Here is a 72,089-nt window from a genome sequence, read left to right as displayed (position 1 = left end):
ACAGACTGCACACAGCACAGCCAGTGATTTTCATACAGAGCGGTAGGTGGCGGTGGCGTTACCAATATAAGAACCTAAACAGCCTACTTACACTAGTAGAATCGCACGGCGAGCAGTAGCTACTATCTGCTACCCTGAAAAGGAACAGGTTGGTATTTACACACGAAGCGCGTGGAGCATTAGCTGCTCAAGTGTGTCTTATTACAAGCTTCGGGGTCCATGGGAGGAAATATAGGGAGGGTTATCTCAAGTTAAGAAGTGGGAACTACAATTAAACATAACTGTTTCCTCTTACTAAAGGCACCCGTTGTGTTATTGAACTTACAAGCGTAACGATCTCACATATTAATTATAATTAAGAACCACACCGAGAAACACATCGAAAGAGAGCGTAAGAGGCTACAAAGAAAGAATGTGGGAAACAAGGACGTCTGAATATGTGTCGAATCACACATTGCCCTTATGGACTTAAAGTGTGGGAGCCGGAAACCCTAATGATCGACCACTGCCCGGCCAAATTGTGGCTTCAATCTTGACTGATAATTAACACCAGTATGGAGCTCCGCAACACAGCTCCACGTGCTTGTCGTGAGGCAGCTGACAACAAGTACATCGCGATACAAAGTTCGTATCACCAAAAAAAAAAAAAAAAAAAAAAAAAAAAACTCAGCATTGTGTGACAGCTTCTAAACTGTAGGTAAGCTGACGGCCTGTTCGTGAATGCATTACTTGTTTCCAACTCACGCCATATGAGGGAACGTCCAGCATTTTCCAACATAATCGTTACCAATAGGTCATTTTGGGTCGTTTCTGCATGCCATCCTACCCACTGTAAATCCCGCCCCTGCAATTTGTAGAGGTTAGTCACTACAACAGTATCTCTGAACAAATAATGAATCACGTACAGGGTTTCCACAAAAATATGGAAACAAAGCGAGAAATGCATGAAAATTTGATTGAAATTGCTCCACACGCTTCTGAATTAAAGCCTCTATGTTACCCTCTTTTTACTCCTGCCACCACGGACGTGAGCAAAACGACTCACCAAAATTTGATCGTAATGGTGTAGAACGGTATTGGACCGCGTAGAAGGCAAACAAACAAGTTCAAAAATTGGCTCTGAGCACTATGCGACTTAACTTCTGAGGTCATCAGTCGCCTAGAACTTAGAACTACTTAAACCTAACTAACCTAAGGACATCACACTCATCCATGCCCGACGCAGGATTCGAACCTGCGACAGCAGCGGTCGCGCGGTTCGAGACTGCAGCGCCTAGAACCGCAAGGGCACTCCGCCTGGCAAAACAAACAAGTATTCACTTTATGGATTCCGCATGTCAGTAAATAAAAACGGAACCCGTACAGGATTACTTTGTTGTTTGTTTGTCTGTCTATGTGTTATCTCCTCTTTCACAGAAAGGGCTGGAGCTATGTAGTAGACATTTATGTCAAATGCTTCAAAAGCTTCTAAGTGAGCGAGTAGCACTCGAATTTTTTTATATGGTAGATTACGTGACCAAAAAAAAAAAAAAAAGATGGTTCAAATGGCTCTGAGCACTATGGGACTTAACAGCTGTGGTCATCAGTCCCCTAGAACTTAGAACTACTTAAACCTAACTAACCTAAGGACATCACACACATCCATACCCGAGGTAGGATTCGAACCTGCGACCGTAGCAGTCGCACGGTTCCGGACTGCGCGCCTGGAACCGCAAGACCACCGCGGCCGGCTACGTGACAAAAGCCATACAAGCATGGAAAGGTGGCGGAGGGCTTGGGGGGACAATTAGCAAACCACAGAACTTGTAGAACAGGATTTTCTTCCTCTCAGCGGCGCAAGTCATTAGTCACAGTTAGCGGCGAAAACGCGTGGTTTCAGAGGTCGGCGGCAACACCCCTGCGTCATCAGTTAATTACGGCAGGCCACCGCATGTGGCCCCTCCATGGGGAACTCCACGTGTGTGTGTGTGTGTGTGTGTGTGTGTGTGCGTGCGTGTGTGTGTGTGTGTGTGTGTGTGTGTGTGTGTGAGGTTGGACGACGCGCGTGCTGCCATGTATCTACTCACACGAGCACACGCGCCGGGCCCCATGCAGTGGTTTCAGGCGCCGACGCTGCTGCAATTGCGGATTCACTCGCGCCGTCCAGATACAATTATAACCTCTCTCCTCGTCGACAATTGCAACGACCGCGAAAATTCTTTGTTGCGCGAGTGTTTTGTGATAACGCGCGACACCCCTTTATCAGTCGCCTTCCCCTCCTACCCTCCCACCGCTGCCTTAACCCCTCCCCCAACTTCAGCCTTCTCCCCCCTCACGGTCACCGCCATCCCCACCACCTCTACGCGACCGTGACGTAACAGGGTCCGTCGTGTGGTGGGGGAAGGCGCTCCGCACGAGAGAACGGCAGTGTTGCGGTGGTGGGGGGAGGGGAAGGCGGGGCGATCACTGGGAACCGCGTGTTCGGGAGCCGACGAAAATTAGCTCCCGGCCTGCCCCTAAGTAGATTACGTACTCGCGAGCGCAGACGAGAAATTACTCGAACGTACGCCCGCGGGGGTTGATCTGAATAAAATTTGCGGACGAAATACGCGACCCGCATCGATCTCCGGCGACTGTACGCGTTGCGCTGCCGTTCTCACGTACACGTTCTAGTCGGCGTGTGGCGGGTGGGGGAGGTGGTGGGAACCGGGATTTTTAATTACTTAGTCGGCGCAGGGTTTCGCGAGGAGGGGTTTTTGCGTCACGCAAAACAGGTGCCGTGGGGTCGGGTGTTTTTCTCTCGCAAATTGTTTTCCGCCGACTCCGGAATTGCGTGTGAGTGGATTAGTTTCGTCACGCAATGCAGGGGATTGAAGAGGGGCTCCCCGATATTGCGAAATCCGTAGTCAGCTGTATGCCGTAGACGAGGACAGAAACGCCGCTTAAACGTTGTGTGATTCTGTAAAAGTAGTCAGATTACGGAAAATTTCTGTAGTGAATATTCTAAGTTTGGATGGCTATTGATTCACACCTGTTGTACCTTGTACAGTCTTGATTTACCGAAAATACAGAATTTACTTATCTTACAAGATGGGCTAAAGAAAAGCTTATCTACATTTATAATACTTGTAGATGACTGGGCTTCACTTCTAGATTAATCGGCTACACTCTTCGAAGTTGTGAGAGTAGCAAGGATAAAATTGAGGAAGCGAAAACTTATAAACTTGCACAGAAACCACTGAGCAGTTACAAAAGTCTAAGGACAAGAAAGTAATTGAGAAGGGACTGAGAAAGAGTTGTAGACTATCCTCGACGTTATTCAATCTGTGCACTGAGCAAAGAGTGAAGGAAATGAACGAGAAATTTGGAAAAGTCATCGAAGTTCATGAGAAATAAAAATAAAAAGCTTCGAGGTACGCCGATGACGTTACGAATCTGTGAGAAATAGGTAAGGATTTGGAAGATCAGTTGAACAGAATGGTTAATCTCTTGGAAGGAAGTTATAAGATGAACGTTAACACATGTAAGACAAGGATAGTGGAATAAAGTCGAATTAAAGCAGGAGACGCATGAGTAACTAGACCAGGAAGTAAAAGACTAAAATTAGTGGGTCAGTTTTGGTATTTGGGAAGGAAAATAACTGATAGTGGTCAAGGTAGAGAGGATACGTAGCGAAGACGGCCAATAGCAAGAAGAAAGATTTCTGAAAATGGCAAATTTGTTGACATGCAATGTAAAATTAAGTACGAGGAAATCTTTCCTGAGGGTACTTGTCTAGAGAATAGCCATCTACATAACCGAAACAAGGACGGTAAACAGTTCGGATAAGAAGAGAATATAATAGAATAGTTTCAAGTGTTCTACCGCAAAAGGATGCTGATGACTTGATGGGTGGATCGAATAACTATTGAATCGTACTGGGAAGAAGAGGAATTTACGGCACAAACTAACGACAGGGAAGGACCGATTGAAACATCCTGAGGCATCAAGCAGTCATCACTTCGATCACCGAGACTGTGGCGGGGGGAGGGGGGGGGAGAGAAATTTGGAAATTTGTGTGGCAAAGTCTCATGGTCCAAGATGCTACTCCAGGCGGGTGTAAAATGAATGTACTCAATGGAAAATACTGAGCGCGAAAATGAAATGATCTTGGAATCTCTTAGTGGTAATATTATCTGCTCGTTCTTTTGCTCTTTAATATATAAATTAGTACATAAGCCGGCCGTTGTGGCCGTGCGGTTCTAGGCACTTCAGTCTGGAACCGCGTGACCGCTACGGTCGCAGGTTCGAATCCTGCCTCGGGCATGGATGTGTGTGATGTCCTTAGGTTAGTTAGGTTTAAGTAGTTCTAAGTTCTAGGGGACTGATGACCTTAGAAGTTATGTCCCATAGTGCTCAGAGCCATTTGAGCCATTTACAACATAAACGTAAATGAATGATTAAGGGAACTAGTAACTACAAAGCTGTTTCTGCTTATACATTTATTGTAGATTAAAACCCCTTTATATATTACAAATGTTTACATATCCATGTCCAAATGACATAAAGTGATACAAATGAATTTCCTAACTAATACGATTGATCAATTGCTCAAATATGCCCATTTTTATGGCTAGGTGATCTAATATAAATAACGCGAGATGACTGACATCACCTGCCTGCCAAAGACTAGAAGACACTAGTTTCAAAGATGATCTACAGTGGTGTGCAACGTCAGTGGAAATAAAATTTACGTGATCACAGCTGTTTAACTTTATAGCTCTAAAAAACCGAAGCAATTAGCAATATGTGCGTCCAATGCTTTGGAGTGATGGTTCTCGTACACGTCTGCGACGACGGAAGAACTCCAGCCACAAAATATATAAAAAAAAAAAAACTCATTTAAACACTAGGACGGCAGAAGACGGTTCTCTGACTAGTGTAATCTAATACTGTCTTCTCCTCTCTCTATTCCACAGACAAGAAGCGCGAGTTCCCAGCCACAAGGACGGAATTCAGATAACGTCCCTACGTGAATATGGACAGGAAAAGTGCTCTCAATCACTGACCGCTGCGTACTCAACGACGACTCTCTACCTGGAGGCGAAGTCCCGAATCGTATAAGTTCGCAACAGTACAGTGCCCAACCGTCCTAACTATAAAATCTCCTGATAGCAAAGACACCGTCTCTACCACCAAAAGCTAATACCGAGCGACCGTCAAACACGGGCGCTCACAACGGAAGACCTCTTCCTGTCCACCTCTGTCTTTCCAGCAAAGCTCGGCTCCCCTCCCTCGTAACTGCAGAGGGCGAATCATATTCTCGAAACCACGGAATATTCTCCCTCTCTACAGATTCTTCCGAACGCCGACCAACCATATTTTAGTCTTTTGTCGTCCAGCGCGGAATGTTTGCGAGGAAATGCCTATCCCCGTTAGGAATTTATACAATGGCACGCTTCTCAGAGTAAAAATTCTCGGAAATAACCCAGCCTGCGTGATTTGCGAAGTAACGCTTCCTTGTTCCTCTCTGCTGCGTCCAAGATTTTCACAGTTTCCGGTTATCCTTCCGGCCTAGCTATAACACCGACCTCCGGCCGGAGTGGCCGAGCGGTTTTAGGCGCTTCAGTCTGGAACCGCGCGACCGCTACAGTCGCAGGTTCGAATCCTGCCTCCTTACAAAAGAAGTACACTTAGACATACGCCACGCCGGCCGTGGTGGCCGAGCGGTTCTAGGCGCTTCAGTCTGGAACCGCGCGACTGCTCCGGTCGCAGGATCGAATCCTGCCTCGGGCATGGATGTGTGTGATGTCCTTAGGTTAGTTAGGTTTAAGTAGTTCTAAGTCTAGGGAACTGATGACCTCAGAAGTTAAGTCCCATAGTGCTCAGAGCCATTTGAAGCATATAATACCGACCAACTGCCGCTCTATTGTGCTTCAGCGCTCATGTGACCAGACCATACGGCGACGGCTACTACCTGTGTTAGGCAGGACCAACACACCTGCACGGGCTTTTCCACCCAGGGCCTGAGTTACGCCTGCCGTTTCATTTCCACTGGCGTTCCAACCTCTACTAGTATAGGCAATCATTCATTACGCCTTTATTATCAAAAAGACATTCCATCACCTTTCATGCAATAAGTATTAACAACTATTGACAAGGTGTATGTAACAATGTCGGGTCTTCTTTAAATATTCATATATACGATGTACAACCTATCAAATGATACCTAATTCCGTTTGTAAATCACGGCAAGGTATGTAGATGAGTGAAACTTCCTGGCAGATTAAAACTGTGTGCCGGATCGACACTCGAACTCGGGACCTTTGCGTTTCGCGCGCAAGTGCTCTACCATCTGAGCTACCCAAGCACGACTCACGCCCCGTCCTCACAGCTTTACTTCTGCCAGTACCTCGTCTCCTACCTTCCAAACTTTACAGAAGCTCTCCTGCGAACCTTGCAGAACTAGCACTCCTGAAAGAAAGGATACTGCGGAGACATGACTTAGCCACAACCTGGGGGATGTTTCCAGAATGAGATTTTCACTCTGTAGCCGAGTGTGCGCTGATATGAAACTTCCTGGCAGATTAGAACTGTGTGCCGGACCGAGACTCGAACTCGGCACACAGTTTTAATCTGCCAGGAAGTTTCATATCAGCGCACACTCCGCTGCAGAGTGAAAATCTCATTCTCTATGTAGATGTGTGCTTGTAAGGTGTGAAATTAAAGCCACCTTACAATGGGACCAAACAGCTGAGGTCATCGGTCCCTAAGCTTACAGACTACTTAATCTAACTTAAACTGACTTAGGCTAACGACAACACACACACCCATGCCTCAGGGAGGATTTGAACCTCCGACGGGGGGGAGCCGCGGGGACCGTGACAAGGCGCCCCTGACCGATAGGCTACCCCGGGCGACGCGGGGAGGGAGGACAAATTTACAGAGGGTCCTAGGCGTCCTGGAAAGAACTGCTTTCGAACTTTTTATGTGACAATGCTTGAAGATTTATAAACAAAACAAACGTTACTGACATTGGTAAATTTTTATTCTTCATGTCGACACATCTGCAGACCTCTCCCGATGGAGGGTTTCGAATTGTAGCCTATAACATGGCGGAGTATAGCGCATCTGTGTCGGTGCGTGAGAAGCAGCTTGCTGTAAATGAGTTTCGAACTCGTAGAGTTCGTCGACACGTCGCGTAAACTGTCCTTCAGCATGACAATGCCATGCCGCACACGAGCGCTGCGACCTCTGCATCAATCTGACGCCGTAGGTTCCCTGTCATCCATCATCCCTGTCATCCATCATCCCCGATAGAATCCCAACGTGGCCCAGTCCGATTTTCAGCTGCTTCCAGATCAGCTTCGAGGGCATCACTTTGATAGTGATGAAGCGGTGCAAACAGAGGTGAGGTTGTGGTTCCGTCGACAAAGTCAGACATTCTTCAGTGACGGTATCTCTGTTCGAGAGAAATGTGTTCATAGTCAGCGTAACTGTAAATAGAATAGCATATGAGTGGTTTAACTCATACCTACAGAACAGGAAGCAAAACGTTTCCTTATATGGGTCAAGTTTCATCTAACTGGGGTGAAATTACATTAGGTTTTCCACAGGGTTCAATCATGGGTTCCCTTCTGTTCTTGAGATACGTGAACGACCTCCCTTCCTATCTGAAACAGGAAGCTGAACTGGCACTGTTTACTGATGATACAAGCATCATTATTAGTACAGTAAAGGACAGTCAAATTGAAAATGATACAAATCAGGTCTTTGGAAAAATCACTAATTGGTTTTCTGCAAATGGGCTTGCTCTAAACTTTGAAAAAACACAGTACATCGAATTTTCTGCTGCAAAAAGTACAATAAATATAACACATTAACAAAAGTCAGTAGACAGGGTAGAGCATACTAATTTTTTGGGTGTACATATAGATGAGAATCTTAATTGGAAAATTCATGTTTTGGATCTCCTAAAGCGACTAGGTTCAGCAACTTTTGCGATCAGAATGATTGCCAATTTTGAGGATATAGAAATTAGTAAGCTAACATACCTTGCATACGTTTACTCTCTGGTGTCATACGGAATATTATTTTCGGGTAACTCAACATTTAGACAAAAAGTATAAAAAGTATTCACTGCTCAAAAGAAAGTGGTTAGAATAATGTGTGGGGTTCATAGTCGCACATCTTGTAGGCATCTTTTTAAAAGAAAGGGAATTCTTACAACAGCCTCACATCACATCTACTCACTAATGAAGTTTGTTCTGAACAACATGGATCCAGTTTAAAAACAACATTGACATTCATGATTATAATACCAGGAAAAAGAAAGACTTACACTATCCTTTGCTCAAACTATCTTTGGCACAGAAAGGGGTAAAATATTCTGCTATAAAAATTTTCGACAAATTACCAGATGAAATAAGGCGTCTGACAGACAGCAGTAATAGCTTCAAAAATAAATTGAAATCATATCTCCTTGACAACTCCTTCCATGCCACAGACGAATTCTTGAATAGGAAAAATAAGTCTATAAATATAGTATATGCATTTTCTCCCATTTAAGGGAATGGGATAAATAAAATAAATATTAATCTTTAGCTCATATATATATATCAATGGAACACTCAATATATTTCAATGCAACACACAACCTACTAACTGAAAATAAACATGTCGACGTGAAGAGTAAATACGGAGAATGTTGATAACGTCTGTTTTCATTAAAAAGCTTTAAGAATTTTCTCACAGAAGATTAGTTCTCAGCAAGCTCTCGTACTTGTGTTGAAACCTTAACATACGTATTTTTACATTTCTTAATGAATAGATTATGACAGCATTTTAAATTTTTAGATTCCATGAATAACTGCAGTCGGCGATGTACTGGAAGTCGAGGTTGTACCGAAAGGTGTCGTCCGTTAGCGGCTGTCGGAGGACACAAGATGACTTAGAGAAAATTTATAGCAGGTGTGGTGAATGTCAGTTAGCTGTAAATGTAGAAAAATGTAAGTTAATGCGGATGAGCAGGAAAACGAAACCCGTAATATTGGAATAAAGCATTAATAGTGTACTGCTTGACATAGTAAAACGTCGATTAAATACCGGGACGTAACGTTGCAAAGCGATATGAAATGGAACGAACATTTAAGATCGGCTGAATGGAAGGCTAACGGTCGACAGCAGTTTTCAAAATGTTCAAATGTGTGTGAATTGCTAAGGGAGCAATCTGCTGAGGTCATCGGTCGCTAGGCTTACGCACTACTTAAAGTAACTTATGCTAAGAACAACACACACACCCATGCCCGAGGGAGGACTCGAACCTCCGAGAGGAGCTGTGAAGTCCGTGACATGGCGCCTCAAACCGTGCGGCCAATCCTCGCGGCGACAGCGGTTGAACGGGAGATTTGTTTTTAGGGACATGTGGTATAGAATACTAGTGTGACACGTTCTTAAGTGTTTGGCATCCCCACCAGTTTGGATTAAGCGAAGACATCGTAACAATTCAGAGGCGGGCTGCTAGATTTGGCCCGGGTTCCCGGGTTCGATTCCCGGCGGGTTCAGGGATTTTCTCTGCCTCGTGATGACTGGGTGTTGTGTGCTGTCCTTAGGTTAGTTAGGTTTAAGTAGTTCTAAGTTCTAGGGGACTGATGACCATAGATGTTAAGTCCCATAGTGCTCAGAGCCATTTGAACCATTTTTTGCTAGATTTGTTAGCGGTAGATTCGATCAACACGCGAGTGTTACGGGGATGTTTAGTGAACTCAAACGGGAATCCTGGAGGGAAGACGAACTTCTTTTCGCGAAACACAATTGAGAAAATTTAGAGAACCGGCATTTGAACGTGACTACAGAACGATTCTACTGCTGCCGACGTACATTTCGCCCAAGGGCCACCAAGATAAGAGAATAAATTTCTTTTATTTCACGTCTGTGGCCACAAACTTGTAGGTCCTCAGACTACCGGTTTCGGTCAGCAGTGATCATCTTCAGATCTGTTTTATAAACAGCATGTGCTATTATACTGAAACCAAAGTGGCATCATCAGTTGCTGAAAACAAAATCAGTGCCAGCATCGTCACACTGGCCCTGATTATATGTTTTGCATCTGATGATGACAATTTGGTTCCAATATAATAGGAACACGTGAGGCAATACTTACCCTACGACTTATCATAGAAGAAAGATTAAGGAAAGGCAAACCTACGGTTCTAGCATTTGTAGACTTAGAGAAAGCTTTTGACAATGTTGACTGGAATTCTAAAGGTTGCATGGGTAAACTATAGGGAGCGAAAGGCTATTTATAGTTTGTACAGAAACCAGATGGCAGTTATAAGAGTCGAGGTTGGGAAGGGAGTGAGACAAGGATGTAGTCTCTCCCCGATGTTATTCAATCTGTATATTGAGCAAATAGTAAAGGAAACAAAAGAAAAGTTTGGAGTAGGTATTAAAATCCACGGAGAAGAAATAAAAACTTTGAGGTTCACCGATGACATTGTAATTCTGTCAGAGACAGCAAAGTACTTGGAAGAGCAGTTGAACGGAATGGACAGTGTCTTGAAAGGAGGGTATAAGATGAACACCAAAAAAGCAAAACGAGGGTAATGCAATGTAGTCGAATTAAGTCGGGTGACGCTGAGGGAATTAGATTAGGAAATAAGACACTTAAAGTAGTAAACGAGTTTCGCTATTTGGGGAGTAAAATAACTGATGATGGTCAAAGTAGAGAGGATATAAAATGTAGACTGGCAATGGCAAGGAAAGCGTTTCTGAAGAAGAAAGATTTATTAACGTCAAGTATAGATTTAAATGTGAGGAAATCTTTTCTGAAAGTATTTGTATGGAGTGTAGCCATGCATGGAAGTGAAACATGGACGATAAACAGTGTGGACAAGAAGAGAATATAAGCTTTCGAAATGTGGTGCTACAGAAGAATGTTGAAGATTAGATGGGTAGATCACATAACTAATGAGGAGGTATTGAATAGAATTTGGGAGAAGAGGAGTTTGTGGCACAACTTGACTAGAAGAAGGAATCGGTTGGTAGGGCATGTTCTGAGGCACCAAGGGACACCAATTTAGTACTGGAGGGCAGCATTGAGGGTAAAAATCGTAGAGGGAGACTAAGAGATGAATACACTAAGCAGATTCAGCAGTATGTAGGCTGAAATACGTACTGGGAGATGAAGAAGTCTGCACAGGATAGAGTAGCATGGAGAGCTGCATCAAACCAGTCTCAGGACTGAAGACGACAACAACGTAATAGGACATGTTTTTGTATAAAACACGTCTGAAGATGGTCATTGCTGACCGAAACCAGTAGTCTGAGCACCAACAAGTTCGTGAGCATAGACGTGTTAAAAAAGAAATTTATCCTACATTTTCGGATCACTATTCCATTGTAGACCAAGTCGCAGTTAGTGAAAGTTAGGAGAAATTAGGGCTCTTACAAAGGATGTATAGTTAAATGATGATGGCGTCCTCTTGGGTAAAGTATTCCGGAGGTAAAATAGTCCCCCATTCGGATCTCCGGGCGGTGACTACTCAAGAGGACGTATGTATCAGGAGAAAGAAAACTGGCGTTCTACGGATCGGAGCATGGAATGTCTGATCCCTTAATCGGACAGGTAGGTTAGAAAATTTAAAAAGGGAAACGGATAGGTTAACGTTATATATAGTGGGAAGTAGTGAAGTTCGATGGCAAGAGGAACAAGATTTTTGGTCATGCGAATACAGGTTCATAAACACAAAATCAAGTAGGGGCAATGCAGGAGTAGGTTTAATAATGAATAAAAAAATAGGAGTGCGGGTACGCTATTACAAACAGCATAGTGAACGCATTATTGTGGCCAAGATAGACACGAATCCCACACCTACTACAGTAGTACAAGTCTATATGCCAACTAGCTCTGCAGATGACGAAGGAATTGAAGAAATGTGTGATGAAATTAAAGAAATTTTTCAGATAGTGAAGGGAGACGAAAATTTAATAGTCATGGGTGACTGGAATTCGGCAGTAGGAAAAGGGAGAGAAGGAAACGTAGTAGGTGAATATGGATTGGGGCTAAGAAATGAAAGAGGACGCCGCCTGGTAGAATTGCACAGAGCATAACTTAATCATAGCTAACACTTGGTTCAAGAATGATAAAAGAAGGTTGTATACATGAATGAAGCCTGGAGATACTGACAGGTTTCAGATAGATTATATAATGTTAAGACAGAGATTTAGGAACCTGGTTTTAAATTGTAAAACATTTCCTGGGGTAGATGTGGACTCTGACCACAATCTATTGGCTATGAACTGTAGATTAAAACTGAAGAAACTGCAAAAAGGTGGGAATTTAAGGAGATGGGACCTGGATAAACTGACTAAACCAGAGGTTGTACAGAGTTTCAGGGAGAGCATAAGGGAACAATTGACAGGAATGAGGGAAAGAAATACAGTAGAAGAAGAATGGGTAGCTTTGAGGGATGAAATACTGAAGGCAGCAGAGGATCAAATAGGTAAAAAGACGAGGGCTAGTAGAAACCCTTGGGTTACAGAAGAAATATTGAATTGATGAAAGGAGAAAATATAAAAATGCAGTAAATGAAGCAGGCAAAAAGGAATACAAACATCTCAAAAATGATATCGAGAGGAAGTGCAAAATGGCTAAGATGACATGGGAGATATGATACTGCGTGAAGAATTTGACAGAGCACGGAAAGACCAGCTTGTGAAAGTTAGGAGAAATTAGGGCTCTTCCAAAGGCTTATAGACAGTCGTTGTGTCCTAGCTCTGTTTGGAGTGGAACAGGAAAGAAAATAACAAGTAGTGTTGCAAAGTATCCTCCCCCATGCACCATACAGTAGATTGATGCCAATGGACGAGGATGTGTATGTAGATACGAGGGACGGGTAGTGACACCGCAGAAAATCGGGAGATGTGCGACGCCCTGTTGCAGTCTACTGTGCGATGACAGCAGGGGTGACGCGAAGCTACCGCTCGCTCGCATTAAAGAGAAGCGGAGAGCTGCAGGCGCCACCTGGTGGAAGTTTTCGAGTTCCGCAAGACGGGTCGCGCGGAGCGAGTGGCGGGGGGAAATGGAAAAATAAACAGAAAAGGAGTAAAGCAAAAGGTCGCGGGCGGAGTCGAGTCTGCGCCGCCGTCGCTGTCGCCGGCGTCGGGACGCGAGCGACGCGTCGCGGCGGTGATGAAGCCGTGGTCGGGCCCTCAGCCCTTTATGCCCGCGAGAGCAGCCCGGCCGGGGATCTGTTCTAATTACGGCCGAGAGCATCTGGCAGCCGCCGTCCGCCACCCACCCCGCCCTGTCGCCGTCTCTGTGGAGCGGCGGCGAGTGGAGGCAGGAAAAGAAAAAAAAAGGGGGGGGGGAGGCAAAATAAAAAAGAGGAGAAGAGGCCAGGGGAAGTAGCGAGGACATATCTTACCCGCATTCCTGCCCGCCCCTCCACACATCTCTATCTGTGCTCCTCCTCCCTCTCTTTCTTTTATTCCTACGTGTGTGTCTGTGTGTATCTCTCCGGTTGTACGATAAATCCGGGGACCGTAGGCAGCCCGCCCCCACGACCGGCGCGTCATCAACAGAATGGAGGGCAGAGTGCGTACCATCCCAGGGGACACACGCTGCCATCTGCGCTTCGGGGCCTTCCGCCACGAGACCGCAAAGCGCCTTCCGCTGCTTGCACCGAACAGTCTGTTCCTAAACTTCTCGCTCCCTCTCTCTCTCTCTCTCTCTCTGTCTCTCTCTCTCTCTCTCCGTCTCCCTCTCCCTGTCTCTCTCTATACGAGGCCCTCTCAATAACTACTGCCCCACATTTTCAAAAAAGCCATTAATATAGACTACTGGCCATTAAAATTGCTACACCAAGAAGAAATGCAGGTGATAAACGGGTATTCATTGGACAAATATATTATACTAGAACTGACATGTGATTACATTTTCACGAAATTTAGGTGCATAGATACTGAGAAATCAGTACCCACAACAACCAGCTCTGGCCGTAATAACGGCCTTGATACGCCTGGGCATTGAGTCAAACAGAGCTTGGATGGCGTGTACAGGCACAGCTGCCCATGCAGCTTCAACACGATACCACAGTTCATCAAGAGTAGTGACTGGCGTATTGTGAAGAGCCAGTTGGTCGGCCAGCATTGACCAGACGTTTTCAATAGGTGAGAGATCTGGAGAATGTGCTGGCCAGGGCAGCAGTCGAACATTTTCTGTATTCACAAAGGCCCGTACAGGACCTGCAACATTCGGTCGTGCATTATCCTGCTGAAATGTAGGGTTTCGCAGGGATCGAATGAAGGGTAGAGCCACGGGTCGTAACACATACGAAATGTAACGTCCACTGCTCAGAGTGCCGTCAATACGAACAAGAGGTGACCGAGACGTGTAACCGATGGCACCCCATACCATCACGCCGGATGATATGCCAGTATGGCGATGAGGAATACACGCTCCCAATGTGCGTTCACCGCAATCTCGCCAAACACGGATGCGACCATCATGATGCTGTAAGCAGAACCTGGATTCATCCGAAAAAAAACATTTCGCCATTCATGCACCCAGGTTCGTCGTTGAGTACACCATCGCAGGCGCTCCTGTCTGTGATGCAACGTCAAGTGTAACCGCAGCCATGGTCTCCGAGCTGATAGTCCGTGCTGCTGCAAACGTCGTCGAACTGTTCGTGCAGATGGTTGTTGTCTTGAAACGTCCCCGTCTGTTGACTCGGGGATCGAGACGTGGCTGCATGATCCGTTACAGCCATACAGATTAGATGCCTGTCATCTCGACTTTTAGTGATACGAGGCCGTTAGCATCCAGCGCGGTGTTCCGTATTACCCTCCTGAACCCACCGACTCCATATTCTGCTTACAGTCATTGAAACTCGACCAACTCGATAAACCTCAATCGCGACAGTCTACAATCTGATCTGTATCAAAGTCGGAATCGTGATGGTACGTATTTCTCCTCCTTACACGAGGCATCACAACAACGTTTCACCAGGCAACGCTGGTCATCTGCTGTTTGTGTATGAGAAATCGGTTGGAAACTTTCCTCATGTCAGCACGTTGTAAGTGTCGCAACCGGCGCCAGCCTTGTGTGAATGCTCTGAAAAGCTTATCATTTGCATATCACAGCATCTTCTTGCTGTCGGTTAAAGTTCCCTTCTGTATCACGTCATCTTTACGGTGTATCAATTCTAATGGTCAGTAGCTTATAGCGGGTGATCAAAAAGTCAGTATAAATTTGAAAACTTAATAAACCACGGAATAATGTAGATAGAGAGATAAAAATTGACACACACGCTTAGAATGACATGGGGTTTTATTAGAACCACCCCATATTGCTAGACAAGTGAAAGATCTCTTGCGCGCGTCGTTCGGTGATAATCGTGTGCTCAGCCGCCGCTTTCGTCATGCTTGGCCTGCCAGGTCCCCAGACCTCAGTCCGTGCGATTATTGCCTTTGGGGTTACCTGAAGTCGCAAGTGTATCGTGATCGACCGACATCTCTAGGGATGCTGAAAGACAACATCCAACGCCAATGCCTCACCATAACTACGGACGTGCTTTACAGTGCTGTTCACAACATTATTCCTCGACTACAGCTATTGTTGAGGGATGATGGTGGACATATTGAGCATTTCCTGTAAAGAACATCATCTCTGCTTTGTCTTACTTTGCTACGCGAATTATTGCTATTCTGATCAGATGAAGCGCTATCTGTTGGACGTTTTTTAACTTTTGTATTTTTTTGGTTCTAATAAAACACCATATCATTCCAAGCATGTGTGTCAATTTGTACCTCTCTATCTGTACTATTCTGTGATTTATTCAGTTTTCAAATTTATACTGACTTTTTGATCACCCGGTAGATATATATATATATATATATATATATATATATATATATACACGAGGGCCTCTCAATAAATAATGCCCCACATTTCTTGAAAAGCCATTAATATACATACACAGACGTCTTCGTTGGTGCTTCACATTTGATGTTTGTTCTGTGCGCCGGTCAAGTTTAGAACCCCACTGGCACATGGCAGAGCCGTAGTACAGCGCCAAAATGGCGTCTACATACGACTCACGTTACAAGCAGCGTGCCGTTATTGAATTCTTGTGTGCAGAAAAGGAAACCGCGGTGAACATCCACAGATGTTTGTGTGCAGTGTATGGCGATGCTGCAGTTGGTGGGAGTACAACTGGGCAATGGGTAAAGAAAGTTACAGCCTCAGGAAATGCAGAAACAAAGCTCCACGATCGGCCACGCTCGGGACGTCCTGTCACAGCCACTGCTCTAGACGGCCCGGAACGTGCGGACGCCATTATTCGTGCTGACCGGCACATCGCAACTCGACAACTGGCTCTACAGTTGTCGGTTAGCATTGGAAGTGCGTCTGCAATGATCGAGACTCTCGCACATTCAGAGATGGGTTCCACGAATGGTCACAGCGGAGCACAAGATTCAAAGGAAGGCCACTTCGTCTGTATTGTTGGAGCGTTTTGAGACCGACGGAAAGGCCTTTCTGTCACGGATCGTTACGGGGCACCACTTTGCGCCGGAAACAAAAAGGCAGTCGATGGAGTGGCATCAGCATCATTCACCGTAAAAGAAAAAATTCAAGACAATTCCATTTGCCGGAAAAGTCATGGTGACAGTCTTCTCGGATTGTGACGACGTCATTCTCGTGGATGTGATGCCAAGAGGGTCAACCATCGGTTCAGAGGCATACTTGAAGACTCTCAATAAATTCAAGAACCGTGTCAGACTTGTTCTGTCGGATAAGAATCCAGCAGAAATCTTGCTCCTACACGATAATGCACACCCACATCCAAGTCTGAGAACCCGGGACCACATCGACAGATTGTGTTGAACATCATTGTCTCAACCACCCTACAGTCCACATCTGGCAACCTTTTGCTTCCATGTCTTTGGGCCGCTTGAAGATTCTCTACGGGGAACACACTCTGAAGATGACGAGAGTGTCAGTTATGCACTGAAAACATGGCTGCGCCTACAGGAGCTTTTACCAGCAGGGAATACATGCTCTTCATCAACGCTGGCGTACGGCCATAGAATGTGATGGAGACAACGTTGAAAACTGGACATGGACAACAGATGTTGACGTTTATTGTCGCAAAATTCTGACTTTTAACAAAATTTATGTTCTGAAAAAAAAATGTGGGGCATTACTTATTGAACGACCCTGGTGTATATCGGTGAAGAGAACGTGATGCCAACCCGGAGCGGTCCATTCGGCATGTTGTTGGGCCCATCTGTACCGCGTTGCATGGTGTCGTGGTTGAAAAGATGGACTTCGCCGTGGTCGTCGGGAGTGAAGTTGCGCACCATGCAGCCTATTGAGCACAGTTTGAGTCGTGACACTAGGTCCTGCGGCTGCACGAAAAGCATTGTTGAACATGGTGGCGTTGCTGTCAGCGTTCCTCCGAGCCAGAATCCGTAGGTAGCGGTCATCCACTGCAGTGGGTGGCCAGTGCGATGTATGTCATCGACAGTTCCTGTGTCTCTGTATCTCCTCCATGTCCGAACAACATCGCTTTGAGTCACTCCGAAACGCCTGGACACCTTCCTTGCTGAGAGCCATTCCTGGCACAAAGTAACAATGCGGACGCGATCTAACTGCAATATTGACCTTCTAGGGATGGTTTAACTACAGAAAACACGAGCCGTGTACCTCCTTCCTGGTGGAATGACTGGAACTGACAGGCTGTTGGACCCCCTCTGTCTAATAGGCGCTGCTCATGCATGGCTGTTTACATCTTTGGGCAGGTTTAGTGACATCTTCAAATGGTTCAAATGGCTCTGAGCACTATGCGGCTTCTGAGGTCATCAGTCGCCTAGAAATTAGAACTAATTAAACCTAACTAACCTAAGGACATCACACACATCCATGCCCGAGACAGGATTCGAACCTGCGACCGGAACGGTCGCTCGGCTCCAGACTGTAGCGCCTAGAACCGCACGGCCACTCCGGCCGGCAGTGACATCTCTGAACAGTCAAAGGGACTGTGATACAGTATCCACACACAAAGGCCATCATGTAACAAGATTAAGATTGTGGTCACATGACTGCAGCACCCTGTGGCGTTAAGTTAGTCTTTGCGAAACGACAGCAAGCTCTTTGGTTGATGCATGTTTCCCGCGATTTGTAACAGCTTGTGTATGTGTGAGCGCAGAAAAATACAAGGTATGCTGCTAAACGATTGTACAATGGCCTGAAAACCATAAGACGTGCTGTGAAAGTTGTTCTTGTAAGCTGATTGGTAGGTGCGAGACCTTCCAAATTTTACAGAAGCTCCCTCTTCGCAGGAGAGCTTCTGTAAAGTTTGGGAAGTAGGAGACGAGGTACTGGCATAAGTAAAGCTGTGGGGACGGGGCGTTCAAAAAAATGTTCAAATGTGTGTGAAATCTTATGGGACTTAACTGCTAAGGTCATCAGTCCCTAAGCTTACACACTACGTAACCTAAATTATCCTAGGGACAAACACACACACACCCATGCCCGAGGGAGGACTTGAACCTCCGCCGGGACGGGGCGTGAATCGTGCTTGGGTAGCTCAGCTGGTAGAGCACTTGTCCGCGAAAGGAGGTCCCGAGTTCGAGTCTGGGTCCGGCACACAGTTCTAATCTGCCAGGAAGTTTCATATCAGCGCACACTCCGCTGCAGAGTGAAAATCTCATCTTTGAGACAGTGAGAAGGGACAATATTGTACTCTCGACCAAAATCACACCGTGAAGTCGTAACTTCGACTCGGAGGAAAAATAGTCAAGGAGCGACAGAACTAGTTGCTTCAGGGAGACATCTACCTGCAACGACATGAAACCGCAACTTAGAACTGGCACCAAGATAAACATTATTTCGGTCCTGAGGTTAAAAGCCAACCCAAGTTTCATGTCGTCAGTAATGAAGTTTTCTGAAATAGGATAGAAATACACTGTATTACTCGAAACAATGTGTCCAAAATGTATTGTTACTGGGAATAAATGAAAGTAAACAAATATGTCTTATGCCTCATTATAATATTCTATGTTCAGTAAGGATACGTATTTATTTTGCTATTTTACAATGTACACTTCGTCATACACAGTTGAATGGCTGTTTAAACTTTTAGTAATAAACCAACTCCGACCTCTTCCTTCCTTTACATTTTAGTGTGTTTAGGCTACCAACAACGTCCTGATTTATAGGTATATACAGGGTGCTACAAAAAGGTACGGCCAAACTTTCAGGAAACATTCCTCACACACAAAGAAAGAAAATATGTTAAGTGGACATGTGTCCAGAAACGCTTACTTTCCATGTTACAGCTCATTTTATTACTTCTCTTCAAATCACATTAATCATGGAATGGAAACACACAGCAACAGAACGTACCAGCGTGACTTCAAACACTTTGTTACAGAAAATGTTCAAAATGTCCTCCGTTAGCGAGGATACATGCATCCACCCTCCGTCGCATGGAATCCCTGATGCGTTGATGCAGCCCTGGGGAATGGCGCATTGTATCACAGCCGTCCACAATACGAGCACGAAGAGTCTCTACATTTGGTACCGGGGTTGCGTAGGCAAGAGCTTTCAAGTGCCCCCATAAATGAAAGTCAAGAGGGTTGAGGTCAGGAGAGCGTGGAGGTCACGGAATTGGTCCGCCTCTACCAATCCATCGGTCACAGAATCTGTTGTTGAGAAGCGTACGAACACTTCGACTGAAATGTGCAGGAGCTCCATCGTGCATGAACCACATGTTGTGTCATACTCGTAAAGGCACATGTTCTAGCAGCACAGGTAGAGTATCCCGTATGAAATCATGATAACGTGCTCCATTGAGCGTAGGTGGAAGAACATGGGGCCCAATCAAGATATCAGCCTGCCCAAACGTTCACAGAAAATCTGTGTTGATGACGTGATTGCACAATTGCGTGCGGATTCTCGTCAGCCCACACGTTGATTGTGAAAATTTACAATTTGATCACGTTGGAATGAAGCCTCATCCGTAAAGAGAACATTTGCACTGAAATGAGGATTGACACATTGTTGGATCAACCATTCGCAGAAGTGTACCCGTGGAGGCCAATCAGCTGCTGAGTGCCTGCACACGCTGTACATGGTACGGAAACAACTGGTTCTCCCGTAGCACTCTCCAAACAGTGACGTGGTCAACGTTACCTTGTACAGCAACAACTTCTCTGACGCTGGCATTAGGGTTATCGTCATCTGCACGAAGAATTGCCTCTTCCATTGCAGGTGTCCTCGTCGTTCTAGGTCTTCCCCAGTCGCGAATCGTAGGCTGGAATGTTCCGTGCTCCATAAGACGGCGATCAATTGCTTCGACCGTCTTCCTGTCGGGACACCTTCGTTCTGGAAATCTGTCTCGATAGAAACGTACCGCGCCACGGCTATTGCCCCGTGCTAATCCATACATCAAATACGCATCTACCAACTCCTCATTTGTAAATATTGCTCTGATTGCAAAACCACGTTCATGATGAACACTAACCTGTTGATGCTACGAACTGATGTACTTGTGCTAGTACTGTAGAGCAATGAGTCGCATGTCAACACAAGCACCGAAGTCAACATTACCTTCCTTCAATTGGGCCAACTGGCGGTGAATCGAGGAAGAACAGTACATACTGACGAAACTAAAATGAGCTCGAACATGGAAATTAAGCGTTTCCGGACACATGTCCACATAACATCTTTTCTTTATTTGTGTGTGAGGAATGTTTCCTGAAAGTTCGGCCGTACCTTTTTGTAACACCCTGTATACACTGCTTAATGTGCCTCCGTTTATTCATTATTTTACCAGGTGTTTCATAATACCACCGCCATGCTAGTACAGAGGATGCTTTATCGGCATGATGCTTCACAAGCGATGATCTACCCCCCCCCCCCCCTCCCTCCACCATTTCTCTCGAATTTGCATTTGTCTTCTAATATTTACAGTTCTCAATCTCATTGTACCCTTTTCAGTATTCCTTCATGTCAGGGGTCAACTTATTACGTCAATTATTGGGCCTCTTATACATTCATAATACTTTCTTGAAGCGTTTTTGCTTTGACACAGTTGCTTATTCACGTACAAGTGTTTCTTGTGCGTTTTTGCTATGTTTGTCTGAGCCTTCTGCCTCTTTATAAACCGTATGACTTTAACGATACACACTGGACTCGCCTTCGGGAGGACGACGGTTCAGTCCCACGTCCGGCCATCCTGATTTAGGTTTTCCGTGATTTTCCTACATCACTTCAGGCAAGTGCCGGGGTGGTTCCTTTGAAAGGGCACGGCCGATTTCCTTCCCCATCCTACCCTAATCCGAGCTTGTGCTCCGTCTCTAATGACCTCGTTGTCGACGGGACGCTAAACACTAATTTCCTCCTCCTTTAACGGCACACTTTTTTACACCTCTTCCCCATTCAACTTTTTAGTTGATACGTTAATTCTAGTAAAGAATAACACACAGGCTGCTCATTGCGCCTACACGCATACGGGATGCGCAGGAGCGTCATCCACCAGAGGCACAAGTAACTAGGTGTGAACGTGGCATTCTTACGCTCTGTAGTATCCGATGCCACGTTTTAAATTTAAATGTCATATATTTGTGTACACAAATATTTTAAATGTCCCACAACACGTTGTTGGATCAATTGTCATACATGTGGTATTTTAAAAATTTTATGACGTAGCTCTAAAGCAGACAGCAACTACTTTAAAACCATGTACTTTAAATTGCGGTTAAGTGGATGACAGGCAAGCGTGCTAGTCAACGTCTCCCACATTGGGTATAGATAATATACGAACCTTCGTGAGAATGTTTCACCTAAATTATTTGTAAACACTTCTTGTGAATTTGTTTATTACGATGATACCATATCTGTTCAACAGACAATGTGGTAATATTTGTCAAAAGGGACAATATCTTCTGACGATGACAGTTTTAAAACTGTCGAAACCATGGTAAATGTTTGATAAAGTAGTGTTTCACAAGTTGGTTGTTATTTGAAATTCACTGAAATTTGGAGACTGTCGAGTTTGAAACATGCCCCGTAATAGGCTGTAATGCGATGTTCAATTAATCGTGCGATTAGCTAATTTCGACTAAGCGTCGTTGTCAAGCACATTTGTAACATGTGTATTTCATGTCATTTTCAAATCACTCTTAAATATAAGTAAAAATCAATCATATTGCGCCGGCCGGTGTGGACGAGCGGTTCTAGGCGCTTCTGTCTGGAACCGCGCGATTGCTACGGTCGCAGGTTCGAATCCTGCCTCGGGCATGGATGAGTGTGATATCCTTAGGTTAGTTAGGTTTAAGTAGTTCTAAGTTCTAGGGGACTTATGACCTCAGATGTTAAGTCCCACAGTGCTCAGAGCCATTTGAACGATTTTTTTTCAACCATATTGCGTCAGATGTTACAAATGTGCTAGACAATGACCCTTATTCTAAAGTAGTTAATCGCACGATAAATAAACACCGCATTACAGCCTACAACGGACCATGTTTACGTTTATTAAGCATCTGGAGGCTGAGGATCCCTAAAAATACAAAATCTCGAGACTGAAACGTATTTTGTTTGGTGTTCAACTGAACCATAGAAATTGATAATCATCTAAGAAATTCTACAAAACACATGGGAAATTTGTAAACGTAAATGAATCGTTGCTGATTCAAGTATGAAAGAAAGGAGGAAAGGAAATGATCATGCTCCTTGTTAAACAAATAACCGCTCCATTTTGAATTCACCCTCCCGATTTCGCATCAATCTTCCCTAAAAAATTCATTCACAGTTTGTATAGCAGTCCTTTGCCTTTCTCCGAGGGGGCAGAAATATTATTAACTGAAACCGCCGCCAAAAAGAGCTATCTGTATTATTTTTTTCCGCTCTCCCTGTTTCCACTGTCCATTCCAGCAATTGGTTATGGGCCGTTAATTGCGGCTATAACTTACGGGACATAATTACCTGAGAAAGCACGGGAGCGGAAAAAAATGTATTCTGTAGTGCAGGTGCTTTTTACGAGCTGTCTGAGGTTACGATTATACGCGTGGCGGAATTCTGAAATTAATATGCTGGCGGAATTTATAGGCGCAGTTGTAGCGCGTCGCGCCGTTAGGGCACGACTGAAATGGCTCCCCGGGCGCACACACAGTCGACGACAAACGCAGAACTGCCTCATTATTTGGTGTTGTGTTGTCCAGGGCGCGCTGTGTCATTAAACCTGCAGCGAGATAAAACGGATGGCAATCTCTTATCGCAAACATTCGCCGGAGTATTTAATTTTGACGGACCGCCATGTGTAATTATGCTAGTTACGATTTTTGAGTGCGGTAATGAAATATTTAATTAACTAGTGTATCGCCACCTGGAAAAATTCTATTAATAGTTTGTCGCATGAAACAAGTGTAATAACGAAAGAGGAAGAAAAACTGAGTGTTGATCTCAAAACAACAATTAAGCACTGATCTAAATAAACACTGGATTTAGTTATTATTGTGTATAAAAAATGTAATCATCTGTTACTTACGCACTGAGATAGTCCATACTCGTACACTGAAGCGTCACAGAACGTGGTATACGAGGGTAATCCCAAAAGTAGGGTCTCCTATTTTTTTATAAGTACATAAACCTGTTTATTTCTACATTGGTTTACATCAGTTTACAGCTTGAACATTTAGCTATTTTTCGACATAATCACCATTTCTGTCGATGCATTTTTGTAGACGCTGTGACAGTTTTTTGTATGCCCATGTCATACCAGCTCGCCGCCATGCTGTTCAGAAAGTTATGAACTGGCGTGATTGTTGCTTGGTCACAGGTGTAAAGTGGTATGCCCAGGTTTCGTCACCCGTGACAATTGAGTCCAGAAAGTTGTCCTGTTCGCTTGGAAGGCGGTGAAGAAATGTGCGGGAAGCATCAACTCGTTGCCGCATGTGGTCCAGCTGCAAACTCTCTACACCACTTACGAACATTTTTGACATCCATGCACGACTCATCATACACTTCCGTCAGGTGGCGATGGATTTCAATCGGCGCAGTACCCTTTGCGTTCAAAAACTGAGCAACTGCACGCAATTCGCACTTGGCGGTAACATCCAATGAGAGCTCCATTCTCAACGGCTGCCAAGCCAAGACTGAGCGCCTCAGCGCGGCGTGCGCATGTTTACACACAGCGCGTGAAGCACTCTTCATAACAATGTGACCAACTGCCACACAAACAGAGGTCTGTACTTATAAAAAAAATTGGAGACCTTACTTTTGGGATTTCCCTTGTATGAATGCGTATTAAAATTTAGAGATATGTAAACAGGCAGAATACGGCGCTGCGGTCGGCAATGCCTGTATGAGACAACAGGTGTCTGGAGCAGTAGTTACGTAGGTTACAGGTGCTACAACGGCAGGTTATCAAGATTTGAAAGTGGTGTTATAGTCGGCGCATGATGGGACGGAGCATCTCTGAGGCAGCGATGAATTGGGGTTTTTTCGGAAAGACCATTTCACGAGTGTACCGTGAACATCAGGAATCCGGCTAAACATCAAATCTTCGACATCGCTGCGGCCGGAAAAAGATCCTGCAAGAACGGGACTAACGACGACTGGTGAGAAGCCTTCAATGTGACAGAAGTACAACCATTCCGCAAACTGCTGCAGATTTCAATGCTGGGCCATCAACAAGTGTGAGCGTGAGAACTATTCAACGAAACATCATCGATATGGGCTTTCGGAGTCCAAGGCCCACTCGTGAACCCTTGATGACTGCACGACACAGAGCTTTACGCCTCGCTTGGGCCCGTCAATACCGACACTGCACTGTTCATGACTGGAGACATGTTTCCCGGTCGGACGAGTCTCATTTCAAACTGTACCGACTGGATGGTCGTGTACGGGTATGGAGACAACCTCATGAATCCATGGACCCTGAATGTCAGCAGAGGACTGTTCAAGCTGGTGGAGGCTCTGTAGCGGTGTGGGACGTGTGCAGGTGCAGCGAAAGGTCTAGATTTGACTCTGACAGGTGACACATACCTAAGTATTACCTACATTGGTTCATGTCCATTGTGCATTCCGATGGACTAAGGCAATTCCAGCACGACAATGCGATACCCCACGCGTACACAATTGCTACAGAGTGGCTCCAGGAGCACTCTTCTGAACTTAAACACTTCAGATGGCCACCAAACTCCTTAGATATGAACATTATTGAGCATATCTGGGATACAACGTGCTGTTAAGAAGAGATCTCCACTCCCTGGTACTCTTACTGATTTACGGACAGCTCTGCAAGATTCATGGTGGAAGTACCCTTCAGCACTACTTCAGACATTAGTCGAGTCCATGCTGTGTCGTGTCGAAGCACTTCTGCGTGCTCGTGGGGGCCTACATGATGTACCAGCTTCGTTGGCTCTTCAGTGCAGAACTTCCCTGACGAAACTCTGTATCGCTGACGCAAATAAGAATGTTTTAGACTCTTGTTCTGGAGGCGAAAAGTAGCAAACGTAATGTCTGTACGGCGCATGTATGTAAGTGCTGCTGCGCAGTATATGTATTACACGTCATCGTGTGTTCCCTTATTTCGTTTCCCTCATAGGAATGGAGGTTATCGCTGAATCAACCTGTTTTCTGCTATAGCTGTTTTTTCATCCCCAGTTTAACACAACTGTTAAAACCGCTCAAAAAATCGGTTTCTGAAATATCCTATATTCGCCTTTTAATTGCTCTTATTTGCAAGAATAAATGTAAACATCGAACAAAGATTCGAAGACTCGCTCTGTTTTTCGGATTATGCGTTGCAAGATGTTTAGAGTAAAAATAAAAATATATATATATATATATATATATATATATATATATATATATATATATATATATATATATAAATAGAAGAAAAAATAGCCCATGCGTAGTTCACTCCTGTTCCTGAAAACCAGTGAGGTCTGAATACCACAGAAAAGTTCTCAGTATTCTCCAATCGATTCTAAATTTTTTTAAACTCTGCCTACAAATCATATTGTAATCGAGGATCGTGACACTGTCTGCGTTTTACGAATTTTCAGTGTGAAGAAGTGGAAACGGAAACTGGAGAACTGTATTTTTCATGTATAGTTTGCTGTGTGGGAGGGCTACAAGCAGATAAAGGCATGAAACTTCCTGGCAGATTAAAACTGTGTGCCCGACCGAGACTCGAACTCGGGACCTTTGCCTTTCGCGGGCAAGGGCTCTACCAACTGAGCTACCGAAGCACGACTCACGCCCGGTACTCACAGCTTTACTTTTGCCAGTACCTCGTCTCCTACCTTCCAAACTTTACAGAAGCTCTCCTGCGAACCTTGCAGAACTAGCACTCCTGAAAGAAAGGATATTGCGGAGACATGGCTTAGCCACAGCCTGGGGGATGTTTCCAGAATGAGATTTTCACTCTGCAGCGGAGTGTGCGCTGATATGAAACTTCCTGGCAGATTAAAACTGTGTGCCCGACCGAGACTCGAACTCGGGACCTTTGCCTTTCGCGGGCAAAGGTCCCGAGTTCGAGTCTCGGTCGGGCACACAGTTTTAATCTGCCAGGAAGTTTCATATCAGCGCACACTCCGCTGCAGAGTGAAAATCTCATTCTGGAGATAAAGGCATGTTATGTCGACACAGCAGATCAGCTACCTCCAATTTTTATTGTAAACTACGGGGGCGGAAAGCACGGCGAGGCCCATGCACCACGGTTAGGAACGCGGACTTGTTTTCAATACAAGTCGGCTCGTTGAACGCCGACCGGAGATTCCACCGTCACACGTTCACCCGGAAAACCGCCGGGGGAGCAGTCAAAGATAGCAGGACAGCCGAATATCGATATCAGCGATGCAAGTTGAACATCCTAGCGCCAGCCGCCACGGCGCAATTTCAATGCGCCATATCATTCCCCACTCTTTTGGCTACAAAACCGTATTTTACAACGTAATCTATGTTCAATGCAACGGCCTTACGCCATCTTACTGGCAGGTCAAATGTTCCCGCGTGGTACCACTCTACTCGCCGACGTGGGAGCAAACGTCTTTTTGTATCAGTAACCTCCGCACCATTTAAGTACTGCTTCTTGTGGAGTGCATCCTTCATTGAGCCAAACAGATGGAAGCTGCGACATCCAGGCTCTAGGATGAGGAAGAACTATGAAATGGAAATGAGCGTTTGGCGTCATTGGCTGGGAGGCCCCTTGCGGGGCATTACATTCGGCGCCACATCTGGCGACCTGCGCGCCGGTTGGAGATGAAATGATGATGAAGACAGCACAACACCCACTCCCTGAGCGTAGAAAATCCCCCACCCAGTTGGGAATCGAACCCGGGCCCGTAGGACGGCAATCCGTCACGCTGACCACTCAGCTATCGGGACGGACAGGAAGAACTATGCAATGAAGTTTTGTGAGTTCTTCTCGACAGCGCAGACTTACGTGAGACATTGCGTTGTCATACAGACGGAGAAGTTCGTTTGCAATTTTATGGTGACGAACACGCTGCAGTCGTTTCTTCAGTTTCCTGCGAGCAGCACAGTAAACCTCACAGTTGATCATTGCACCATGGAGGACATGAAACAGTATAAACCCTCCTGTGTCTTTACCTCTGAGGGTGACGCTTTGCGTGGGATTAGCCGAGCGGTCTAAGACGCTGCAGTCATGGACTGTGCGGCTGGTCCCGGCGGAGGTTCGAGTCCTCCCTCGGGCATGGATGTGTGTGTTTGTCCTTAGGATAATTTAGGTTAAGTAGTGTATAAACTTAGGGACTGATGACCTTAGCAGTTAAGTCCCATACGATTTCACACACATTTCAACATTTTGAACATTTTTGGTGACGCTTTGAACTACTTCTTCGGACAGGTGGTGTGGCGCGACTCCATCTATGGCCCTTTTGTTTCTGGTTCGAAGTGATGGACCCATGTTTCATCGACTACGACAATGTTCGACAGATACGTGTCATCATCAGCCTTGAAAGGAACAAGCATTGGTCATTCGTTGCTCTTCACGGTCTTCTGTTAGGCGGATTTCCATCCAGCGGGCACACACCTTTGAGTACACCAAATGGTGGACGACTGCGTTAGCACTTCCAACAAAGGCGTCCAGTTGAGCAACAGTGGTCCATCAGTAACCTCGAATGAGAGTGTCCGCACGTTTCAGAATTGCAGGAGCCACAGCTCTGAGCGGCCGGCTGGCACGTGGGAGTTCGGACAGGTTTGCGCGACCTTGTTGACAAACGCCTCACTCAACGGCTCACCTTGCTTTTGTTCAGTGCCAGCTATTCTCCAGGAGCCTATGAATATGAATATGTACGACGCTCTGGCTTTCCCCCAATAGAAAATCAGTGACAGTTCTCTGCTTCGAACGGACTTATGTTACGGACGACATTTTGAACGCTACGTACAGCGCCGCCAACAGTCGGTATTTCATGAAACTATAGGAATTGAAGAGAAAATATTTCACGAAGTTCCTTAATCAATTACACATTTTCTCCGACTGAAATTTGCGGAGAAATAAAAGTGTTGCAGCCGGCCGGAGTGGCCAAGCGGTTAAAGGCGCTACAGTCTGGAACCGCGCGACCGCTACGGTCGCAGGTTCGAATCGTACCTCGGGCATGGATGTGTGTGATGTCCTTAGGTTAGTTAGGTTTAATTAGTTCTAAGTTCTGGGGGACTGATGACCTTAGAAGTTAAGTCCCATAGTGCTCAGAGCCATTTGAACCATTTTTTAAAAAGTGTTGCATAACTTATCGAACGCCCTTCGCAGTTTCCTTACAGTGTCACGTGCCTGCAGTGCCAGTGAACGGTGGTCGAAACGCTTTGTCTCGTCAGTGCAAGAACACACAGAGGCGCCCAGCTAATATAAGGTGGGCAAAAACATTTGGAAACGTGTAGGAGCAACGTGCATGGTAACAGCAGAAGAGTGCAGTGTGTGGCGATGTGTACTGGAGGCCTAATCTGGGCACAAAATGGCCAGTGATCCTGGAACTGATGATGATGTTGATGATGGTGATGATGTTGACGATGATGATGATGATGTTGGTGATGGTTGTGATGGTGGTGGTGGTGGTGGTGGTGGTGGTGGTGGTGATGATGATGATTAATTATGATGATTATACTGATCTAAAAAATACTAGTCGCCGTAACAGCATTAGACAGCTCAAGGTCTAATGTGACAACCACTCACGTCGTACCCCGCTTCGCCCTTGGGATTGCAGTGTTGCCATATAAGATGCATGCTCCTTAGCTGTCACTATCTGGTACATCCGTGTTCAATGAACGTTCAGCTTTAGAGATATGATACTGACTGTTCTAGAGCTACATTTTTGCAGATTGTGGATTTACAACGTATAGGGGATAACAGGCCAGTGTTTTATCGGTACGGAACTAGGGTTTTGCAAAAAAAAAAAAAAAAAAAAATACGTACAAATACAGGGTGTGCCAGAAGGGATGATGAATATTCTTGGCTATGACAGAAACGATCATTAATAGCAAAGAACAAGTCCTCACAGCTCTTAACGTATGCGTTTTTGAGCCCATGTTTCCATATTGTTTTGCTTGTAATAATCGTTCCATTCATATCCCTGAGTATTGTCCATTCCTCCTGGGGCTTTCTGTATACCCCTCCCACGTCTGTAAGGAAAATGGTAGCATAAACGTACCTATAGGCACATTGGTATAGCATATATTTGCATTTTTGGTGAGAGGTATAGTGATGAAGAGTAAGTTACAAATATAAGCTCTTCGGTTGTTTTGTTGTTGTTGTGGTCTTCAGTCCTGAGACTGGTTTGATGCAGCTCTCCATGCTACTCTATCCTGTGCAAGCTTCATCATCTCCCAATACGTACTGCAGCCTACATCCTTCTGAATCTGTTTAGTGTACTCATCTCTTGGTCTCCCTCTACGATTTTTACCCTCCACGCTGCCCTCCATTACTAAATTGGTGATCCCTTGATGCCTCAGAACATGTCCTATCAACCGATCCCTTCTTCTAGTCAAGTTGTGCCACAAACTCCTCTTCTCCCCAATCCTATTCAATACTTCCTCATTAGTTACGTGATCTACCCATCTAATCTTCAGCATTCTTCTGAAGCACCACATTTCAAAGGCTTCTATTCTCTACTCTTCGGTAGTTGTGGAGTATTCTCAGTCCTGTTAAGGCGAGCCGTCGGAACGAGAATTCTGTCGGCGGTAACCAAGTCCTCGTTTGCGGAGTTTGTCGTAAGTAAATCGCTTCCCTAACCGACACGGTATAATATTGATGTCACAGATGTTACCAAAATTAATTTTATACTTTTCTTAACAATGTTCTCGCTGGAAGTTTCTGCGATGTCAAACAGAACGCAAATTCATCAGCGACGACACTTTCCATTGTACAAGTTGAAACGAGTTCAGGCCCTTTACGGTACTTACCTTTTATCTAGGAATAATTTTATGTTTTTACGATAAAATATGTATCGCTTGGATCTATAATAGTTGAAACTATTTACACATTTTTTTTCAATTCAGATATGTTGGACTTTCTGTATTTTTTCACAGGATGAAGGAAAAACAATTTCTGCCGAAAATTTCTTGTAAAGTTAGTTTTTAATTTCTATCATAACGATTTACAAGAATATTGATTTGGAAATCATGTTCTAGATTAAAAAAACGAGGTGTCTCATATGGTTTTCAGAATTTTTATTAACATCTAAAATTATCGGTAGCTGGCAATACTGTAAGTATCAGAGATGAGTCTGCGATGCTGACTTTCGTGGCTAGCTGTTCAGGGTCTAACGATATAATGATCAGAGAGAGTATTATTTTTCATTTAATTTAAAGGTGTGACTAATCTGTAACTGCACCTTTATTGTTTCTTGCCCGAGAAAATCCTGTTTTACCCTCCCCCCCTCACCCCAGCATAAGTACCCCTCCACGACCACAGAGCATAGAAGGCTATAGAGCGGCCTTCGGACGGCGCGTGATGTGCCAGGTAAACCCGCCTCCCTGGGCACCTACCGCGATGGGGCCCTGCGCTGCCATTCCCGCCTGGATGCCGTTAATTCTTTCCGTTATGCGAACAGGTATACAGTCTAGAGCTTTTCGTTGTTCAGTCCAGTGTTGGTTCGGTGTAGAGTCGGAGACGAGTTGTTATTGTGTGAGATTTTGCTGTTGTGCGCGAAAATTTTCCTGCTTTCGAATGGGTATGTGTGTGGCGTACGGTTGTAATAACCGTAGCAATATATATATATATAGAGGAGAAGAATTTCTTTCCACCGCTTTCCTAACGATCCAGAACTGAAGGAGAAATGGATTCGAGCGATCAGAAGAGACAACTGGAAACCTTCAACTCACAGCCGTATCTGCAACTGTCATTTCAGCGAGGAAGACTTCGAGAATTCTTCACCTTTTCGAAGATATTTGAAAAAAGATGCAGTTACATCGATATTTAGTTCACATCCACCGCACCTACAGCCATCAACATGAGCTTCGAAGGTAAGAAGAGTTCTCAAACGTGTTACTTCGCCTATTCCATCGTCAGTGCCCGAAAAAGTACCAAAAACTGAATAACGATAACTAAAAAAAAACTAGAAAAGACCCAACAAAAACTAAATGAATCTAGAAAAAAACTGCGTAATATGAAACTGAAACAAAAGAGACTGCAATTAAAATTGACTGGTTTAACAGATGTCGTTAAAGAACTAAAATGAAAAAAATCTTATTCAGTCAGAGAACGGCGATTTGTTGTGCAACATTTTTTCAACATCATTGTTTCTTGTGCAGAGAGAGAGAAAAGCGTGTGAATCCAAACTCGAAAAAACAGTACGATGACTGCATACGGAATTTCGCCACGACGTAGCATTTCCTCTCTCCTAAGGCTTACAAGTTTGTACGACACACTTTTCAGACTTGCCTGGCGCATCCACGAACAATTGCTAAGTGGTGTTCTTCCATTAATGCTGAACCGGGTTTCAGCTCAGAAGTCTTCCGAGTACTGAAAGAAAAATGCAAACTTCATCATGGACTTGTGTGCAGTTTGATATTCGATTCAATGGCCATTCGACAGCATACTGATTGGGATGGAAAAATGTTGTATGGATACATGGACCTCGGATGTGGAAATACGGACGACGGAGTTCCAATTGCCAATGAAGTGTTCGTCATTCATCCCGTGTGCATCAATTCACTGTCGAAAATTCCTCTGTTTTACTTCTTCAGCGAAGGGATCACTAGCGAACGAATTTATTGTCTGATTTCTCAGTGTTTGCAACTCCTGTCAGACATAAACATAAAAGTCGTCTCATTCACCTGTGATGGTACTTCATCAAATTCTGCGTGTTTCGGAAAATTTGGTTGTAATTTCAAAGACCCAAAGCAGCTGGTAACGCATTTCGAAACAGGACCTCATCATGTCAATGTGTTTCTCGATTCATCACACATGCTAAAGTTAGTACGAAATTGTCTCTATGACTTGCAAGAATTAGTGGACTCAGATGGGAGAGGTATATGCTGGAAGGTCTTCGATAAACTGTTACATTTGCAACAAATGGAAGGTATGAGTGTGGCTGATAAAATAAAAAACAGCATGTCTGGTTCAAAAATCAAAAAATGAAAGTGAAGGTAGCAGCTCAGTTGCTTAGTAGGAGTGTGGCGGATGCACTGAAATACAGGGTGATTCAAAAAGAATACCACAACTTTAGGAATTTAAAACTCTGCAACGACAAAAGGCAGAGCTAAACACTATCTGTCGGCGAATTAAGGGAGCTATAAAGTTTCATTTAGTTGTACATTTGTTCGCTTGAGGCGCTGTTGACTAGGTGTCGGCGTCAGTTGATGCTAAGATGGCGACCGCTCAACAGAAAGCTTTTTGTGTTATTGAGTACAGCAGAAGTGAATCGACGACAGTTGTTCAGCGTGCATTTCGAACGAAGTATGGTGTTAAACCTCCTGATAGGTGGTGTATTAAACGTTGGTATAAACAGTTTACAGAGAATGGGTGTTTGTGCAAAGGGAAAAGTTCTGGACGGCCGAGAACGAGTGATGAAAATCTAGCACGCATCCAGCAAGCATTTGTTCGCAGCCCAGGATAATCGAGTCGCAGAGCTAGCAGAGAGCTGCAAATTCCACAATCAACTGTATGGAGAGTCCTGAGAAAAAGGTTAGTTATGAAACCTTAACTACGCGAGGCGATGGATCGGCCGCCAGGCAGCCCGTGACAGAGCACTTCATCACTGGCCTCCAAGAAGCCCTGATCTTACCCCCTGCGATTTTTTCTTATGGGGGTATGTTAAGGATATGGTGTTTCGGCCACCTCTCTCAGCCTCCATTGATGATTTGAAACGAGAAGTAACAGCAGCTATCCAAACTGTTACGCCTGATATGCTACAGAGAGTGTGGGACGAGTTGGAGTATCGGGTTGATATTGCTCGAGTGTCTGGAGGGGGCCATATTGAACATCTCTGAACTTGTTTTTGAGTGAAAAAAACCTTTTTAAATACTCATTGTAATGATGTATAACAGAAGGTTATATTAAGTTTCTTTCATTAAATACACATTTTTAAAGTTGTGGTATTCTTTTTGAATCACCCTGTATTGTAAAATGAAAGGCATTCCAGGCTTCGAAGACTGTGATGGAACTATCAAATTCGTAAATATTTTTAATGATTTATTTAATGTACTAAATTCCAGAACTATTAGAGAAAAATATTTAAAACAAGCAATAAATGAAAATAATGAACTTGATGTTTGTCTAACTTTAGAGAGAGCAGGAACTTACATTCTGCAACTAAAAGAAAAAAACAGCAGATTAGTACTCAATGGTCCCCGTAAAACGGGTTTTATGGGTTTTCTGATATGCATCAACAGCATGCGCAAAATGTATGTCATACTTATAAAAGAGGAGAAGTTGCTGAAATATATACCCATGTATAAAACAAGTAACGACCATTTGGAGAGATTGTTCTGCTATATCAGAAGGAGAGGAGGTAACAACGACAACCCAAGTGCTTACAAGTTTTGTCGCATAAGCAGTTGCATGAAATTGATGTTAGCAGTGGAAATGTAATACCACTTGATAAAATTGACCTTTTGGGACTTGGAACTAATTTAAGCATTGAAGATAAAAAAAAGTGTCTACGCCTAAATCAAACTTGTTGGACGTAGAAGTTTATGGGGAAGTGATGAAGAAGATGAACCCTTCTTACCAATGGAGCCAGTTTTTTCCACGTTAAGTATAGATGTTGTGGAATACAGTGGAGGATGTTGTGCGGAGCCTAGGGCGGATAATAAAATGTGAAGAATGTTTGGTGGCAATCAGTGGACATAACGAAAATATGCCTTTGAACTTAGCTGTCAATTTGGTTTCAATTAAAAACTGTGGAGGGTTGGTGCAGCCTTCGTCTGATGTGAATCGCATATGTAGGATTTGTGAAAACATTTTTAAGACAAGCACATTGAAAGGGAGACCAAAGAGCAATCTTACCTTTTATTGCAACAGTTTGCTCAACCAGTGCTCAAATCTCAATTTATTTGTCGACTCGCCACACTTCTCAAATGGTGGGGAAGACGATCACAGAAACTGGATGATTGACAGCATTGGGAAAATTTATTTTAGTATTAGAAGCAAGAAATATATATGTGTTAAAAACCAGAATATTGAGAAACAAAAGATTAGACAAAAACTTTAAAAAAAATGTTCATTTCAAAGGCCAATAATAAAAATTGTTAGAAATAATTAATCTTACTCCTTTATTTATTTACTCATTTTAATTTATGCTAATGTTCAAATTAATAAGACATTAATGCTGAATTATGCTAGGATTAAAAAACAACTTTTCCGTTATGATTTCTACGAAGAGAATGGTGCAGAGAGACAATGAAAAAGAGTAATTTTGGATGCTTATTGCCGTGCGAAAGTAATAAAATTAGCAAGCAATTATAGTATGTGTTAACAAAAGTAAGTTTTTCAGTGAAAGTAATGCCATGCAATTTGATTTGTTTTTAAGTTTTTTTATCTCGCTGCCTATATTATTTAGTTTATTTGTTCATCTCCATGAATACGTTAATAACTAACAACTAGAGATCAGAAAACCAGGTGAGATAAGGTAGTAAGCAAAAAAATTAGGAAGGAAACAGGAGCGCTGGCTGTGCCCAGCCGGCCAGGTAGGTGCCCAGAGGGGCGTGGCAGGCGACCACATGCCGTGGGGAAGGCCGCTCTATATCCTCCTATGCTGTGTGGCCACAACGGAAGCCACTCGGACCGGGGCTACCCTAAAAGACACGAGGCACGAACCCCAGTATCCTTGTTCGCCTGTGATCTACATACTAATGGCAGATACAGAGAAAGTAGTGGCATTATCTACAGGAATTTGGCCTGAGGTTGAAGGGAATGCAGACAGAAGAAAGCTTATTTAACGTTTTGGGGTTAGCAAGAACAAAGCCGTCATTCTGTAGATTAGTGCAGAGCAACGGAGTGTAGCCGAAATCTGAACTTGCTCGTGCGCCTGAGAGAGCGTTTCGTGTGATTAGTGCAGAGCAACGGAGTGTAGCCGAAATCTGAACTTGCTCGTGCGCCTGAGAGAGCGTTTCGTGTGGTAGGAATGAGTTCGTCTTCAGGAGCAGCAGTTGTTGGATAGCAATGGAACGAGACGGGCGCTGAGAGACAAGGCCGCGGAGCGCTGTGATGGGGGGGGGGAGAGGGGGGAGGGGGCTATTGATCAGGGGTGCGTGGGTGGATCTGGGCTGACGGGACAGCCCTGCCTGCTGTGCTCCCTCTCTGACCCTCCCTCCCTCTCTCTATCTCTCCTCTCCTCTCCACTCTTCTTCTTGATGAGTTCAGTGCCAAGTTCAGGGAGCTTACGAGGTTCCCTTTTATTCAGTTCCGTTCCGCTAAACGAGGACTGAAATAGGCTCTAAGCGGTACCACCGTTTTTGCAAAAAAGACGATGTGGTTCCACCGAGGCTGTATGTTATTTCAGGTTGGTTGGTTGGTTGTTTCGGGGAAGGAGACCAGACAGCGAGGTCATCGGTCTCATCGGATTAGGGAAGGACGGGGAAGGAAGTCGGCCGTGCCCTTTGAAAGGAACCATCCCGGCATTTGCCTGGAGCGATTTAGGGAAATCACTGTTATTTCAGTAAAATCTTTTATTCTTCATTGTTTTCGATTTTCGACAACGTGCTCACCATCAGCTGTCATGTGTATATGATCACACTTGACGGCAGAACGTACGGGCAGTCAGAAAGGAGGAAAGAAGACGCAGCCTTGACCCAGATGGCTGAAAATCGAATTACGAAACGTAATACCAGGTTACTTTGCATATATCTATTTCCAAACAAAATGCACAGCAAAAAACCGTTTTCTAACAGTTGTGATGGTCTAAATAATCACTCACATGTGCATGGTAGTTAATAATGAGTGTTCGGATGGACTGGCCAATAATGACCAATAAAACATAATTTTCATGTAACAGATAGCCTCATGCCGAAGCAAAACTTCTTTTACCAGATGTCTGATGGCTATAGAGCAAAGAACAACAAAAACAATGTTTTTAACTTTATAGATCGCTCCTGGGCAACATTCACGTAGGCGGCTCTTAATGTATGAAAACGGAACATAACGTTTCATTGTAATGTAAATCCAACATTGTAGAAAATCACAAACAAAACACATGCGTGTTTGTTTGTGTATGTGTGTTTTGTTTGTGCTTTTCTACAATGTTGGATTTATAATACAATGAAACTTGATATAGGGTGAACCAGATCACCACCGATAATCTTTCTGAGGTGGCAGTATGGACCAAAAACAAGGAAAAAAACGTCGAGTAAACATGGGCTCTAAAATGCATACCTTAAGAGCTACAAACACTTGTTCAGTGGTAGAGATGTGTTTCACAATAGTGAAGATGGAAAAGTGCTCATAACTGTTAAGGTAATCAATTTACAACCCCTGTTTCCTGACCTATTTTATTGTTTTGGTCCGCACTACTATATCTGAAAATATGTTAGAGTTCCGGCTCATCTTGTAGTGACCCAATATGCCTTTCCGAATGACGTGATCGCACAGGAAATCCCACAAAAAAAATTTACAGACCATAATCCTCCCTCCTCCGGTCTACTTGTCACAGAAAATTAATAGTGGCAACTATTTATTTACAGATTGTACAAAATAGATGCGTGTTTCAAAGTTTCACTGACCTTCAGAGTAGTCACCAGCATTGTGTATAACCCGTTGCCAGTGATATGGAAGTCGTAGGATACTCTTAGTAGTGCCAGTTGTGTTGAAAGGAGCGGCGCGGGCTATTGCCCGACGAATTTGTAGCAGTTCTGAAGCGAATGCCGTGAAGTGTTTCCTTCAGTTTAGAAATGGAGTTGAACTCACGAGGGCTTAAATCAGGGGAGTGCAATAGGTGGTACAGCACTTAGCTGCCCCATCAGTCAGACAAATTATTACCCTTCAGAATGATGGTCAGGTCCTGCAGAAAGTGTCATCACTCCTGTCTCTAATCTGGTCCAAAAATGAACGGCATAGAGACAGAAGTAATGAGTATATCATGATAGCATATTAAGCGATTTAATTCGGTCGCTGTTTACGTGGAATACTGAAAACCAAACTTTTCTTGTCGTTGGAAGACACTCGATAGACAACCTAGAACTAAGTCTGGATAGCGGTATAGCTGCTGTTTTGCGTTTGTGGATGTTGTTCGTCGTCCAACAAAATCTATTTAACAGTGTTATAGGGGACTCTATGTAATTCAGCTGCTTTATATATGGTCATATTTTCATATTTCACCCGTCTAGCTGCTGCCAAGAGATATGGAGGTTTATAATTTCCTTTTATTCGTGATTTTCACACACTTACCTTGATTATGAATCGCTTCGTCTTACCTACTTCGAAATCAGACGCAATGGTGTAGCGTTGAAACTTGATATTAATATCGTCGCAAGCATTTACGATCTCAGTTAATACCAGGACATGCTGAAAAGTAGAGCCTCCGAATTTTTTGTGAGAAAACTCTTAAAAGTTCTTTAAGTAAAACAAACTTTATAACGTTCTACATCTATATTCTTCATGTCTACATGTTTATTTCTCAACATAGTCACACAGGCGACGAACCCATTTCTGCCAACGAGAGACTAGTTTGCTGATACCGTTTATATAGAATGTTTGACTTGGTGACGGAGCCTCAACCTCATTGCTGCTCGCAAAGTTTCATGACTAAAGGGAAGTCCTGGAAGGTGTTCCTCAAGTTCCTGACACAGATGAAAGTTGGAACGGGCCAAGTCCGGACATTAAGGTGGATGATCGATGACAGTGAAACCCGAGGCGTTCGATTATTGCAGATGGGGCAGCGTTCGTGTGTGGTGTGGCATTGTCGTGCTGAAGGAGACCGTGCTCCACGTGTGGACGAATTCTTCGAATTCGATATTCGATTACAGCTCGCTGTTTCCCAAGTACAGACATAGTTACTTTACACACTTCTATATTACACGCTTCTGTATTACACGCAATGACGGCACGGTAGCTCAGCGTTTCGGTCAGAGGGTTAGCTGCCCTCTGTAATAAAAAAATTGAGTTAATGGATCAACAATCGACTTGAACAAGCGTCATGGGACGTCCGCCCCGAAGAAATACAACGGATAATGTCGAACAAAATGAGGTCAACAAAAAAAAAAAAAAAAAATGGTAAGACAGTCGCAAGGGAAAACGGAAAACTGCAGGTTCGAGTCCAAGTCTTTCGAAATGCCTTCACAAAAGAAGACAAAGTAAATATTCCAGAATTCGAATCGAGAACAGCTGCAAACACAAGTAACGTAGAAGTAAATATCATCGGAGTAATGAAGCAACTCAAATTACTTAATAAAAGCAAGTCTTCTGGCCCAGACTGTGTATCAGTTAGGTTCCTTTCGGAGTATGCTGATGCATTAGCTCCATACTTAACAATCATATACAACCATTCGCTCGACGAAAGATCCGTACCCAAAGACTGGAAAATTGCACAGGTCACACCAATATTCAAGAAAGGTAGTAGGAGTAATCCACTAAATTACAGGCCCATTTCGTTAACGTCGATATGCAGCAGGATTTTAAGACGTATATTGTATTCGAACATTATGAATTACCCCGAAGAAAACGGTCTATTGACACACAGTCAACATGGGTTTAGAAAACATCGTTCCTGTGAAACACAACTAGCTCTTTTTTCACATGAAGGGATTTCAGGTCGATTCCGTATTTCTGAATTTCCGGAAGGCTTTTGAAACTGTACCACACAAGCGGCTCGTAGTCAAATTGCGCGCTTATGGAATATCGTCTCAGTTATGTTAGTGGATTTGTGATTTCCTGTCAGAGAGGTCACAGTTCGTAGTAATTGACGGAAAGAAACGAGTAAAACAGAAGTGATTTCTGGCGTTCCCCAAGGTAGTGTTATAGGCCCTTTGCCGTTCCTTAGCTATGTAAACGATTTTGGAGACAATCTGAGCACCCGTCTTGGGTTGATTGCAGATGACGCTGTCGTTTATTGACTAATAAAGTCATCAGAAGACCAAAACAAACTGCAAAACGATTTAGAAGAAATATCGAAATGGTGCGAAAAGTGGCAATTGACCCTAAATAACGAAAAGTGTGAGGTCATCAACATGAGTGCGAAAAGGAACTCGTTAAACTTCGGTTACACGATAAATCTGTCTAATCCAAAAGCCGTAAATTCAACTAAATACCTAGGTATTACAACTACGAACAACTTAAATTGGAAAGAACACACAGAAAATGGTGTCGAGAACGCTAACCAAAGACAGCGTTTTATTGGCGGGACACTTAGAAAATGTGACAGACCTACTAAGGAGACTGCCTACACTACGCTTGTCCGTCCTCTTTTAGAATACTGCTGTGCGGTGTGGGATCCTTACCAGATAGGAGTGACGGAGTACATCGAAAAAGTTCAAAGAATGGCAGCAAATTTTGTATTATAGCGAAATATGGGAGAGAGTGTCACAGAAATGATACAGGATTTGGGCTAGAAATCATTAAAAGAATGGCGTTTTTCGTTGCGACGGAATCTTCTCACGAAATTGAAGTCAGCAACTTTCTCCTCCGAATGCGAAAACATTTTGTTGACACCGACCTACATATGGAGGAACGATCACCACGATAAAATGAGGGATATCAGAGCTCGTACGGAAAGATATAGGTGTTCATTCTTACCGCGCGCTATACGAGATTGGAGTAATAGAGAATTGTGAAGGTGGTTCGATGAACCCTCTGCCAGGCACTTAAATGTGATTTGCAGAGTATTCATGTAGATGTAGATACAATTCGTATCCCTCTACCGGCAGAGGGCTGAAGATGCGTAAGTATAGAATGGTAATAACGTTTCTTTTATTTAAAAAGCTTAAAGAGTTTTCACACCAAAAATTCGGAGGCATTAATTTTCATCAATTATGTATTCATAGATATGATTTGAAGATTTACAGAAAGTTTCGATATTCTCCAAATTTCTGAAAGTAGCAGAGATGAAATACATGTACCGAAATTTTATTCAGAACTTGTAAAAAAACCATACTGAAGTTACAAGAATCGCAGGACATGAAACGGAAATGGTACTTTAGAAGGGAATGAGACGGAGTTGTGGCCTATTGCCGACGTTATTCAGTTTGAAATTGAGCAAGCAGTAAAGGAAGTCAAAGAAATATTTTGAAGAAGGAATTAACATTCATGGACAAGAAACAAAAACTTCAGATTTGTCGCGGACATTGCAATTGTTTAAGAAATAGGAAAGGATTTAAAGAAACAGTTGAACGGAACGGATAGTGCCTTGAAAAGGGATGGGCATTAATGAAATATATGTGTCTGTGTCTGTGAACTGACACTACAATTTCAAAAATGCCAAAATTTTGGGAATAATTTTAAAGGTGGTAAGGAAGGTAGAACGAAGCAGCTGTTAGCTTACTTTTCAGAGTGTTCGCCTTTTTTGTGCTCCTATAGGAGCGTGTTTCCGCTACAATAGGGTTTCCCACTCATATGGAAAGAAACTTACGGATCACTAAAATTTTGATAATTTACGTAGATGTACACCTCAGTCAGGATTTTACGTGCACGCACTTTTGCATCTGCTTCAGTACTATAATATAGGGTTCCCAGACACCTTCTGATGATAGCCGAGACAGGTTTCCGCCTCACATCAGATTTTACATACATTTAACGTGTAGAGGTAGAGTAACTTTGAACCTATCTCGGAAGCAGATAAAAATGTGGAGAACATTTTCAAGGTTGTTCGCGATCGGGGTCCTAGGACTTTGTATCGTAAAAACTTCAGCCTTCTGATGGAATTCGCTGTCCGGTTTCGGTTGCTAAACTACCATGGTTTTGGGTTGTTAATCGATAACAGATGCACATTTTTGAAACGGGAAGATGGCACTTCTAGATAAGTGGTTGGAGCATATATCGTTAAAACTGGAGCAATTTGCTACGGTTAGTTATTTAGATATCCGCTGCAGATGGCGGAAAAACGGTGAAAAGCGGTTTTATCGGATTTTCTCAGGAACCGCCGACACAGTAAATGGTGGCCCCGTAAATTCTTTCAGGCCCACCGTATATCATATCTAACGCAAAAAGAACTAACCGATTGGTTTCATTTGCATAAGCTAGAGAAAGTGTGTAATATTCAAACTTTGACCCTGTATTGCAGGATAATTACAGTAAGACGTTCCTTCTGTTGACTATATAAATGGTCCTTGGCCTATGGCTACCCAAAACATTTGTCCGACCATTTTTATGCCCAATAGAACCCAAGGTATTGTCCCGGGAAAAATCCCGTTCTTATCTGCATCTACATTTACGTTTATACTCTCAAACCATGGTGAGGTGCATGGCAGAGGGTACCAGTTATAAAGGTTTCTTCCTGTGCCATTCACATATTGAGAACAGGAAAAAGTGATTGAATGCCTGCGTGCGTGCAGTAATTATTCTAATCTTAACTTCGCGGTCCTTGTGAGAGCGATACGTAGAGGTTGGAATGTATCTAAACTAAACTTAACTCCTCCATCACAAGCCATGAAGGCCCAACGGTACCGATTGGCCGCCGTGTCATCCTCAGCCCACAGGCGTCACTGGATGCGGATATGGAGGGACATGTGGTCAGCACACCGCTCTCCCGGCCGTTTAGTCAGTTCCCGACACCGGTCCTGCTACTTCTCAACCAAGTAGCTCCTCAGTTTGCCTCACAAGGACTGAGTGCACCCCGCTTGCTAACAGCGCTCTGCAAACCGGATGGTCACCCATCCAAGTGCTAGCCCTGCCCGATGAAGCTTAACTTCGGTATCTGACGGGAACCGGCGTCATCACTACGGCAAGGCCGTTGGCATGGAATGTATCCTTATCATTTAAAGCCGGTTCTTGAAACTTTGTTAACAGACTTTCTCGGGGCAATTTATGTCTGTCTTAAAGATTCTTCCAGTTCAGTTCCTTCAGTATCTCTGACTTTCTCCCACGGACTAAACAAACGTGTGACCATTTGTGCTGCTCTCCTCCGTATATGTTTCGTAGCCCCTGTTAATCCTATCTGGTACGTGTCCGACACACTTCAGCAATATTCTAGAACTGGTCCCATGAGTGATTTGTAAGCAATCTCTTTTGTAGACTGATTGCATTTCCCCAGTATTCTACAATAAACCGAAGTCTACTATCTGCCTTACCCACGACTGAACCTGTGTGATCATTCCATTGGTATGAGTTGGCCGATTCCGAAAGTGACTCATTGATATTATAGTCATATAACAATATATTTTTTTCGTTTTGTGAAGCGCAAAATTTTACATTTCCGAATATTTAGAGCAAGTTGCGAATCTGTGCGCCACATCTAACTGCATATTTGTCCAGCTTCTCTCAATATGCCCTGTTAGCCCTATCTGGTGCAGTTCCCACAGATCTGAGTATTCGTCTAGAAGCGGTCGTATGAGTGGTTTTTAAGGAATGTCTTTTGTAGACTGACTGCACTTCCCCAGTATACTACCAATAAACCGAAGTGTACCACCCGCTTTACCCAAGACTGCACATATGTCATCATTCCATATCCCACAAAGTGTTCCACCTAGGTATATGTATATGTATGATTCCAACAGTGAATCACAAATACCATAGTCATAGGATACTACGTTTTTTCCTTTCGTGAAGGGTAAAATTTTACATTTCTGGACATTTAGGGCAAGTTGTTAATCTTTGTAAAAAAAATGGTTCAAATGGCTCTGAGCACTATGCGACTTAACTTCTGAGGTCATCAGTCGCCTAGAATTAATTAAACCCAACTAACCTAAGCACATCACACACATCCATGCCCGAGGCAGGATTCGAACCTGCGACCGTAGCGGTCGCTCGGCTCCAGACTTTAGTGCCTAGAACCCCACGGCCACTCCGGCGGGTAATCTTTGCACTACTTTGAAATCTTATCATGATCTGCTCTATACGAGACGTTTTGGAACACATTAGGTTGTGCATGTTGTCGCATGCTTACCGATATGCACACGGGTTGCTTATTTGGGAATGTAGAAATGTGTGTTCATGGGTAGTCTTTTATTTGCCGAAGATAATAGTTAGGTACATCTGAAAAAGTTGAATACTCCGTAAAACTGATCGACACACCAATAGAACTGATACTTGTACTGCTATAGCGCCGCTCTGACTGCTGCACCATGGCACAGAATCCGCGGCCACCTGGCGAGCCGTAGTCGTGAGCGGTCGGCGTGAACCGAGCCGGCAGCGTGCGCGCCCCGTGGCTGTGGCGGCAGCGCGGCTTTAAACCACTGTGCGGGGGTGGCAGAGGGGGCGGCGCGGGACCCCGGACCGCCCCCACCCCTGCCGGCCGCTCTCAGAACGCCACAGCCGGCCGCCACCGGCCTGTCTTCTGTCTGTGTCTGTCTGTCTGTCTGCGCCGCCACCTGTACTGCCACGACAGGCGGAAGGCGCGTGGCTGGGCAGTGTCGACGCCAGCAGAGCTCCGGTTCCTTAACAAGACCGACACCCGTGTATATAGCAGATTCAGACATCTGGTTACTTTACAAATGACTTAGTGTGTTAAATATTTGACACTGAGCATGCAACCGAGAAAAAGTTTAGGAAATCTTTCAAATTATGCTTAACCTTCTTTGGAAGTGACTAAGTGATGACCCGTGGTCTAGGGGTAGCGTCTTTGATTTATAATAAAAAAAAGTCTTCGGTCCCGGGTTCGATCCCCGCCACTGCCTAAATTTTGATAAATAATCAGCATTGGCGGCGGAAGACTTCGGGCATAAGAAGTCAGCCTAATTCTGCCAACGGCCTTGTCGAAGAGGGCGGAGGAGCGGATAGAGGTTCAGGGCACTCTCTTGTCCTAGTGGTGGGAAATTGCCCCTAAAGGCGGAAGAGTCAGCAATGATCAACGACATGAGGATGCAGAAGGCAATGGAAACCACTGCATTAAAGACACGTAACGTGTATCCACAAGACATGTGGCCTGTAATTGAAGAAGTGTCATGATGATCTCTCCATTGGCAAAAGATTCCGGAATAGTCCCCCATTCGGATCTCCGGGAGGGGACTGCCAAGGGGGAGGTTGCCATGAGAAAAAGATTGAATAATCAACGAAAGGATAACATTCTACGAGTCGGGGCGTGGAATGTCAGAAGCTTGAACGTGGTAGGGAAACTAGAAAATCTGAAAAGGGAAATGCAAAGGCTCAATCTAGATATAGTAGGGGTCAGTGAAGTGAAGTGGAAGGAAGACAAGGATTTCTGGTCAGATGAGTATCGGGTAATATCAACAGCAGCAGAAAATGGTATAACAGGTGTAGGATTCGTTAAGAATAGGAAGGTAGGGCAGAGGGTGTGTTACTGTGAACAGTTTAGTGACCGGGTCGTTCTAATCAGAATCGACAGCAGACCAACACCGACAACGATAGTTCAGGTATACATGCCGACGTCGCAAGCTGAAGATGAACAGATAGAGAAAGTGTATGAGAATATTGAAAGGGTAATGCAGTAGTATGTAAAGGGGGACGAAAATCTAATAGTCATGGGCGACTGGAATGCAGTTGTAGGGGAAGGAGTAGAAGAAAAGGTTACAGGAGAATATGGGCTTGGGACAAGGAATGAAAGAGGAGAAAGACTAATTGAGTTCTGTAACAAGTTTCAGCTAGTAATAGCGAATACCCTGTTCAAGAATCACAAGAGGAGGAGGTATACTTGGAAAAGGCCGTGAGATACGGGAAGATTTCAATTAGATTACATCATGGTCAGACAGAGATTCCGTAATCAGATACTGGATTGTAAGGCGTACCCAGGAGCAGATATAGACTCAGATAACAATATAGTAGTGATGAAGAGTAGGCTGAAGTTCAAGACATTAGTCGGGAAGAATCAATACGGAAAGAAGTGGGATACGGAAGTACTAAGGAATGACGAGATACGTTTGAAGTTCTCTAACGCTATAGATACAGCAATAAGGAATAGCGCAGTAGGCAGTACAGTTGAAGAGGAATGGACTTATCTAAAAAGGGCCATCACAGAAGTTGGGAAGGAAAACATAGGTACAAAGAAGGTAGCTGCGAAGAAACCATGGGTAACAGAAAAAATACTTCAGTTGATTGATGAAAGGAGGAAGTACAAACATGTTCCGGGAAGATCAGGAATACAGGAATACAAGTCGCTGAGGAATGAAATAAATAGGAAGTGCAGGGAAGCTAAGACGAAATGGCTGCAGGAAAAATGTGAAGACATCGAAAAAGATATGATTGTCGGAAGGACAGACTCAGCATACAGGAAAGTCAAAACAACCTTTGGTGACATTAAAAGCAACGGCGGTAACATTAAGAGTGCAACGGGATTTCCACTGTTAAATGCAGAGGAGAGAGCAGATAGGTGGAAAGAATACATTGAAAGCCTCTATGAGGGTGAAGATTTGTCTGATGTGATAGAAGAAGAAACAGGAATCGATATAGAAGAGATAGGGGATCCAGTATTAGAATCGGAATTTAAAAGAACTTTGGAGGACTTACGGTCAAATAAGGCAGAAGGGATAGATAACATTCCATCAGAATTTCTAAAATCATTGGGGAAAGTGGCAACAAAACGACTATTCACGTTGGTGTGTAGAATATATGAGTCTGACGACATACCATCTGACTTTCGGAAAAGCATCATCCACACAATTCCGAAGACGGCAAGAGCTGACAAGTGCGAGAATTATCGCACAATCAGCTTAACAGCTCATGCATCGAAGCTGCTTACAAGAATAATATACAGAAGAATGGAAAAGAAAATTGAGAATGCGCTAGGTGACGATCAGTTTGGCTTTAGGAAAAGTAAAGGGACGAGAGAGGCAATTCTGACTTTACGGCTAATAATGGAAGCAAGGCTAAAGAAAAATCCGGACATTTTCATAGGATTTGTCGACCTGGAAAAAGCGTTCGACAATATAAAATGGTGCAAGCTGTTCGAGATTCTGAAAACAGTAGGGGTAAGCTATAGGGAGAGACGGGTCAAATACAATATGTACAAAAACCAAGAGGGAATAATAAGAGTGGACGATCGAGAACGAAGTGCTCGTATTAAGAAGGGTGTAAGACAAGGCAGTAGCCTTTCGTCCCTACTCTTCAATCTGTACATCGAGGAAGCAATGATGGAATTAAAGAAAGGTTCAGGAGTGGAATTAAAATACAAGGTGAGAGGATATCAATGATACGATTCGCTGATGACATTGCTAACCTGAGTGAAAGTGAAGAAGAATTAAATGATCTGCTGAACGGAATGAACAGTCTAATGAGTACACAGTATGGTTTGAGAGTAAATCGGAGAAAGACGAAGGTAATGAGAAGTAGTAGAAATGAGAACAGCGAGAAACTTAACATCAGGATTGATGGTCACGAAGTCAATGAAGTTAAGGAATTCTGCTACCTAGGCAGTAAAATAACCAATGACGGACGGAGCAAGGAGGACATCAAAAGCAGACTCGCTATGGCAAAAAAGGCATTTCTGGCCAAGAGAAGTCTACTAATATCAAATACCGGCCTTAATTTGAGGAAGAAATTTCTGAGGATGTACGTCTGGAGTACAGCATTGTATGGTAGTGAAACATGGACTGTGGGAAAACCGGAACAGAAGAGAATCGAAGCATTTGAGATGTGGTGCTATAGACGAATGTTGAAAATTAGGTAGACTGATAAGGTAAGGAATGAGGAGGTTCTACGCAGAATCGGAGAGGAAAGGAATACGTGGAAAACACTGATAAGGAGAAGGGACAGGATGATAGGACATCTGCTAAGACATGAGGGAATGACTTCCATGGTACTAGAGGGAGCTATAGAGGGCAAAAACTGTAGAGGAAGACAGAGATTGGAATAAGTCAAGCAAATAATTGAGGACGTAGGTTGCAAGTGCTACTCTGAGATGAAGAGGTTAACACAGGAAAGGAATTTGTGGCGGGCCGCATCAAACCAGTCAGTAGACTGATGACCAAAAAAAAAAGTAGTCTAATTTTGAAAAAAAAAAAAAGATAGATCCGAATATTCGGGATAATTTGCGCGCCATTTAAGCAGAAGCTACTTTGTCATCCAATATCAATGGCTGTCGATGAAATATTGCCTTAACTGTGTCGTAGATTATTATGCTTTTGAAGGTTACATTGTCTCTGATTTCCTCTCCGTCTCCCACTCCGTTCTCTCTCTCTCTCTCTCTCTCTCTCTCTCTCTCTCTCTCTCTCTCTCTCTCTCCCTTCCCTCCCTCCCTCCCCCTCCCTCCCTCGCTCTCACCCTCCCCCTCTCTCTCTTCTCTTTTTTATGAAAGTTATCGGTTTATTACGTTTCGAATCGTGGATGAAAATATTTATAATTCGTGATGTCGCGTTTTTTTCGCACATTCGTAGCAGCTCCTAAACTATACGCTAACAATCATCATTGTAAAACAACAAACTGGCAGCCAAGATCGCCTTTTGTAAGGCCTGCGTGTTATAGGAATATGGGAAAATGATACAAATAAGGTCTTTGGAAAATTCATTAATTGGTTTTCTGCAAATGGGCTTGCTCTAAACTTTGAAAAAACACAGTACATCCAGTTTTCTGCTGCAAAAAGTACAGTTCCTCCAATAAATGTAACACATCAACAGAAGTCATTTAAGCAGAAGCTACTTCTTCATCAAATGTCAATGGCTGTCGATGAAATATTGGCTAAACTGTGTGATTGTTAATATCACCTTTGTTCGCCATGATGTGACCTGTATGTGTCCTAAGATCCGATGATGACGGCTTTAGTTTCACCGAAACCGTTAATCATGGAATAAAAAGAATTCCTGCGATGTTGGCTACCAATTTATTGTGGTACAAGCATCTAGATCGCTCCCACATGGGCACAATGTGCTCCCTACAAAATCATCATTGGAGCTACATAAGAAAATAATTCTGAGTAAAAGTACTAGTCTGGGTTGTTAACACAAACGGCTAGCTGAACAATACGCATGGTTTGTTTGAAAAACTGCAGTAGTTAGTGCCCGATAAATAAATACTGTTTGGAGAGAGACACACGATGTAATCACCTATGTAGCTTTACTGTTATTCTCAATATTACATACACTTTTTATTAATCACTCACCTTTTATAGAGTTAATTATAATTTGAGTAATATTTACGGCAGGCAACGGCCTTGCCGCAGAGGATACACCGGTTCTCGTGAGATCACCGAAGCTAAGCGCTGACGGGCATGGCCGGGACTTGGATTGGTGGCCATCCAGCCGTCATGCGCTGTTGCCATTTTTCGGGGTGCACTCAGCCCCTGTGATGCCACTTGAGGAGCTACTCGACCGAATAGTAGCGACTTCGGTCAAAAATACCATCATAACGACCGTGAGAGCGGTGTGCTGACCCCACGCCCCTCCTATCCGCATCCTCCACCGAGGCTGACACGGCAGTCGGATGGTCCCGGTAGGCCACTCATGGCCTGAAGACGGAGTGCTTTTTTTTTAGTAATATTTACGGCAGTGAAAACATTTTTACCCATCAGCGATTTACTCATAAGCAAGTCTGAGCTTCCTATGATTATTTATTATCTTTTCGTTCGTTGCGTCCATTTAATGAAAACTTCACTACAAGAAATATTTTTCTCTTCTCGACAGCAAAAATGCTTAAAATATTTCTTCATGTTATCTCGCTGGTGAAGCCCGAAAATCATGTGGTTAATTATACTTCATGTAACGGCTGCCAGTGCCCATTACGACAAGCAAAAGAATGGCAGATGGCCAATGATAAAACTTGAATTCTAGCGATAGTTAATTATTTCCACGTAACTATGAAAGATATGAAATCAGATTAAAAGGACAATATATAGTCACAAAAATTACGTTCAAAAGTTAAGTACAATTAATAAAATCGTGTCTTCAGAGGCAACCTCTTACACAAGCATATACAGTGTTCACATCAGAGTGGTCATGTTATTTATCGAAGTCTTTATCCCACAAATATAGAGAAATTCCGTGACATGATGTTCTCAGTCTGTGTCATTCTTAGTATTTGTTATACAGCAATATATCTGTTGTTAATATTTTCATGTTCAAAACAAGTAAAGGTGGAGTGTTTTCTCCTTCCAAAATAATATTTACCCGTTGATAGCACATTCATATACATAAACACGAATAGTTTTATTCGTTATTGACACAGTTCACTTGTTGTTATCGTAACATTTTAGTACGTCTTTTAGAAGGCTTTTCAGGAGACGGCCGGCCGATGTGGGCGTGCGGTTCTAGGCGCTGGAGTCTGGAACCGCGTGACCGCTACGGTCGCAGGTTCGAATCCTGCCTCGGGCATGGATGTGTGTGATGTCCTTAGGTTAGTTAGGTTTAAGTAGTTCTAAGTTCGAGGGGACTGATGGCCACAGATGTTAAGTCCCATAGTGCTCAGAGCCATTTGAACCACTTTTTTTTTTTTCAAGAGACGAAACAGGGTGCATTTAGTAGTGTACACGAATACCGTCTACACACTCTGTTGGCAATAGAGTTAGTATTAATCAAGTAGTGAATTAAAATGTCACTCATGATGCGGCGTGAACAGCGAAAAATGTTTCTAAAAGTTTCGGTATTACGTGTAAATTTAGTTTGAAGTCGTTAATTCCCATTATTCTCAAATACAGTGTGGATAAAGTCCGGGTATTTGGGCGGAATCAGTTGCGCTGCCTGAAGACAAATGGCTCTAAGCACCATGGGAGTTAACATATGAGGTCATCAGTCCCCTAGGAACTTAGAACTACTTAAACCTAACTAAGGGTATCACACACATACATGCCCTAGGCAGGATTCGAACCTGGGACCGTAGCAGCCACCTCAAGACAAATACAGTTTCTAACTATAGTGGTTATTTTATTCCGGATGACGTTTAACGTATTGTATTCCTAAATGAGGAACTTACGACAGAATTTTTAAATTTTTAAATTAGGTCAAACGTTACACGAAATACTGAAAATATGAGAGTTTTGCTCCTGCAAGCCGTTAGGTAGGCAACCTGGTACTTGTACTCCATTGCGGGTTCCGGGATCGTCACTAAGGGGACCTGGACGTGAAATGACTGAAATTTTCGAAAATATTTTTTTGTCACCATCTGAAAGACAATTTTATCCCGTCTCAAAAAATGTAATTTTTATCTACTTTTCAGTTGTTGATTTGGTCTTAAACACTCTTTGAACAAATGTTTGTAAACCAGCCACGTTCATGCGACATGCAAGGAATATCACCATAAATATTTCTTGCCTGCCACATCACGCAAACAATAAAGCCATTATACACGGGCCTTACGGATACAAAATTGCTTAGCAAATGTCCACATGGCGGTACAAAAAACCCTAATGAGAGTTTCAACAGCTGGGTGTGGCAACGAGTACCAAAAACAGTGTTTTTCGGATGGACAGTACTCAAACTGAGTGTGATGGATGCTGTCATCTGTTTCAATGACGGTGTAATCAGCAGGACAAAAGTAATGGACAAATTAGCCATCCAGCCAGGAAATAATATGATAGCTGCTCTGACTGCCACACATAGTCGGTGACTATTTGAAGCTGAAAGGGCTGTGGAAGCCACCACTAAAGAGTCCAGAGTAAGGGAAAGTCTCCTGAAGAAGTCTACAGAGGATAAAGAAGCAGCTGGCCAGCAAGGTTATGCTGCTGGAATGTTCTGAAAGAGGCACACGGTGAATCAAAGACACTGTGAACATTCTTTTCTCATGTTCTTTAAACTACATTTTCAGAACATTAGGTACGTATAACTTCACAGTGGTTTTATCCATGTTCACCATATTTCTCTCAAGTGAATAATGGGATAGTACCTTTGTATTATGCCTAATACATCGCAGAAATGATCTATGTTTGACATTCTGTACATAATTTTAGCGGTATTTTTTAGACAAAATAGTAACGCGGTATAATAAGGGTTTTTCTATTTCCTCAGATATACTCCAGACTACAAAAAGTGATGCATAATGTGTTCCAATGAATGTTGACAGCAGCCTGCCACAGTCTGTATGCTATTAGACTGATGATGGACCAGAAAACGGTACCAGAGTGGGAACGTGTATTACAAAAACATCTATTAGGCAAAATACTGTAATTCTTAAGTATAACAGATATTTCAGTAAATTTTCTTTTACAACTTAAGTTAATGTCATTCATTGTTGGCAAAAAACTACAACTTCCTCCGCATTGTAGATCAAGAGTAATGTGCGCTGAGAGCGAGGTATATAAATGCAGCCCCTTCAAGTCCAGGTCCCCTTAAGGGGTCCCTCACACACTCAGTAATTTATTGCGCAAAAATATAGTGTCAACACAGTATGCGAAAGTGCGACGCCAAGAACAGTATTATTGCTCAATATTTATGCAATGGACGCGTTAGTTAGAAATGTGTTTCCGTAGCGAACATGTAGGTGCTGCAAAAAGAAAGAAATACTAAGAGGAAATGGGCGAAAAAGTGCTTTCCAACTCTTTGTACTTAGGGCCACACTAACACGCTAAGGGAACTTCCAACAGAACCGGGTGATATGAATGCGTGGTGTACACCTCGCATTCAAGTATTTGATTCGCCTCGATGGGCAACGAATCCACAACCTTCGATACGGATGCACCATAACATTCGGTCTCCAGCGGGAATCTAAAATAAGCGAGCATGGAGGCATGGATAGGTGGCATTAAGTAGGAATGTGAGTCGATGAGGGAGCATGCCGAGATAGTCCGTGCATTTCTGAGAAACACTGTGCGTCGGTGGCGTAATGGTTAACGCAGGTGCCTAGTAATCAGAAGATGCCGGGTTCGAGTCTCGGGCCGGCACGCATTTTCGCTTGTCACCGCTTATTCCGCATGAAGTACCGACGTAGTTGATATCATCAGTTCTTTCCCTTTTCTTTCCTTTCTTTTCTCCCCTATCCGCCGGCCGGAGTGGCCGTGCGGTTCTGTGCGCTACAGTCTGGAGCCGAGCGACCGCTACGGTCGCAGGTTCGAATCCTGCCTCGGGCATGGATGTGTGTGATGTCCTTAGGTTAATTATATTTAATTAGTTCTAAGTTCTAGGCGACTGATGACCTCAGAAGTTAAGTCGCATAGTGCTCAGAGCCATTTGAACCATTTGAACTCTCCTATCCACCTTCCATTTACATAATAACGATCCAGATGAGTATAGGAACTTTTTAAGGTTCAAGGATGAATATTTCAATGAAATACAGAGGGAAAATACTGTTTACGTACTCGTCGGGGCTGGCCACGGCGGCCGAGCTGTTCTAGGCGCTTCAGTCTGGAACCGCTACAGTCGCAGGTTCCAATCCTGCCTCGGGCATGGATGTGTGTGTGCTGTCCTTAGGTTAGTTAGGTTTAAGTAATATTAAGTTCTAGGGGACTGATGACCTCAAATGTTAGGTCCCATAGTGCTCAGAGCCATTTGTACTCCTCGGCTTTCACTTTCACAATGCTTAAAATGGTCTGTATACCTGAGAAGTGTAAGATACATTACTCTACAGGATCCGTAAGTAGCGCTGTTACATATTTCTGCAATACATAATTCAAGCTTCTGAAATGCGCAAATAAGCAATTGCAGCGTTATTTTCCTGCACTTAATTACTTTTGTTTTAAGTTTCTACAGCTAATTACTGAATAAGTATTAAATATGTAATCAAACTAGTCCCCAGAATGTTGTCCAACTCATGATTCCTTTCTGCCGCGCGGGGTAGCCACGCGGTCTGAGCCGCCTTGCCACGGTCCGTACGGCTCCCCACGTCGGAGGTTCGAGTCCTCCCTCGGGCATGGGTGTGTTTGTTGCTCATAGCTTGTTAGTTTAAGTTACATTAAGTAGTATGTAGGCTTAGGGATCGATGACCTCAGCAGTTTGGTCCCTTAAGACCTTACCAAAAATTTACAGTTTACATGATTCGTTTCATGTATCTTTTCTGGTGTATTCACTATCATACTGCATCGCTGTATCGGTTGTCTGCATTTCCGTAAATGGTGAAGTCACGGTATTGACTGCCATATGTTGCACAATCCACGGTATAGTATACTGCGCACATATTGAGCAACCGTCAATATTTTAAAGCTGTGCAGTCTCCTTCAATATATTGCGCAAACCGTCAATACCACTCTCAACAGGTCAATAGTTTTGCCTGTACTAAGTATTGCCTAATAAACATGCAGTGTGTGAGGATCCCTTTGGTTTCATAGATTTGAGCAATCACAGCGCCTGTTCTCTTCTGGGGACCACGTTCAATTTGAAGTCATTAATGCATAACGTAAACGTTAATGGCCCTATCACACTCCAGTTTCCTACATATGAAGTCACTCCTGCCTCTGTATTCTCCATTTTGTCTGCAGCTGGCGATCTAGCGAGCATCTGGCCCGCACTGTAATTAAAATAAAAAAGAAAAATTAATCCCGAGACAAGTTTCCATTGATGAAATTTGTAAGATGTTAGGCCACCTCTGCACAGGACTACTGGCGAAAAGCCTCACTCAAACAGATCGAAAGAAAGAGGACAAAAGAAGTGAATAGCGACGCTGGCTCTAGGTCGAAGCTTCCCTGGTTCGACTCCCGACCACGGCGGAGATTTCCTTCGCCCCGGTTCTGAGTGTGTTGTCCTCACCATTTCATCTCACATTCGTCACAAAGAAGTGGCTTCAAATAGAAAGACTTGCAACAGTCGGCCGAACAAGCATACGGTCATTCCATTTCTGTGTCCATTTTAACCTCCCTCCCGTAATATACTGCCGGTTTCTTTGCGGCAATCGGACATGGGCAACGGTTGGTTAACAGAGAGAACACGCCTTGTACAAAACTTGACCGCGTTGTGTTAAACGAATACGTGTCTCATTTCTTTACGAATATTGCATTCATCAGGTCTTCGTTTTAGAAGAAAGAGTGGTTTTGAGAGGATGACAGATTACACAGTCATTTATCACGTTCGCAACTAAAAAAAAAGCTAAAAAATATTCGTAGGAACCTTGTGATATTACCAGTTAAATTTAGTTACCCTGTCACACGGAACTTTTCCCACTGCCGTACTGCTTTTCCAAATTAAACTGTTACGCGATAACAGTTCACTGTAGCCTCAATAGAATGGTACAAATAAATTGCAGTCTTTCAATGGATGCTACAGAATAAAAATGAAAATACTTAATTACTCATATTAAGGATTGATAAAAGCTTACTTCTTACTTCTTTCTTTTTTTTAAAAGAAATATTGGCTTCAGGAACGTACCCATATAACCATCTCAACAATAGAAATGTTATATTACAGTCTGTTTTGACAATTTAGAATAACATTACTTTAAGAACTTCCAGCATGCTGCAGTAACTTGGGTCAGCAACTTCTGTTAATTAGTAGAACGAAAAATACATCCAAGATGCAAATTTTTACTTTTTTTATTCATTCGATGACTAGTTTTGGGCCGAAACCCATTTTCAAATAATCATAACGAAGTCGAAAATTGCATCGCCGGAGATGTCAAAAATATGCGATGAACATTTACAGTTCACACAGTTAACGTTACTTTAAGTCGTACCCTGATACACGAAGTTACGTAGGCTTAACGAAGGGCAGAGTGCGACATTGCTCCTAATCGTCTCGTCGTTCAGCCCGTAATGCGTAATTCTGCTCAAGAGGAAGCATAATTCGCTCAGTTTGCTACTACGAGGTCAGCAGCTTTGATGTCAGGTTTATTTTTAACACTACAGAAATGAAAATAAAGAATGTGATTAAGCGACTAGGATGATGTTACATCTTTCCCACACATACCATGGTATTATGGATAGTGATGAGTGGAAGTTATATAAAAAAATCAATCTCTAATTTTTTTTGGATAGTTACAGTAGTCTAGGGCCTGAAATGTAAATCCATATTTCCTAATACACTGGAGAGCCAAAGAAGCTGGTACCCCTGTCTAATATCGTGTAGGGCCCCCGCGAACACAAAGAAGTGACACAACACGACGTGGCATAGACTCGACTAATGTCTGAAGTAGTACTGGAGTGAACTGACATCATGAATCGTGCAGGACTGTCCATAAATTCGTAAGAGTACGAGAGAGTCGAGATCTGTTTCGAACAGCAAGTCGCAAAGCATCCCAGATATAGTGTTGGTGTCTGGGGAGTTTGGTGGCCAGCGGCAGTGTTTACACTCAGAAGTTGCTCTGTAGTGGGCGTCGCAATGTCCTGCTGGAATTTCCCAATTCCGTCGGAATGGACAATAAACATGATTGGATGCAGGAGATCAGACAGGGTGCTTACGCACATATCACCTGTCAGTCGTATCTAGACGTATCAGGGGTCCCATATCACTCCAACTACACACGCCCCACACCGTTACAGAGCCTCCAACAGCTTGAATAATCCCGTGCTGAATGCAGGGTCCATGGATTCATGAGGTTGTCTCTATACCCGTACACACACATCCGCTCGATACAATCTGAAAGGAGTCTCGTCCGAGCAGGCAACATGTTTTCCAGTCATCAACAGTCCAATGTCGGTGTTGATAGGCTCATTAAGGGTACACGAGTGGGACTTCTGCTCCGAAAGCCCATATCGATGATATTTCGTTGAATGGTTCGCACGCTGACACTTGTTGATGGCCCAGCATTGAAAGCTGCAGCAGAGGAAAGTCCACTGGACCTGACGGGATACCAATTCGATTCTACACAGAGTACGCGAAATAACTTGCCCCCCTTCTAACAGCCGTGTACCGCAAGCCTCTAGAGGAACGGAGGGTTCCAAATGATTGGAAAAGAGCACAGATAGTCCCAGTCTTCAAGAAGGGTCGTCGAGCAGATGCGCAAAACTATAGACCTATATCTCTGACGTCGATCTCTTGTAGAATTTTCGAACATGTTTTTTGTTCGCGTATCATGTCATTTCTGGAAACCCAGAATCTACTATGTAGGAATCAACATGGATTCCGGAAACAGCGATCGTGTGAGACCCAACTCGCTTTATTTGTTCATGAGACCCAGAAAATATTAGATACAGGCTCACAGGTAGATGCTATTTTTCTTGACTTCCGGAAGGCGTTCGATACAGTTCCGCACTGTCGCCTGATAAACAAAGTAAGAGCCTACGAAATATCAGACCAGCTGTGTGGCTGGATTGAAGAGTTTTTAGCAAACAGAACACAGCATGTTGTTATCAATGGAGAGACGTCTACAGACGTTAAAGTAACCTCTGGCGTGCCACAGGGCAGTGTTATGGGACCATTGCTTTTCACAGTATGTATAAATGACCTAGTAGATAGTGTCGGAAGTCCCATGCGGCTTTTCGCGGATGATGCTGTAGTATACAGAGAAGTTGCAGCATTAGAAAATTGTAGCGAAATGCAGGAAGATCTGCAGCGGATAGGCACTTGGTGCAGGGAGTGGCAACTGACCCTTAACGTAGACAAATGTAATGTATTGCGAATACATAGAAAGAAGGATCCTTTATTGTATGATTATATGATAGCGGAACAAACATTGGTAGCAGTTACTTCTGTAAAATATCTGGGAGTATGCGTGCGGAACGATTTGAAGTGGAATGATCATATAAAATTAATTGTTGGTAAGGCGGGTACCAGGTTGAGATTCATTGGGAGAGTGCTTAGAAAATATAGTCCATCAACAAAGGAGGTGGCTTACAAAACACTCGTTCGGCCTATACTTGAGTATTGCTCATCAGTGTGGGATCCGTACCAGATCGGTTTGACGGAGGAGATAGAGAAGATCCAAAGAAGAGCGGCGCGTTTCGTCACAGGGTTATTTGGTAACCGTGATAGCGTTACGGAGATGTTTAATAAACTCAAGTGGCAGACTCTGCAAGAGAGGCGCTCTGCATCGCGATGTAGCTTGCTCGCCAGGTTTCGAGAGGGTGCGTTTCTGGATGAGGTATCGAATATGTTGCTTCCCCCTACTTATACCTCCCGAGGAGATCACGAATGTAAAATTAAAGAGATTAGAGCGCGCACGGAGGCTTTCAGACAGTCGTTCTTCCCGCGAACCATACGCGACTGGAACAGGAAAGGGAGGTAATGACAGTGGCACGTAAAGTGCCCTCCGCCACACACCGTTGGGTGGCTTGCGGAGTATCAGTGTAGATGTAGATGTAGATAGTTTCACTTCTGTCACGTTGAACGGTTTTCTTCAGTCGTCGTTGGTCCCTTTCTTCCGACCGCAGCGATGTTGGAGATTTGATGTTTTACCGGGTTCCTGATAGTCGCGATACACTCGTGAAATGGTCGTACGGGAAAGTACCCACTTTATCGCTGCTTCGGAGATGCTGTGTCCCATCACTCATGCGCCGACTATAAGACGACGTTTAAACTCACTTAAATCTTGACAACCTCCGATTGTAGCAGCAACGACAGACCTAACAACTGCGCCAGAAAGAGTTTTATATGGGTGTTGCCGACCGCAGAGCCGTATTCTGTCTGTTCACATATCTCTGTATTTGAATCCGCATTCCTATACGAGTTTCTTCGGCGCGTCAGTGTATGGTGGTCCGGGTTTTCCATTTAATAACGACTGAGAGACATTTTGCATATTTATCTCGGCGATTTGCTGTGTTAATTTCCGCTTAGACACTTGTAAAAACAATTATTTCTTCACGAATAGAATAGTTCAAAAAATGGTTCAAATGGCTCTGAGCACTATAGGACTTAACATCTGAGGTCATCAGTCCCCTAGAACTTAGAACTACTTAAACCTAACTAACCTATCACACACATCCATGCCCGAGGCAGGATTCGAACCTGCGACCGTAGCGGTCGCGCGGTTCCAGACTGTAGCGCCTTTGAACCGCTCGGCCACACCGGCCAGCAATAGAATAGTAAACAGTACCTTAAACCTCAAAAACTTGCATTATTGCAGTTCGGAACAGTTTGAGTTAAATATGTGTCATTCCTTCAAGCACTTAAAGCCACCTTGAAGCACATAAAACCAACTTCAAGGACGGCAGGTAAGTGACTGAGACAGAAGTAAGGGAAATCGGATCACACCGGTACTGCACTTTTCTTCTGGGCTAAGACGGCTCCAGCGTGTTGTAGTGACACGTAACTGCGTCTCTGAGTACAAGGGATGGTGGGACGGCCGTTTTCGCTTGGTCTGGAGTGCGACTGGTAAGTGGACGGTTGTCGTTCACGTTTCCAGTCCCGTTTTAATTACTTCAGATGAATTTCAACGCGAGATAAGTCTCAATTTTTATTTGCACGCCACTTGAATGACACATAATCTTACAGTGCATGCTACATTCTTAACGTTAATTGTATAATGCGTTTAAATACTTCAGTTATTACGCTTCAAAAAAAGCTGCTCCGAGTCGGAACGGAACGGGGCAGAGTGGAATAGTCATCCGTGCTGCCCAGTCATTTTTAGTGCAAGTAGATTTCCCCCAACTGTGTGTCTCTTTCTTTCCCTAGATTTTCTAGATCATGTGAACTTGCGTCGGGAAGACTAAGAGACAGCAGCGGGGTATTAAATCAATGGAAATGTCAATGCCAGTCATCTTCTAAATTGGGAGTTTTGCAAACATCTAAGGAGTTTAACTTAGCCTAATCAAAGTTGGAGGGAGAGAAACATTCGTAAGGCTAAGAATAAGCCAAGCTACAGACTTGACGGATTAGATGGGAAAATAAAATATGTGTTCACTGCAGAACGAAGAGACGAGCTGGAAGCTTACCTGAAGTCAGTGGAGAGCAGACTTTTCATTTCAGTGATGAAACATCTCATCGTAAGACCGCTGCCCTATCGAGTAGCAGAAACATGTGGCTTACCACACTGATATGACAAGGAAACTTGTCTAGATGGGCAGGACAGATTTATAGGATTTATTACTAGGCATCGTGGGTTGTCTGTTGACAAGCCATAAAATACACCTGGTGCAGGAGGGATAGGATTCAATAAAGTAACCGTAACAGTAACTTGGTATTAAGCATGAAAAATAATTGTACATTTTAGAGAGTGACAGTAAGACTTTTTTATTGTTAGCGATTTTTTTGAAATTCCATATTCCTTAGTCTTTTGTTCATTAAAGAATTTAATGTTGTCGATTTAAATAAGAGTCCTAATACTACTTTAAGTGTCTCATTTCCTAATCTGAGGGAATTAGATTAGGAAATGAGACACTTAAAGTAGTAAAGGAGTTTTGCTATTTGTGGAGCAAAATAACTGATGATGGTCGAAGTAAAGAGGATATAAAATGTAGACTGGCAATGGCAAGGAAAGCCTTTCTGAAGAACAGAAATTTGTTAACATCGAGTATAGATTTAAGTGTCAGGAAGTCGTTTCTGAAAGTATTTGTATGGAGTTTAGCCATGTATGGAAGTGAAACATGGACGATAAATAGTTCAGACAAGAAGAGAATAGAAGCTTTCGAAATGTGGTGCTACAGAAGAATGCTGAAGATTGGATGTGTAGATCACATAACTAATGAGGAGGTATTGAATAGGATTGGGGAGAAGAGAAGTTTGTGGCACAACTTGACTAGAAGAAGGGATCGGTTGGTAGGGCATTTTCTGAGGCATCAAGGGATGACAAATTTAGTATTGGAGGGCAGCGTGGAGGGTAAAAATCGTAGAGGGAGACCAAGAGATGAATACACCAAACAGATTCAGAAGGATGTAGGTTGCAGTAAGTACTGGGAGATGAAGAAGCTTGCACAGGATAGAGTAGCATGGAGAGCTGCATCAAACCAGTCTCAGGACTGAAGACCACAACAACAACAGCCCATTCTGCCCCGTAGATGGGCAGAACGAGAAATATGCAAGCATTTGAAACTTCCTGGCAGATTAATGCTGTGTGCTGGATCGAGATTCGAACTCGGGACCTTTGCCTTTCGCGGGTAAGTGCTGTACCAGCCGAGCTATCCAACCACCACTTAGGATCTGTCCTCGTAGTCTTACTTTCACCAGTACCTCCTGTGCTACCTTCAAAACTTCCCAGTTCTTCCACGAAACCTGGAAGAATAGTACACGTGGAAGAAAGGATATTGCGGATACATGGCTTAGCCACAGGCGGGGGGATGTTTCCAGAATGAAATTTTCACTCTGCAGCAGAGTGCGCGCTGATATGAAACTTCATGGCAGATTAAAGCTGTGAGCCGCACCGAGACTGGAACTGTGGTCCTTCGCCTTTCGCGTACAAGAAATGCTAGCATTTCTTTGAAAAAATATAAAAAAAAACAGATAACACAGTGTTGTAAGTGATTTTCAAGTAAGATTTGGCAGGTTATACTACAAGGTGATTTTTTAATACATTTAACGCGTGTTCTCCTGTGTTCTGTAATTTTACAAAAACTGTTAAACATTAAGTATCCCGTTCTGCCCTGAGTTACTTTATGGTATTTTGACGCGATCATGACTTCAAAGGCAACGTTACGGAAAAGAGACATGTTTGAATATTTAGCTCGAAACAAATATTCTATGCGTGTTGCAGAGTTGTCCACCAAATTTGTGTTCGTGCAACAATCTGTTTCATTCAATTATTTTTACTTTACAAACTGTATGACTTTGTTTGTTTACTCTTAAAGTCAACATAAATACGGTGTCAGGATCACTAGTTACTGGAGTACACATATTCCTGCGTAAAGAGCATACCCATTGTTCTCATAAATACTAAGAAGGATAAAGAAATAGTTACACTGGATAAAAGCAACGATAAACGAAGCTGTCATGCAAAGGCCCCAAATCGCACAAAAACGAAAACAATCGTGTCGGACGATTCCTTAAGTACAGAGACCGGTATCGATCGATTCAGTCTGCAAAAGAGAATATCAACACGCAGTTGTGATGTAGTGTAAAAAATGTTTTCACTGATTCATGCAGGGTGGCCCAGAATCCAAAACGGCCCTCTGAGCAGCCCAAAGGTGGGCGCCATAAAGTCCAGAACGTTCCGAATTGTCCAGCACTAGACAAAGACGACGTTGCGTAGCGTTTTTGTTTCTGCCAGCACGTACAGCGCGCCATCGCAGCCACTTGAAGCACGAAATGGGACGACGGAGTCCGAAGAAAGGCACCCGGGCCTACACACACACACACACACACACACACACACAAACTTGCTTTCCTGGTCTTCCGTTCCAATTTCCTGCGGCAAACGATGTGCAGACTCGCCTGGGGCCAGTCTCTCCTCCCCCTTCCCCCTTTCCCCTCCGCACTGCTCCACACACAGACGCGCGCACACACACACACACACACTCGGCCTCACACACATGACCAGCGGTGTGTTACATATTGGTCATCAGCGGAAGCCAGTACTCTCCCAAACATGGACCGCATTCTTGCTAAGTTAATTCTCTGCGCTTCGTGCTTTGAAAACAGAAAAAAAAATAGAAATATTGTCCATCAGCTTTTCAGAGAGGTAATTTACTGATCACCACTATAGCCAAATGAAATTACGCTCTCTTTGAGGAGAAATATACGACCGTGACTCGGCTCTGACGTTATTTCCGTTCTCCTCTGTACAGCCCGCAGCAGCATTACGAAGGTTGCACACAGAGCTGTAGCTGGCTGTCGTGTGTGCTGCAGTTTCCACCATCGGGTGGACTGGTTTGTCAGATATAAGACCGAATTATTTGCTGGATATCTGTTGCTTCCGCCCTTTGACTATTGAGTCTACACCAAGCGCAATAGCTTCAACGTTGAAGTTAGGATTGTTACGACGATGCAGAGTGAATATGGAGTATTGAACAAAGGGGTAATGCTCTAAGTGGGGTGCTGTTGGAAGACGACGGACGTCCAGATGCAATTTCATTCTGATAATACACTGGCGTGTCACATAGCTATGTGAAACTTGTATCATACATAGAAAGAAATGCTAAAACATAGTACAGAATGTAACTGAAATAAATGTGCAATGTGACGAAGAGAAATGACACTTTTATTCAAAGACAATAAATACACTCAAGTGAGTGGGATCATGATGGTCCACTGGACATTAAAAGCTACGAGATGTGGCTGTTTATAGGGTGTGTGAACATCACGGACGGCAGCGCATGGTGTGCAAAGTGCTTCAGTGTTGGCCACAAGTTTGCTGAGGTCTTCTGGTAGGGCGTTCCAGTGCTCCGGCACAATGGATGACAACTGTAAGATAGTTGTTGATGCGAGTGGACGTGCTACAGTACATCTCCCCAGTGCAGCCCAGGGGTAATTAGAATTATGTATTAATACCTTCAGCTGCTGACGGGCATTTATACATATCAACGGGAACAGGTGAAAATGTGTGCCCCGACCGGGACTCGAACCCGGGATCTCCTGCTTACTTGGCAGACTCTCTGTCCATCTGAGCCACCGAGGACACAGAGGATAGTCCGACTGCAGGGACTACCTCGTGCACGCCTCCCGCGAGACCCACATTCTCACCTTGTATGTCCACACACTACATTCATGGTGTCCCTACCCAACACACTCATTACTCGTGGAAGACATTCTTACCAAGTCCTGTAAGAGTTCGGGTAAAAAGTGTGCATCTGCACTGAAGAAGAAGGTCATGGGCGTTATTGCCAGAACTATATACCTTTATGGATATGGTGTCTCTTCTTTGGGACATTTCCGAAAGAACACACACGATATCCATATAAGTATACAGCCCAGAGGTGGTCGATGGGATTTAAATGAGGGGAGAAGGGCAGACTAGTCCTTTCATCGAATATCCTATGGTTCCAAGAGCTGCTCCATCTGCGCATTTCGATCAGTTCGATGGAGTCCCGTATTCTGTAACAATGCCGTCACTGCCGAATGCCGAATCTACTCCCTGAAAAGACGCACAATGGGGGGGGGGGGGGGGGGGGGGGGGGGGGGAGAGGACAATGTTAAGTACAGTTTTGCACACCAGTGTATTAATGTTGAAATACCAGTGAAGTTAAGTGCAGTTTTGCATACCAGAGTATTAATGTTGAAATACTTCTGAAGTTAATACAGTTTTGCACACCAGTATGTTAACTTTGAAATACTACTGAAGTACAGTAACACTGTATATTGTTGAAATACTAGTGTGGCGTGTTCCCTGAGCTCTGTACCTGTAATAGTTATTGCCCTTTGTTAATGTGTAACAACCAGTCCTGACGTTCTGGTGGCCATTTAGTTGTCATTTTCTGCCGTAGCATGGTCAATGTTTAATTCCGTCATCCCGCCTACGCCTCCCCTCCCCCCCCCCCCCCCCCCCTTCCTCGTTCGAATGATAGGAAACCTCCCATGTAAAGATCAGCGTGGATTCTGCAAACAGAGATCTTGCGGAAATGACCTCATTCTGTTCATCCATAGCGCTGCAGCCTAAGGCTCCCAGCTTACCAGATTTGGTTGGTTGATTGGGGTTGAAGAGACCAAACAGCTTGTTTCAAAGGTGGTCCATTCGGATGGATTTACATCTCAGAAGAGTCATAACGATAAAAGGTCAAAGGCTAAAAAACATATGAGTGCAGTCTTGTTGTCAATGGTGAAAACAAAAGGAGGTAAGTCAGCAAGTGGTCAACCCCAAGGCTATGCTAGGGGCAGTGCCACTGTGAGTACAACCTTAGGAAGCGGGGTTTTGACGTAATCAGCCGGCTGTTTGGTCGATACGAAATAAATAGTTCAGCTTGGTGAACTTGTTTAATTTAAAACCTGCATCTGGGATGTCATAGCCTCTCATGATACCTGCTGCGCTGGAAGACGTAACATTAAGCAGAGAAATACGCTTTGCAGTGCCGCCCAACGCGCATAACACAAAAATCACCGCGCATTCATCGTAATCTTTATACGGATTCCTAATAAGACACCGCCATCGCCAGAGTCCGAAACAATAAGAGTTGACAAGACGAGCGCCGTAAGTGGGCTTTCGTATTTACTGAAGCCTGGCTGGTAGGCAACCCGGCGCGCACAGCTCGGCCCGGAGCCCGCATAGCTGTCCTGCGCGCGTTTGATTGAGGCCGGCCTGAGCCGCCTTCCCCCACCTTGCCGCCGCCCTGCCCCCACCACCGCGCCAGGCCCGCCACCCACTGCCCCCACCATCCGCAGCGTCGCCCCCTCCACCACGGACGCTCTGAGCGGCAGCAGCCGAACCCTTTTTGCAGGCCGCGTTGCCAAGTGGCCGACAGTCGGGGCCGAGCCGCCAGCGGCGGTGGCGTCGCTGATGCTGCTGCGGCGGCGGCGGTGGCGGCGTTGCCGAATCCGTCGAGGTCGATATACGTAATGTAACGTGACGCGCTCACACGTCACTCTGGAGTCATACGTGGTAGCAGGGACGAAATTGTCGCAGACGAATAATTGTCTACAAGTTGCCATATCCTTCCACCCTTCTCTCTAAGATTGACCGACGCACGTAATTTCTTGGTATACAGAAACCACAAAGATATTTGGATTGATGGTCTCTTTCTACAAATCCTTTTATGTGTGGAAAAGAGGGAATGTTTTACTGACTAGAGCAGAATCATATAGGAGGGTACAACAGGGCTCAATCTTAGGTCCACCACTACCTCCTTTTCTACATATAAAAGGAAATGTTCTGACTGAATCATTGACTCATCATCGCCCAATCTAAATGATAGAAATTTGAAGTTTGGAGATGGTGTTTATAGTGTACTGTAGGCATCGCGTAAGAGAGGATTTCTCGAAATAGGGCACGAAACTTTGTTTTGAAAATATGTCGCTATTAAGGCAATTCTGATGCTAGGAATACGAAACTGGGGTTTTCGGTATTCAGCGCCTGAGTGACTGAAATAGTGCATGAAAACTCTTTCTAAAGTAAATCATTGTTAAAGAACTGCTAAAGCATTTTAATAAACTGGTTGGTGACTTCTCGGTTAAAGTAAATATTATGTGCTTCAGTGCACTTGGAAATTATCTACTAAGGTGGTGACACCAAGGATTAAAAGTTTTATGGAAAGATTTCGTTATGGATGCATTTTTAAAGCTAACTATATTAAATATTATCTTTGGCTTGTCAGTTAGAAATAATAAGAATTGTGTATGGTGTTTTTGGAAATTCGTTCCGTAAGGCGGTGAAATAGTAGATGGAAGTTTTTATGGAAATATTTCACTGTAAACACATTTTAAGGCCAACGGCCTTGCCACAGTGGTAACACCAGTTCCCGTCACACTGCCGAAGTTAAGTGCTGTTGGGCTGGGCTAGTAGTTGGATGGGTGACCACCTGGTCTGTCGAACGCTGCTGGCAAGCGGGGTCGACTCATTCCTTGTGAGGCAAACTTAGGAGCTACTTCATTGAGGAGTAGCGGCTCCAGTCTCGGAAACTGACATACGGCCGGGAGAGCGGTGTGCTGACCACATGGCCCTCCATATCTGAATCCACTGATGCCTAAGGGCTGAGGATGACACACCAGCCGGTCAGTACCGTTGGGCCTTCATGGCCTGTTCGGGTGGAGTTACTTAGTTAAAACATTTTAACCTAAATATATGAAAATTTGTATTTCTAAGAAATAAAAGAAATACGTGTTTGTGTATCTGACAAATCAACCACTAAGGGGGTGAAATATGGGATGAAAATTTTTGTGAAATTATTTCGTTACGTTAAAACATTTTCAAAGCTAAATATTTGAAAACCAGTATCTGACTTTTCGATTAGACATAGAGAAATATGTGTTACGATTTGACAATTTCTGGAGAAATATCACGACAAAAACTCAAAACGCAGAATTAACAGAAATATCTGACTCCAGCTCCCAGAATCACTTTTTGAGGAGAAGTACATACAGAAAAGACCGTGCTACAATCGACACAAGCGAAACAGTGGGCGCTAACCTAGATACAGGGTATGTTATTTACCTTGATAAACCTAAATAACGTTCTGTCCAGAAGCAACATAAAAATATTATTAAATAAATATTGTTTAGCAAGTGGGGATATTAACTAGCATGTTTGCCTGTCTTGTAAGTTCGTTCATTAGAAGATATGGGAAGCAGTACATCTTTTTTAAAAACCACTCTACTTTTTTGTTACTCGGAAAATCACGTCCTCTCCTTAAGACCTGTTCAAAAACATATCACAATGCACTACTCATGTAAACATAACGTGATTAAAAATATAACACAAAATTGACTTTCACTCTGACTGTACTGGGACACGATGTAGTTACTTGGGATAATGTAAAACAACCACTTGCTGGCGTTAACAGTATACACATAGAAACACAAAAACGATGAAACGAAAACAGTTTATCGCTTACTTCATTTAAGCTGTTCGTGCAGTAAAACTTCAGCATCAGGCATAAAATTTTAATTTGCTGCTTCATTAGTACCGACTATACTTGCGACAAGGTTTTCAGACAGCACCCACGTGTACCAATCATTTTACCAGCAAAAGTATATACGGTCTACTCAGTTTAATGCGACTGCCTGTCAATAGCCTGGATAACCACCTTTTGTACCGAGGGCCGAAGAGGGACGTGTGGAAAGAGAGCCAGCAGTACTAGGTTTCAGGGTAGAGGGTATACACGGTACGAACAAGCCGGTAGAAGGGATTCTACAGATTCTCGACTGGGGTTATATTCGATCAGTTTGGTGGCCAACGGAGTAAAGTAACGTCATCCTGGTGCTCTTCCAACTACGCACTTGCACTGCGAACTGTGCGGCACACTGCATTGTCCTGCTGGTAGATGCCATCGTGCTGAAACAGACTGCATGTACATGGTCTCCAAGGAAAGATACGAGGGGCGTTTGAAAATTCCGAGCAAAAATAAGAACTACTCACTTGTTTGGGGTAAACCATTTATATTTTTCGACATAGTCTCCTTTTAGACTTACACAATTCGTCCAACGCTGTTCTAATTTGTTGATCCCTTCCGAATAATAGGAATTGTGCGAGTCTGCAAAATAGCTATTAGTTGCTGCAATTATCTCCTCGTTTGGATAAAATCTTCGTCCCGCCAGCCATTTCTTCAAATTGGGGAACAAATAGTAGTCCGAGGGAGACAAATCTGGAGAATAGGGGGGGGGGGGGATGTGAAACGAGTTGGAATCCTATTTCCATTAATTTTGCGACCACAACTGCTGAGGTGTGTGCTGGTGCAGTGTCGTGATGGCAAAGGACTTTTTTGCCTTCCAATCGCCGGCCTTTATCTTGCAGCTCGGTTTTCAAACGGTCCAATAACGATGGATAATATGCACCTGTAATAGTTTTACCCTTTTCCAGATAGTAGATGAGGATTATCACTTGGTAATCCCAAAAGATAGTCGCCATAATCTTTCCGGCCGAAGGAATGGTCCTCGCCTTTTTTGGTGCAGATTCTCCCTTGGTAACCCATTGTTCAGATTGTTCTTCGGTCTCAGGAGTATAGTAATGTATCCAAGTTTTATCTACAGTGACGAAACGACGCCTAAAGTCATGCGGACACTTCCTGAACAGCTGAAAACGATCCTTACAACAGAATGAGATTTTCACTCTGCAGCGGAGTGTGCGCTGATATGAAACTTTCTGGTAGATTAAAACTGTTTGCCCGACCGAGACTCGAAGTGAAGTTGTGAGTACCGGGCGTGAGTCGTGCTTCGGTAGCTCAGATGGTAGAGCACTTGCCCGCGAAAGTCAAAGGTCCCGAGTTCGAGTCTCGGTCGGGCACACAGTTTTACTCTGCCAGGAAGTTTCATATTAGCGCACACTCCGCTGCAGAGTGAAAATCTCATTCTGGAAACATCCCCCAGGCTGTGGCTAAGCCATGTCTCCGCAGTATCCTTTCTTTCAGGAGTGCTAGTTCTGCAAGGTTCGCAGGAGAGCTTCTGTAAAGTTTGGAAGGTAGGAGACGAGGTACTGGCAGAAGTAAAGTTGTGAGTACCGGGCGTGAGTCGTGCTGTGGTAGCTCAGATGGTAGAGCACTTGCCCGCGAAAGGCAAAGGTCCCGAGTTCGAGTCTCGGTCGGGCACACAGTTTTAATCTGCCAGGAAGTTTCAGATCCTTACAACACTTGACACAATTCCGTTTTTGGTCAATCGTGTGCAATCGCGGAACCCATCTTGCGGATAGCTTTCTCATGTCCAAATGTTTCTGCAGAATATTATGTACCCGTTCAATCGAGATGCCCACAGCACTAGCAATCTCACGCACCTTAACTCTTCTGTCATCCATCACGATATCATGGATTTTATCAATGATTTCTGGAGTCGTAACCTCCACAGGGCGTCCAGAACATTCAGCGTCACTTGTGCCCATATGGCCACTCCTAAAATTTTGAACCGTTCTAATGCAAGGTGCAGAGTCGCCGTAATGTTTAGCAAGCTTCTCTTTAGTCTCCTGAGACGCTTTGCCTTTCATAAAGTAATGTTCAATCACCACGCGAAATTCTTTGTCGTCCATTTTTTGACAACTCGACTTCCTTGATTCACACGAATGCTGAACACAAAGATGTAGACCAGTATGGCTGAAACTTAGTGTGCGCTCTTTCCAAAGATGCTACTAACTAAACATGACCTCGATTCGCTCCGGTGGTGCCGTCTCTCGGACTTTGCACGGACTTTTCAAACGCCCCTCAAAATGGTTCAAATGGCTCTGAGCACTGTGGGACTTAACTTCTGAGGTCATCAGTCCCCTAGAACTTAGAACTACTTAAACCTAACTAACCTAAGGACATCACACACATCCATGCCCGAGGCAGGATTCGAACCTGTGACCGTAGCGGTAGCGCGGTTCCAGACTGTAGCGCCTAGAACCGCTCGGCCACTCAGGCTAAACGCCCCTCGTACATACTTATGTTGAGACATTTTGCCTTACAGAATGAGGAAATTATCAGGGGAATGCCACGAGAACATTCCGCGGACCAAACGCACCATTCTCAGGCCTGGACACACCCGACGATTATTACAGGGCCTTAGGCCGATGAAAGCAGTCACCGCGGTTGCATGGACTAGGCACCTGCTGTGGAAGCCGGTACGCAACAACATTCGCAGAACGGTCGTTGAGGAAACACTATTGGTAGCCTCTTGGTTCATCTGGGAGGCCAGCAGCTCAACAGCTGTTCACCTCTGTCATGTATGATATGTGGTGCACCACAGTTACTCAAACGGTTCAAATGGCTCTGACCACCATGGGACTTAACATCTGAGATCATCAGTCCCCTAGTCTTAGAACTATTGAAACCTAAGTAACCTAAGGACATCACACACATCCATGCATGAGGCAGGTTTCGAGCCTACGACCGTAACAGCCGCGCGGTTCCGGCCTGAAGCGCCTAGAACCGCTTGGCCACCACGGCCGGCCATCACAGTTCCTTCGGCGCCAGTTTGGGTAGCGCCATTTTGGCACGAATGGTATATCGTAATCACAGAGGCACGAAAACAGGTTACAAGCTTCTCTGTATGTCCATCTTTTTAGAGATGGTTGCAGGACTCGGCTGTTCGATAGGGGATATCAGATCAAACACCTTTCAGTCGTTAATCTTCGAACCGTACTTTATTTCGAAATTTGGAATAAGATTAGAAATTTGACAGCTGAAAGGTGTTTAATCTCGCATCCTCCGTTTCCGCATTGCAGCAATGACTCCTGTGTTTTCCACGCCATCCTCCCCTGCTAGTGCTGCCACCTGACGTCTGTGATTGGTCATTCCACGTTGACACCTAAGATAGCCGGTGATCTCATTGTTGTGATAGGATCCTGTGGTGTTTCCTTGGCATAATTCGGCCAGCGAAATGAGATACCACACGAACTCCTGATGATGCTGACGGAGGAAGTCTTCGAAACCTTGAAGCTGCATACACATCTGACGCTTCAAGGAATACATGGAGTATTTATTTAATTTTGAATCTAATGTGTAACGATGCAGTCTTACTGTATGTTGCATTCTTCTATTTCTTCAGCAAATCTGTGAAGCGATTACACGAACCACATTTTTCTTACCCTTTCATCATCTTACTTTTTTGATATACCTGCATTTTCGAGTAAATTTCAAGAAAAGCACCGTAGTGTTTGTTCTGTGGACTTGTGAGTTCATCGTTTATATTCGCAATTGTAATATTCTCCCAGTTTTACGTACACGTCTGAATAAACACTTCTCGCTAATTACCTTTTCACAACAGCATGGCAGATATCGCATTGGGGTTGTCGCGTCACTGCTCGTTTTAGCTTCGTTTAAACGTTGTAAGAGGATTACAGATGTACCAGCTCATTTCGGTAATAGAGATAAACATATTAATCGTTTTTGCTTTGTGTGTGAATACTGGAACCCGTAAACAAAAGCCTTGTCAGGGATCTGTAGATTTATCTGCGTTTAATATTTTATGATGTTTATTTATACGCTTAAAATATGGGTGTTAAATATATAGGGAGCAATGTTCAGTACTCGGGCATATGGCAGGAACGGCCATTAGACGCATAAAAGTATGGTAAACATGGGCTGTAAAATGCATAGCTTAAGAGCTATGGGCTGGTATTCGGTAGAAGAGAAGTGTTACCGAACATGAACAAGTGCTCGTAGCTACAAATATATGTATTTTAAAGCTCATGTTTGCTGGACTGCCGGCCGGTGTGGCCGAGCGGTTCTAGGCGCTTCAGTCTGGAACCGCGCGACCGCTCCGGTCGCAGGTTCGAATCCTGCCTCGGACATGGATGTGTGTGATGTCCTTAGGTTAGTTGGGTTTAAGTAGTTCTAAGTTCTCGGGGACTGATGACCTAAGATGTTAAGTCCCATAGTGCTCAGATCCATTTTTTGCTGGACTTTTTTGCTTCGAATGATCGTTCCTGTCACGTCCTTGAATATTGACCATTGCTCTTGAATACCATCACTGTAAGCCACTGATAGCACTGATTTTAAATTATTTTCCATGCAACTACTTGCACTTTTTGCAGAAATGTTCAGTGTTTCCAAAAAACCTTTAAAGGCAAAAATATTCGAATGATAAAAGATGTTAAACTAAGTGATATGAACTAAAGTGGTAATGCACGAAATGATGTTATTTAAAAATTTTTATGATGCAGTTATCAACAGCCGATAAACACTTTGTAAACGGCACACTACACAGGGTGTCTGAATAAATATCCTTGTACTACAACGGTCATCACGGTATTGTGTACGCACAAGCAAGTCAGTTAAGTATACAAGCTTACATAGTAAAATTGCTCTTACAGGTGAACTAGCATAATAGAACAAGAGCTTGAAGTGGTTACACTACTTACAGTTTCTCGAGCGCTTTGGAAATTCAAAAAATACGTTTGTTTTTCGCAGCATTAACCAGAAAAAAAGCGTTAAGTAAAAATTTAATAACATGACATCGCGTCTTCGCTACGTTATCATTCTAAGAACATTAATTACGTTACATACCTTATTCGTTTAGTATTTACAAAATACACTGTACAATCGACAGTGTCTGTCATAGTAATGTCAACATTTCCTAACGGAAGGAAAAGCCAAGAACAACAGACTGCGCCTGTTCACGGAGCTATAATAACAGGCACACCTGCGACAAGATATAGCGCGCTGCATACACAGGGATGGACAAAAATGTGGAACCACTTCGAGAAATGTGTGATTGAACGTAAATGCTGACGCTGGCCAAGCCTGTAGGTTGCCCTGTACCTCTACAGCGTCCTCAATACGTTGCAAGGTTGGTTGGTTGGTTTGGGGAAGGAGACCAGACAGTGAGGTCATCGGTCTCATCGGATTAGGGAAGGACGGGGAAGGAAGTCGGCCGTGCCCTTTCAGAGGAACCATCCCGGCATTTGCCTGGAGCG

The sequence above is a fragment of the Schistocerca americana genome, chromosome 10 (assembly GCF_021461395.2).
Source record: "Schistocerca americana isolate TAMUIC-IGC-003095 chromosome 10, iqSchAmer2.1, whole genome shotgun sequence".
NCBI lineage: Eukaryota > Metazoa > Arthropoda > Insecta > Orthoptera > Acrididae > Schistocerca > Schistocerca americana.
Note: the sequence above shows the minus strand (reverse complement) of the source record.